General features: G+C 48.0%; 4 protein-coding genes across 14 annotated transcripts in view; 1 reads left to right on the forward strand and 3 right to left on the reverse strand.

Moving 5' to 3' along the window:
• Positions 1-33251: 33251 nt before the first annotated feature.
• FXYD5 (FXYD domain containing ion transport regulator 5) lies at positions 33252-45093 on the reverse strand. 4 transcript variants are annotated; one of them, XM_077132143.1, is made up of 9 exons: positions 45021-45093; positions 44214-44274; positions 42302-42394; positions 41636-41692; positions 39037-39135; positions 37107-37178; positions 36180-36215; positions 36025-36099; positions 33252-33568 (listed from the first exon to the last, which is right to left on the reverse strand). In XM_077132143.1, exons 2-9 carry the CDS (start codon positions 44272-44274, stop codon positions 33519-33521), a joined length of 543 nt encoding a protein of 180 aa, XP_076988258.1. In that variant the 5' UTR covers positions 45021-45093; the 3' UTR covers positions 33252-33518. The 4 variants fall into 4 exon arrangements, with proteins under 4 accessions (XP_076988258.1, XP_076988257.1, XP_076988256.1 ...); XM_077132142.1 differs by lacking the exon at positions 33252-33568 and adding an exon at positions 33616-34881 and having other exon boundaries at positions 42320-42394; XM_077132141.1 differs by lacking the exons at positions 33252-33568; positions 45021-45093 and adding exons at positions 33620-34881; positions 44961-44993.
• Positions 45094-45488: 395 nt separating this feature from the next.
• Positions 45489-54351, reverse strand: FXYD7 (FXYD domain containing ion transport regulator 7). Of its 4 annotated transcripts, none has more exons than XM_077132147.1 (6): positions 54252-54351; positions 49845-49874; positions 48103-48177; positions 47929-47962; positions 47686-47726; positions 45489-45979 (listed from the first exon to the last, which is right to left on the reverse strand). In XM_077132147.1, the coding sequence occupies exons 1-6, from the start codon at positions 54280-54282 to the stop codon at positions 45957-45959; spliced, it is 234 nt and encodes a 77-aa protein (XP_076988262.1). In that variant the 5' UTR covers positions 54283-54351; the 3' UTR covers positions 45489-45956. The 4 variants fall into 4 exon arrangements, with proteins under 4 accessions (XP_076988262.1, XP_076988261.1, XP_076988260.1 ...); XM_077132146.1 differs by having other exon boundaries at positions 47920-47962; XM_077132145.1 differs by lacking the exon at positions 45489-45979 and having other exon boundaries at positions 47287-47726.
• Positions 54352-54566: 215 nt separating this feature from the next.
• FXYD1 (FXYD domain containing ion transport regulator 1) lies at positions 54567-58723 on the reverse strand. Of its 4 annotated transcripts, none has more exons than XM_077132153.1 (9): positions 58592-58723; positions 57852-57934; positions 57384-57448; positions 56942-56974; positions 56259-56333; positions 55923-55959; positions 55051-55100; positions 54794-54873; positions 54567-54701 (listed from the first exon to the last, which is right to left on the reverse strand). In XM_077132153.1, the coding sequence occupies exons 3-8, from the start codon at positions 57442-57444 to the stop codon at positions 54851-54853; spliced, it is 279 nt and encodes a 92-aa protein (XP_076988268.1). In that variant the 5' UTR covers positions 57445-57448; positions 57852-57934; positions 58592-58723; the 3' UTR covers positions 54567-54701; positions 54794-54850. The 4 variants fall into 4 exon arrangements, with proteins under 4 accessions (XP_076988268.1, XP_076988269.1, XP_076988265.1 ...); XM_077132154.1 differs by having other exon boundaries at positions 57771-57934; XM_077132150.1 differs by lacking the exon at positions 57852-57934.
• A 3137-nt stretch (positions 58724-61860) lies between these two features.
• Positions 61861-69134, forward strand: part of LGI4 (leucine rich repeat LGI family member 4) — a 9224-nt gene continuing 1950 nt past the window's right edge. The window contains exons 1-8 of one of the 2 annotated variants that reach the window (XM_077132149.1): positions 61863-62965; positions 63361-63432; positions 63786-63857; positions 65218-65289; positions 65418-65489; positions 65710-65879; positions 68374-68538; positions 68626-69131. In XM_077132149.1, coding sequence (XP_076988264.1) covers positions 62796-62965; positions 63361-63432; positions 63786-63857; positions 65218-65289; positions 65418-65489; positions 65710-65879; positions 68374-68538; positions 68626-69131 — 1299 coding nt within the window. In that variant the 5' untranslated portion in view covers positions 61863-62795. Of the gene's footprint in view, positions 62966-63360; positions 63433-63785; positions 63858-65217; positions 65290-65417; positions 65490-65709; positions 65880-68373; positions 69132-69134 lie in introns of both variants that reach the window. The other variant, XM_077132148.1, reaches the window with a different exon arrangement.

A 69134-nucleotide genomic window follows, 5' to 3' on the forward strand; every position in this document is an offset into this window, starting at 1 on the left:
CTAATCATCAGTCAAGGCTTTTTGTTTTTTCTTTTACATGAGGAAAAGGGATGGTGTCCCAGTTATCTAGTACGGTGTGACTACCCCACAATTTAGTGGCATTAAGCACCAGTCATATCAGGAATCTGTGTCAGAAATTCAGTCAGGTCATTGTAGGGATGGCTTGTCATTGTCCTCTCAGTTAAGGAGGCTTGATTGGCTGGGGACAGCTGGGACAGCTCCACTGGGGATGTACATCTGGTGTCCCGATTCTGGCTGTTGGATAGACTCCTCAGTTCTTCTCCATGTTGCATCTGCTGGAGCTCAAATGTCCAGGATGGCGTCTTCACTTTCATGTCTCCTGCCTTGGCTGAGAGGGCTGGCCCAACTGGAGCTGGTTGGGTATGTCTCTCACTCTGCCCCCTATTCTTGTAGCAAGCAGGCTTCCTTGTAACATGGTGGTCTCAGGCTAGTAAACTTCTTACATGGCAGCTGGCTTCCCAAGAGTGAGTGCTCCAAGATGGAAGCTGCAAGGCTTCTCATGAACTTGCCTTGGAGGTCTCAAAATGTTACTTCCATCATAATCTTGGTTGAGGTGAGTGACTATAGCCAACCGAGATCCAAGAGGAGGGGAATTAGACTCCACGTACGGATCTGAGGAGCAGCTTTTGTACAGGGCGGAAAGGAATTGGTGGTGGCCACAGATGGGATAGGTTTGAGGTCTAGGATCTGCAGAAGCTGGATTTTATTTGGGCGCTCAGCCTAGGGGTGGAAATAGGGACACCTGCTTCTTTAGAGACGGTTTCACCCTTCTCCTGGGAGCTTCTAACCTAACTGTGATTCTTTTCTCCTCCCTTCCAATTAGGCAGACTCACTGTCAACCCTTCCTTCAGCTGAGCATCAATGTCACCCCAACTACCCAAGTCCAGCCTCATTTCTTCTGAATTGACTTCATGAGGACACATGAGCCTGTTTTCTCTTCCCCAAACCCACCGAGCTCTGTGACTCATCTTTGCCTTTGCATGTGCTATTCCCCTCATTTAGAACACTCTTCCCATGACTCCTCATCATCCCATCCAGAGCTAAGCTCAAGGGTCATAGCAGTCCCTCATTCATTCATTCCACAAATATTTATTGACCCACTACATGCCAGGCCATTTTAGACACTGGGGACAGTGCTGTGAGCAAGACCCTGCCCTCACAGATCTGACGCTCTAAACTGGGAGACAGAGAACCTGTAAACAAATGCATAAAACATATAATAAAGAAGGAAGCTCAGAAGTGGCTGTGATGGGTGAGAGTTGCAATTTAAATTAGGGAATCAGGAGGTGACATTTGACCAGAGATCTGAGGAAGGAAGGGAGCCATGTGGATATCTGAGCAAACAGCATTTCAGGCAGAGAGGAGAGCAAGTGCAAAAACCTCTGGCAGGAGCATGTCTGGTGTGTTTGAGAAACTGCAATGAGGCCAGTGTGGCTGGAGCAGAGAGAGAAGCATAGATAAGATGGAGTCAGAGGATGTGGGGCAGGATCGTTAGCTGAAGTGTCACCTCCTCCAGGAGGCCTCCCTGGCCCTCAGGCTGACATTCTCTCTGCTTTTTTGCTCTCCCCTTCTATGGGACTGTGTTTCTCAGTCATTCCAGCTGGCGTCCTGCCTCTCCAATCTACCCCAAACTTGTGTCTCATTCATTCATTTGTTCACTCAATCAACAAGTAGGTTTTGAGCCTATTGTCTATGTAGGCTACTGGAATTACTGCTGGGAACAGGGCATATACTGTATCTCTCCCAGAATCACATTTTAATGAGGGGAAACAGATTGCAATCAAGTAAAGAAATAATGGAGCATGCTAATTCTAGAAAGTGATATGCAGAAAACAGAAGAGGGCACAGGGGCTGCACTTACTGGGGTGATCAGGGAGGGCTTCTCGGAGGAGGCCACTTTGGAACAGACCCCTGAGGAATGAGAAGACAAGATTGAGTGAGCTGGGGGGAACAGCATTCCAGGCAGAGAGACCTGCAAGGGCAAAAGCCCTGAGGTAAATCGGCATTCCATGCATGAGTGCCTAAATACATGAGAAAGTAAATGAATGAATAAATGAGTACAAGGTATCAGCCACATGCCCCAGCCCAGAGAAGGCCACACGAAGTGAGTGAGGTCCCCCTCCCCATCACAATCACACCACCTTGCTTTACTTCCTCTCTCTAAGCCTTTCAGGTCTGTGAGCTTGCTGCAGTCACGGCAGTTGGCTTTCACACAGTCGGGTGCTTGGAGGGCTTGCAACCTCAACGGCTTAGAGCCCTCTGTGCCTGGGATCCAATCTGGCTTTGGACTCTCTGTCCTCCCAGTGTAATAGTGCATGCTCTGTGCCTCAGTTTTCTTCTTTCTAAAATAGCATTACAATAGACACAGCCTCTGAAGACAACACATCTAACGCACAGTGAGAGCAGTAATTGGCTCATCGCAGGTGCCCTACAAGGGTTAGCTGCGATATTCTTCTTATCACTGACTTGTCATTACTGTCCCTGGGCTGTTGAGAGGCATTGGAGAGGGAGCTGGGCACAGAGTTGGCAGCTTGAACTCTCCAGTGTCTGGATTCCAGTCATGAGTTGTGTCATCCCGATCAAGAGATCTCCCTGCTCTGGAGCTCAGTTTCGATCTGTGAAATGAGGCTCACTGCAGCACTGGCAACCCCAGGGCTGTGGTGCAGGTTTAGTGAGGCCATGCAGGTAAAATGTCTAGTGCAGGACTCCAGGCAGCACATACAAAGTGATTTATGATGGAATTAATTCAGTCACTTGCAACCTGGAGAGGGGATTCCTGGCAGGACATGCGACTTTCCTGATGGCCTGGGTCTGGCTTTTCTGCCAACCCCTCTGACCCTCACCTCAGCTGTCAAAGAGTCTATTAGGGGCTGTCCCCTGAATATAAGAGGAAGTGGGCAGCAAGTCTCCATACCTTGGCGCTCCTTGCCTCGCCCAAACTGTCAATTAGTGGGAGCAGCTGCACTGAAGGGTCCCACAGATCTGGGCTGGGCACCCACAGACGAGGGAGTTGGAGGTGGGAGTAGGGCAAACAGATGGCAAACAGTGGTACAGGATGTTTCATGGCCTCCAAATCAGGCCTCTCTAGGAATCTCCTTTCCACACCATCTGGGAGCTCCTGTCTTAACATTTTAGGTCCTTGGGGGTGGGCAGGGATGGGAGACAGGGACTTGGAGAAGTTTTTTTGCCTTTGTTTTAACTTTTTTATTGTATAGTATAACATATATACAAAGCAAAGAAATAAAAAAGCAATAGTTTTCAAAGCACTCTTCAACAGGTAGTTACAGGACAGATCCCAGAGTTTGTCATGGGCTACCATACAATCCTCTCATATTTTTCCTTCTAGCTGCTCCAGAATATAGGAGGCTAGAGGGCTTAAATACTTTTTTATCACCACAATTGACTTTTTTTCCTTCTCTTATTTTTGTGAAAAATAACATATATACAAAAAAGCTATACATTTCAAAGCACAGCACCACAATTGGTTGTAGAATATATTTCAGAGTTTGACATGGCCTACAATTCCACAATTTTAGGTTATTACTTCTAGCTGGAGACTAAAAGAGATATCAATTTAATGATTCAGCATTCATGTTCATTTGTTAGATCCTATCTTCTCAGTATAACTCCACCATCACCTTTGATCTTTCCATCCCTCTCCTTAGAGGTGTTTGGGCTATGGCCATTCTAAATTTTTCATATTGGAAGGGTCTGTCACTAATATAGGGTAGAAAGATGGAACTATCTGATGTTCTGGTGAGGCTGAGCTAGGTTTCAGGACCTATCTGGACCAGGGACCCATTTGGAGGTTGTAGGTTTTTGGAAAATTACTCTAGTGCATAGAACACTTGTGGAATTTTATATATTGCCCTAAGTGTTCTTTAGGATTGGCTGGAATGGTCCTGGTTGAGGGTTGGCAGGTTATGATAGGTAGCAAGGTCTACCTGAAGCTTTCGTAACAGCAACCTCCAGAGTAGCCTCTCAATTCTGAACTGTCTCTGCCACTGATACTTTATTATTTATTTATTTATTTATTTATTTATTTATTTATTTATTATACTTCTTTTCCCCCTTTTGGTCAGGATGGAATTGTTGATCCCAGGGTGCCAGGGCTGGACTCATCCCCGGGAGTCATCTCCCATGCTGCCAGGGAGACTTTCACCCCTGAATGTCATGTCCCACATGAGGGGGAAGGCAATGATTTTCCTTGCAGAGTTGGGCTTAGAGAGACTGAGGCCACATCTGAGCAACAAAAGAGGTCCTCTAGAAGTAACTCTTAGGCATGCCTATAGGTAGTCTAAGCTTTTGCCTTTGTTTTTAAGACTTTGGAATTACCCCCTTACACACACACACACACACACACTGGTAAAGTGTGCAGACAACAACAACCAAAATGAGGTCTGATATATCCAAATAAGGACATGAAAAAACAAAACAAAGCTACTAAACTAAAAGCACTGCTGTCAACCACAATGGCTTTCAATTTTTTTTGACTGTGAGAAAGTCATTTTGCATCACAACCCTGGATGCACACACACTCACAAAAAGTTTGCTGGAATAATATTACCGACTGCCTGAGATAATCTCTGAGACTCTGACCTTTTCCTTCTCTTGTCCTTGATTTCATTTTTTAAAATATGCTGGTCAGTTTTTTAAACATGCTGGTATAAATTGACCTCAAGTACCAATAAGTCACTATTCACAGTTCTTAAAGCACTAATCTACATGCAAGAAAGGCTGTTTTAACAGTGGGGAAAAGTAATAAAACCATACTCATTGATTATTCCTTTAAAATGGATGCACTATACTTGATGGAAAACTTATGCTTAAAAAAAGAATTCTGCTGCAGAAAGATAGGCCCAAGCAGGGAGAGCTCTGCTTTATAGAAGTGATTTATTTCCTTCATTCACTCTTTCAGAAAATCAGTGCCAGGTGCTTGGGGGTCAACAGCAGAGGTGGACTGCAGCCAGTTTATACCAGTTCACAAAAGTAATTGTTAAATTTTTCAGGAAATTTTTGAACTGGTTGAAATCATATTGGTAGCTTGAAATAAGCCATGTTGGGTGATTTATACCACAGAAATCAGCAAACACTTTAAATTAATTGTCCCCAAACCCATCTCCATTGCCAGGTTTTAAGCCCTTACCAGTACACTACTGGTCAGCAGTGACCAAGACCTGGTCCTTGGCCTCACAGACTTTATGTTTTGAAGTGGGTGAGGGGTGGCACACATTACTGAAATTATCATAAAAATGAATGTAAATATGATCAATTCTGTGAAGGAAAAGTATAGAGATCCATGAGAGGCTATAATAGAGAGGGCTCCAAGAAGATCCCTGGGTACTTAAAAGTTGAGCAGAAACTTGAAGGATGAGGTTATTTAATTAGACAAAGAATTCAGGGAAAAGTACTTCAGGGAGCAGGAATAGCATGTGCAAATGCCCTTGCCAGGAAAGAGAATGGTGAGTCTGAGCGATGTAGGCAGAATAGAGAGCAAGTGGGAGCAGGGTGAGAGACAGGGAAATGAGGCTGCAATTGTGAGCATCCAAACCAAGCAAGCAGTTATTGTTTTTCATCCTAAGAGCAATTCATACAAGGCTATTCTCATGTTGCATGGGAGATGTTTTTGTAATGTCCTCTTTTATGCCTTATCCTACCAAATTCTATGAACAAGATTTATGATGCAAGATAAATGCACTAGTTCCACAGCTACAGGGGAAAGGGGACATCTTTGCAGGGGAAGTCACAGGCACATGTTCAGCTGCTGTCAACCGGCCGGTGCCTACCCCACCTCTTCTATTGTATGCTGTCTCCATTAACAAGCTGGGGTAAAAGTTAAGTCTAATGAGAGGACTCGACAAGACTAAAGCCCAGAAACCATGAATAAGCAAACCTGAGTGCTAATCAAGGCAGAAATTCTCAGTGGCGGGGTTCCTTCCCCACAGGTGGTGTGCTGGCTTGAAAGGATGTATGAACCCTAGAAAAGCCATGTTTTAATAAAAATCCCATTCATAAAGGTAGAATAATCCCTATTCAATACTGTATGTTGGAAACTGTAATCAGATCATCTCCCTGGAGATGTGATTTACTCAAGAGTGGTTGTTAAGCTTGATTAGGTGATGACATATCTCCACCTATTTGGGTAGATCTTAATGAGTTTCTGGAGTCCTATAAAAGAGGAAACATTTTGGAGAATGAAAGAGACTCAGAGAGAGCAGAGAAGAACAACATAGCCACGAAAAGCAGAGAGCTCACAAGCCAGCGACCTTTGGAGATGAAGAAGGAAAATGCCTCCCAGGGAGCTTCATGAAACAGGAAGCCAGGAGAGAAAGCTAGCAGATGATTCCGTGCTCGCCATATGCCCTTCCAGATGAGAGAGGAACCCTGACCATGTTTACCATGTGCCTTTCCAGATGAGAGAGAAACTCTGACTGTGTTTGCTACGTGCCCTTCCACTTGAGAGAGAAATCTTGAACTTCACTGGCCTTCTTGAACCAAGGTATCTTTCCCTGGATGCCTTTAATTGGACGTTTCTATAGACTTGTTTTAACTGGGACAATTTCTTGGGTTTAGAACTGTAAACGAACAATTTATTAAATTCCCCTTTTTAAAAGCCATTCTGTTTCTGGTATATAGCATTCTGGCAGCTAGCAAACTAGAACAGATGGGTAAATGCCATATTCAAACAGTATAGATTTGTCTCTGTTCTCACGTTAGAGTGGGGAATGTGGAGCTGCCTTCTACTAACCCCAAGTCAAGCAGTTTGGGCCACCTCAGGAGACTGTACATGGTGAGATCTCCTCCTCTGCTCTTATGGACCCTATGTGCTGGATAAATAATAAAGTGGTCATTTGCTGAAAGTTTCCATTGTGCCTGGAGCTTGCATTCCCACAATGTACTATGTAGCAACTTTTTCCACACTAGCCTGTCCTCTTTTGTAGAAGGGCTCAAGTGGTGGAAGTCTCTGTTAGGTAACTCAGGTCAGACTTCTATCCACTAGACCTAGAGATTTTTTTCTTATACAGATCAAGCAAGAATATAGGGACCCCATGATTAACTCGGTGTCAAGGTCAGGTTCATGTGTCAACTTGGCTAAGTGTGGTATCTGTTTGTCTGGTTGGGCAAGTGCTGGCCTGTCTGTTGCGATGAGGACATTTCATAGAATTAAATCATGATCACATCAGCTGCATCCACAGCTGATTCCATTTGTAATCAGCCAGGGGGAGGGTCTTCTGCAATGAGTGATGCTTAATCTAATCACTGGAAGCCTTTAAGGCAGATTCAGAAGAGACAGGCTCTCTTCCTGCTTCGGCTGGTGAGCCTCTCCTGTGGCATTCATCCAGACCCTCCATTGGAATCATCAGCTTCACAGCTAGCCCTGTGGATTTTGGACTTTGCATTCCCACGGTTATGTGTGACACTTTTATAAATTTTATATTTGCAAGTGTTTCCTATTGACTCTGTTTTTCTAGAAAACCCTAACTAATACAACTTGGTACCAGGAGTGGTTTTTAAGAAACAGAATTTTAAAAATGGGCTTTTATGAGTGGTTTTCTATTCTGAGCTCAAAGGCACTAAGGACTCTGATTCCCATAATCAGAATGACACTTTCAATCCATGGAGTGAGTTGGCAAAAGAGATAGTCAAAATACTACCGTTCGATTCTCCTAATGCTTCGTTTGTGGGAAGCCAGGCTCTGGGGGAAAATGTTTCTGACACCTTTATGGAGTTTTGTGGAAATAAGAGGTACAAAGATGTTGGCTGGTTATTGTTAGATACACTGGATACATTAAAGAGTGAAAGGGATGGGCTTAAGGCTTCAAACGAGAAGCTTAAGTGCTGTCTGACAGATGTAGAAGTTTCTATGAGTATCCTGAAGGAAAATCTTATTTCCTGTAGCTGTAGACTTGAGATCTCTGAAAATCAGATTCAGAATCTTATTGTTAGAGTAGCAACTTTACCACGTAACCTGAAATCTCAATGTTGCATGGTGTCTGCCGTTAAAGTGAGGGCATTGATTGGAAAGGAGTGGGACCCTGAAAAATGGGATGGTGACATATGGATTAATAATGATGTCAGGGGTGAGGTTGAAACCCTAAATCATGCTGAGTCTTCTCTAGATAAACCTGTAATAGTCTACCCTGAGGACATAGCTGTCCCACCTCCAGCCTGCCTTGAGGAGTTGGTCACCTAACCTCCACCTGAAGGGATTATCCCTAGAGTGATTAATCCTGTTTCATCAGATGAAACTGCAAATGAATGCCCTGAAGCAAATGGCTTGGAAGATATTTCTAATTCTTTTCATGACCCACCCCCACCACCCCTCATTTCTTCCAGACCTATAACTGGACTAAAGTCCCAACAGCCCCCTAAAAAATGAGGTACAAAGTATCACACATGAGGAGGTATGTTATACTCCACAAGAACTGTGTGAGTTTTCCTATTTATATAGACAGAAATCAGGGGAATATGTGTGGCAATGGATTTTAAGGCTGTGGGATAATGGTGGGAGCTGGATAAGGCTGAATTTATTGATATGGGCCCACTAAGCAGAGATTCTGCTTTCAATGTTATAGCTCGAAGGGTTAGAAAAGGCATTAACAGTTTGTTTGTATGGTTTGTTGAAACATGGATCAAAAGGTGGCCAATATTACCTAAGGTTGAAATGCCAGAACTGCCCTGGTATAATGTAGATGAGGGGATCCAGAGGCTTAGAGAGATTGGGATGTTGGAATGGGTTTATCAAGCAAAGCCTGCTCTTACACCCCAGGAATATCCGGAGGATGCACCTTTTACCACAACAGTGAGAAATAAATTTGTGAGACTGGTGCCATCATCCCTGAACAGCTCTGTAGTTGCACTTCTCTGTAGGTCAGATATTACTGTAGGAACTGCTGCCACTGAGTTGGAATCCTTAAACACAATGGGGATGACCAGATCCCACGTTCACAGAAGCCACGTGGCAGCACTTAATCATCAAAGACAGGGTGGACATGGCTGTTATAATAGCAAACTCAAAGCAGGAGTCAAAATAATGACTTGCAGAGATTTGTGGCATTGGCTAGTAAATCATGGGGTACCTAGAAATACAATAGATGGGCAGTCTACCAAATTCTTATTCGAGCTGTATAAACAGAAGAATTCTTGGTCAAGTGAACAGAAGTCTAATCTAGATTACAAAAACACAGAGTCACGGCCCCATAATCAATTTCCAGATTTGAGACAGTTTACAGACCCAGAGCCCCTTGAATGAAGGGGAGACCAGGTCCCTCTGGTGGATGTTCTAGTTTGCTATCTGCTGGAATTCAACACACCAAAGATGGGTTGGCTTTTAATAAAAGGGAATTTATTCCATTAGTTCTTCAGAGGAAAGGCAGCTAACTTTCATCCGAGGTTCTTTCTTACATGAGAAGGCACAGGACGATCTCTGCTGGTCTTCTCTCCAAGCCTCTGGGTTCCAACAACTTTCCCCAGGGTGATTCCTTTCTGTGTCTCCAAAGGTCTGGGCTGAGCTGACAGTGCTGAGATGAGGTATGCTGAACTGCTTGGGCTGTGCTACATTGAGCTGTCTCATTTAAGCACCAGCCAATTAAATCAGACACCATTCATTACAGCAGGCATGCCTCTTAGCTGACTGCAGATGTAATCAGCAACAGATGAGGTTCATGTACCATTGGCTCATGTCTACAGCAACAGAACTAGGTACCTTCACATGGCCAAGTTGACAACTGAATCTAACTACCACAGGGGAGAACCCTGTTACACTGCCACAAATTTATACTCTTAATCTTCCTCTAAGTCTTCACAAAGGAGGCCGATGGCCTTTTACCACAGTAACTGTGCATTGGGGAAAACGAAATGATCAGGTATTTTGGGGATTATTAGACACTCGTCAGAAGTGATATTAATTCAGGGGACTCAAAACGTCACTCTGGTCCACCAGTCAGAGTGGGACTTACGGAGGCCAGGTGATCAATGGAGTTTTAGCTCAGGTCTGTCTCACAGTGGGTCCAGTGGGCCTTTGGACCCATTCTGTAGTTATTTCCCCAGTTCCAGCATGTATAATTGGAATAGACATACTGAGCAACTGGCAGAACCCCCACATTGGCTCTCTAGCTCATGCAGTGAGGGCTATTATGGTGGGAAAGGCCAAGTGGAAGCCCCTAGAACTGCCCCAACCTAGGAAAATAGTAAATCAGAAGCAATACCAGATTCCTGGAGGGATTGCAGAGATTACTGCCACTCTTAAGGACTTGAAAGATGCAGATGTGGTGATTCCCACCACATCCCCATTCAACTCTCCTATTTGGCCTCTGCAGAAAACAGATGTGTCTTGGAGGATGATGGTGGATTATCGTAAGCTCAACCAGGTGGCAACTCCAATTGCAGTTGCTGTTCCGGATGTGGTATCATTGCTTGAGCAAATCAATACATCCCCTGGTACCTGGTATGCAGATATTGATCTGGCAAATGCTTTTTTTCCCAATAGCTATTAGTAAAGACCACCGGAAACTGTTTGCTTTCAGCTGGCAAGGTCAGCAATATGCTTTCACTGTCCTACCTCAGGGGTGTAACAACTCTCAAGTCCTATGTCATAATCTTCTCCACAGGGAACTTGATCGTTTCTCCTTTCTACAAGACATCACACTGGCCCATTATATTGATGATGTCATGATGATTGGATCTAGTGAGCAAGAAGTAGCAACTACTCTAGACTTACTGGTAAGGCATTTGCATGTCAGAGGATGGGAAATAAATCCAACAAAAATATGGGGTCCTTCTACCTCAGTGAAATTTCTAGGTGTCCAGTAGTGTGGGGCATGTCGAGATAGCCCTTCTAAGGTGAAGGATAAGTTGCTGGATCTGGCCTCTCCTATGACCAAAAAAGATGCACAACACCTAGTTGGTCTCTTTGGATTTTGGTGACAACATATTCCTCATTTGGGTGTGCTATTCCAGCCCATTTATCGAGTAACCAGAAAAGCTGCTAATTTTGAGTGGGGACCTGAACAAGAGGTGGCTCTGTAACAGGTCCAGGCTGCTGTGCAAGCTGCTCTGCCCCTTGGGCCGTATGATCCAGCAGATCCAATGGTGCTGGAAGTGTCAGTGGCAAATAGAGATGCTGTTTGGAGGCTTTGGCAGGCCTCTATAAGAGAATCACAATGCAGACCCTTAGGATTTTGGAGCAAACCTTACTATTTGCTGCAGATAGGTACTCTCCTTTTGAGAAACAGCTTTTGGCCTGCTACTGGGCCTTAGTAGAGACTGAATGCTTAACCATGGGCCACCAAGTTACCATGAGACCTGAGTTGCCTATCATGAGCTGGGTGTTGTCTGACCCACCAAGCTATAAAGTTGTGTGTGCGCAGCAGCCCCCTATTGTAAAATGGAAATGGTATATATGTGATAGGGCCAGAGCAGGCCCTGAAGGCACAAGTAAGTTACATGAGGAAGTGGCCCAAATGCCCGTGGTCTCCATTCCTGCCACATTACCTTCTCTTTCCATAGTTCTGGTTCCCATAGAACCAGAGCTATGGCCTCTTGGGGAGTTCCTTAAGGTGAATTGACTGCGGAAGAGAAAACTTGGGCCTGGTTTACAGATGGTTCAGCATGATATGCAGGTACCACCCGAAAGTGGACAGCTGCAGCACTACAACCCCTTTCTGGGGTGTTCTTGAAGGACAGTGGTGAGGCGAAATCCTCCCAGTGGGCAGAACTTCGAGCAGTGCACCTGGTTATTCATTTTGCTTGGAAGGAGAACTGGCCAGAAATGCATTTGTATACTGATTCATGGGATGTTGCTAATAGTCTGGCTGGATGATCAGGGACTTGGAAAGTCCATAATTGGAAAGTTGGTGACAAAGAGGTCTGGGGAAGAAATATATGGACAGACCTTTCTGAGTGGGCTAAAACCATGAGGATATTTGTGTTTCATGTGAATGTACACCAGAGGGTGACTTCAGCAGAGGAAGGTTTTAATAATCAAGTGGATAAGATGACCCGTTCTGTGGACACCAATCAGCCCCTTTCTCCAGCAACTCCTGTCATTGCCCAATAGGCTCATGAACAAAGTGGTCATGGTGGTAGGAATGAAGGTTATGCATGGGCTCAGCAACATCACTTCCACTCACCAAGGCTGACTTGGCTATAGCCACTGCTGAGTGCCCAATCTGCCAGCAGCAGAGACCCACACTCAGCCCCCGATATGGCAGCATTCCCCAAGGTGACCAGCTGGCTACATGGTGGCAGGTTGATTACATTGGACCACTCCCTTCATGGAAGGGGCAGCAATTTGTTCTAACTGGAATAGACACATACTCTGGATATGGGTTTGCTTTTCCTGCATGCAATGCTTCTGCCAAAACTACTAGCCATGGGCTTACAGAATGCCTTATCCATCGTCATGGTATTCCACACAGCATTGCTTCTAATCAAAGAACACATTTCACAGCAAATGAAGTGTGGAAATGGGCACATGCTCCTGGAGTACTCTGGTCTTACCATGTTCCCCATCATCCAGAAGCAGCTGGATTGGTAGAACGGTAGAGTGGCCTTTTGAAAACTCAATTACAGTGCCAACTAGGTGGCAATACCTTGAAGGGCTGGGGTAATGTTCTCCAGGAAACTGTATATGCTCTGAATCAGTGTCCACTGTATGGTGCTGTTTCTCCCATAGCCAGGATCCATGGGTCCAGGAACCAAGGGGTAGAAATGGGAATGGTACCATTCACTATTACCCCTAGTGATCCACTAGGAAAATTTTTGCTTCTTATCCCTGTGACCCTGAGCTCTGCTGATCTACAGCTTTTAGTTCCAAAAGGTGGAGTGTTTCCACCAGAAGAAACAACAATGATTCCATTGCTCTAGAATCTAAGATTGCCATCTGATCACTTTGGGCTGCTCATGCCCCTAGATCAACTAGCCAAGAAAGGGATTACATTATTGGCTGGGGTGATTGACCCAGGGGAGATAGGACTGCAACTACACAATGGAGATAAAGAAGAATTTTCTTGGAATATAGGCGATCCCCTAGGGCATCTTTTAGTACTACCATGCCCTGTGATTAAAATCAATGGAAAACTGCAACAACCCAACCCAGGCAGGACTACCAATGGCTCTGAAACTTCAGGAATGAAGGTTTGGTTCACACTACCAGGCAAAAAGCCACAACCAGCTGAAGTGCTTGCTGAGGGTAAAGGGAACATGGAATGGGTAGTGGAAGAAAGTAGTGATAAATATGAACTATGACCACATGATCAGTTACAGAAATGAGGACTGTAATGCTGTTTTGTTCATTTTATACCATTTAAGGTGTAAGATAACAAGTTTAAGAATGAATGTTACCCAAGGACTTGCACCCTATTCTGGAGAGATTTAATGTGTTTCCCATTATATGCAGGACAGTTGAGTATTGTTAGGTGAAAGAAAAAAAATGTGTGCTTTATTGTTTTTTTACTAGAAATTAGGTATGGTTTAAGGTGATATGTTTGACTGCCAAGTTGACAAGGGGTGGACTGTCATGGTCAGGTTCATGTGTTAACTTGGCTAAGTGGTGGTACCTGCATGTGTCTGGGCAAGTGCTGGCCTCTCTGTTACAATGAGGACATTTCAGAGAATTAAATCATGATCATGTCAGCTGCATCCATAGCTGATTCCATTTGTAATCAGCCAAGGGGAGTGTCTTCTGCAATGAGTGATGCTTAATCTAAACACTGGAAGCCTTTCAAGGAGGATTCAGAAGAGACAGGCTCTCTTTCTACTTCGGCTGGTGAGCCTCTCTTGTGGAGTTTGTCCAGACCCTCCATCGGAATCGTCAGCTTCACAGCCGGCCCTGCAGATTTTGGACTCTGCATTCCCATGGTTACATGAGACACTTTTATAAATTTTATATTTGTGAGTGTTTCCTGTTGATTCTGTTTCTCTAGAGAACCCTAACTAATACACAAGGGAATGTCAAAGATGTCTGTAAGTCAGACTCCTGATGACTGCTTTGGCTCCGCTGTCCATTGTGGTAACTGCTTGTACTGTATTTTTGGCATAAAAATGCCATCACTTGGCCCTGTCACCCCAGGATCCTATTGTCCCTGTTGCATATAGAGATCCCAGTTCAATGGTAGAAGTTTTCAATACAATTTTTTGATCTACAAAGAAGAACCACCACAGAGCTCTTCAAGGGTCCTGAGGCTCCCCCTCGTGAGTTTATTTCCCATTGGTCTGATCAAAGCACATCCTGAGGACCCTCCCAATGTGGGTAAGCATCTGTTTCATCATTACCTGATGAAGCTGCTCTAGCATTCTAATGTACCTAAGCCTTTGAATACCTTTCTTCTACAACATGGGTTAGCAAACTACACCCCATGGGTCAAATCCGCCTCACCACCTATTTTTGTTTGGCCTACAAACTAAAAATTTCTTTTGCATACTTAATTGGTTGAAAAAGATAAAAATATTAAATGGAAAATTATACAAAATTCAAATGTTCATAAACTTTTTTATTAGAGAAGTTGTGGGTTTACAGAACAATCATGCATAAAATCATGCTAATAACGACACTCACAATAATGTGGTACCATCACCACCACCCATTTCCAAACCTTTACCATCAGCCTATATAGATAATCTGTACACATTAAGCATCAACTTTTCAATCCTTAACCCCAGTCTGTCTCCTGGTAATTTATATTCTAGACTCTAACTGCGTGAGTTTGCCTTTTGTACTTCATTCATAACAGTGAGATCATACAATATTTGACCTTTTGTGTCTGGTTTATTTCACTCAACACAATGTCTTCAAGGTTCATCCATGTTTTTGAATGCATTGGGGCTTCATTCCTTCTTACAGCTGAATGCCCTGTCATTTATCTATACCATATTTTGTTTATCCATTCACTGGTTAATGGACTCTTGGGTTGCTTCCATCTTCTGGCAATAAATAACACTGCTGTGGACATCAGAGTGCAAATGTCTGTTCAAGTCCCTGCTTTCAGTTCTTCTGAATCTTAGTAGTAGGATTGCTGGATCATACAGTAATGCTATACTTAGCTTCTTGAGGAACTACTAAATCATCTTCCACAGTGGTTGCACCATTTCACACTCCCACCAGCAATGAAAAAGTCTTCTTATTTCTCTACATCCTCTCCCAGTACTTATATTTTCTGTTTTTGTTTTTTTTTTAAACAGTGGTCTACTTTTAACAGAAATCAGTCATGCTAATGCATTTACATAGCATCTTTGGTGACTTTCATGATAAAACTGCAGAGGTGAATAGTTGCAATGAGATTGAATGAGCTGCAAAACTTAACGTATTTACCATCTGGTCCTTTATAGAGAAAGTTTGCCAACCCATGCTCTAAGATATACCTAGGAAATACTGATATTTCAATCTCGTAGAGGCTGCCTTTGGGTCCATATAGCCATCAACCAGCCAGGAAAACTGTTAGAACCCTTCCTAGCTTCTCAAGCTCAAACACTGAATACAGAATCTCTGCTTAGTGGGCCCATGTCAATAAATTTGGCCTGACCCAACTTTATATTCTTCCACCTTGATCACACAAAGATCCATTCCCATACAGATTTCTCAGTTTTCTGTTGATAAAACTTGGCAAACATAAATTGGCAATTGTTTTGTTGTGCCTTGCCCATACTTTGTACCTCACCCTTTGGGGCCTGCTGCAACTTGAGGTTAGTTATAGGTATAGAAGCAGGGAGAGGAGGGGAGGGGAGGTCCTGAGGAAGATCTGCAATGTCCCAGCTTTAACAAAAGTGACTTTGAAAGGTTGGAAGTTCAATTTGTTTTGTAATTCAATTACCCACAGGATTAGACAGTGGGCTTGGTTTTCAGAAATCTTAGAGGAGATAACAGTTTCTTTCAGGAGAGTTCTACAAGCTTTCAGGTCCCTTATGCGTACCTTACCTTATGCTGGGAATTTAAAGCTCTGAGCTCATCATTTTCTTTCTCCGGCATTTTTAGAAGCAGCCAACTAATCCCATCTATTTCCTTATGTTCACTTAAAATGTTTTATGGAAGCAAATACTCTGTCACCCAGAGCCTTGCCTAGCACTTGCCAGGTGCTAGAGGCATTAATTTAAGTAGCTATTTTGTCACTGTGTGCCACGGACTCTAGGTGTCCCCTTTACCACTGGAAGGAGAATCACTAATGCCTTTAAATCTAATCAGAGCAGAGAACCAGTTCCAGAAAGCCCAGAATCAATTCCCGGAACTCATCCTTAAAATCCTGTTTCTCAGGAACCACTCTTAGTACCAAATTCTGTATCAGCAAAACAGAACTACTGGTAAACACACACACATACACACACAATTTATTATAAGGATTCGACTTCACAAGTAGTGTAAGCTGGTAAGCTCTCTGGCAAACTGTCATTTCTGCACTTAATTGATGCTGGAACTTTAAATCCACAGGAGAGGTAGTGTGGAAAGGAAGATGGTTGTAAAGTGGGGGAGTGTAAGAGCAAGCTGGAGCCCACAAGCTGCAGCCCACAGGGATGAACCTCATGTCAGTTTGTGTTGCCTCTGACCTTGGTGTTGTGAGTGACTGGCCAAAGCCAAGGTGCTTCATCACAGGATTAGGCACACACCCCTGGCCAGAGAGTGGGAGAGGTGGAAGGAGAAGTTAGGGGAAGGTGGAACAGTAGTAGGTCCAGCTGTTGCCCTATGCAAATACATGAGCCAGCAAGTAAGTGACAACCAGTGTAAGCTACGAAATGGCTTCTGCTGCTGCTCTCCACCCCCTAAATCTTACACAAGAACATTTAGACCAGCTCTTGGGGCCCACCCTAACCAAAAACAGACAGGGAAAGGGATCTGGTAAATGCAGTTTAGCCTAGCCAAGCTGACACGTTACCAAACAATCACAGCAGGTGTTTCAATTCCTGTCTAACCTCGCACCAGCAGGAGCTGCAGCTCATTGCTTTGTCAACCTCCTTAGCAGCCAGCATTAGGGTGCCCTGCCCAATGAAGAAAAGCACAATTTAATCCCATATGAGGAGAGCAGATTTCTGCCAGTTAATGAGATTTGGCCCCATTTCTTCCAAAACAAGAACCTTGAAGTATTACACTTAGGATCCTGCCTGTATTATAAGAGCCACTCCATTAGCTTTTGGCAAGAAAACGCTCCCCTGATGTGAGAGTGGAGGAGGAGGCTTCAGTTCAGATGAAAACACAACAGAAAAAGGTATCCCAGGACAGATAGGGTTTAGGCGGCAGATGAACCATCTTCTGGGAGCATTAGGGGTGAGGGCTTGTGGAGAAACTTTTGAAAGTCTCTTTCAACTCTGTAATTAATTTTAGTTGGGCCTTGGAGGTAACAACAGTCCCTGGCCTTAAGAGTTACCCTTTGTTTTCATATTTGAATAAATATAACTTTGAGCCTTCATCCTCTGGCTTAGAGGAAGCACAGCACCCTTTCTACCATATCAACAAATTCTGGGGAGCTATTTTCTCTGATGGTATTACAGGTTATTATGAGTTGAGCAAAATGTCTTCATTTTCCAGCTGCCTTTGCAGATAAAGGTGGCCTATCAGAAGTAAGCAGAAGTCTTTAGGAAGAGATCCTGGGATGGCTTTTAAAAATAAGGCAGATCACCTAGTGGTGCCTTTTTTTCCCTGCACTTTCTTTTTCTCCTGTTCCCCTGACCCCTGGAATGTGGGCATGATGACTAAGGCTCCTGCAACCAGTTTGTGATCTTCAGGAGTAAAGTCACAGGCTACGGGTGGCAGAGCAGTGAGTCAACAGGGGCCTGGTCCCTTCTGACAAGACTCCCTAGCCATGGACCACATTCATCAGACTTCTTTCACATGAGAGAAAAATAAATTGCCTTGTTTAAACCATTGTTGTTTCCGGCCTCTGTCTCAAGCAACTGAGTGCAATTTCTGCATCTAGAACTCTTGCTGTGTGAAGTGATAAATGTGTTTTGTGGTAAGCCATACTATTGCTCACCAATGTCCAGTTTCCTCCATACTGGCGGATTGCACTTTCCTGCACTATTGGATTACATTTATGGCCAGGTAATTTGCTTTGGCCAATTAAATGTGAGCAGAAATGATGTGTTTCCCTTCCTGGCAGAGTCAGTCAATGTGTATATCAGTTTGTGGTCTTTTCCTTCTGTCGTGATAACCAGAAATGTTTCTGATAGTGGCATATCCATCAGCTCGTCCCCAGCTGACCCATGTGGACATGGATATGCATGAGAAACAAATCTTGGTTGGTATAAGCCTCTGAGACATGGGGGTTGTTTGTGACTGTCAAGTTTAACTTCAGTTGGGCTGGTTAGATTTAGGGAATGAGGGCTGAGAAGGTCAGGCTGAGACTGCAAATTATCCCCAGATACAACTGAGTGGTCTCACCCCAATCAGGAGGCCTCACTGGACATGTGAACTTCAGAATCACGTTGCTCTGTCCAAGATCTACGGATCGGGAAACCATTACCATCCAGAACTTACCTGCCTTTTCATTGTCAGTTTTGTTTTGTGTTAAAGAATAACTTACATGTAGTGTAAGGTACACAACGCCTAAGTGTACCAACCTTGCAAATATATACATCTGTGCAATCTGCACCACTATTACCATGCAGGACATTTCAATCTTCAAGAAAGTTCCCTCATTCCCCTTCATGGTTGACTTCCACACCTGATCCCCATAGAGGCAACTACTATCCTGACTTTTATTACCATCATTTAGTTTTGCTTATTCTAAAACTTCATATAAACCAAATTACTTTGTCTTTTGTATCTGGCTTCTTTCACTCAGGATAGTACTTCGAGAATGAGCCCTGTTATGGTGTGTTATTAGTCATTCTTCCTTTTTATTGCTGAGTAGTGTTCCATTGCATGCATATTCTACTCACCTACTAGTGGGTATTTGGGTTATTTGCAGTTTGGGGCTTGTTTTGATTTGCTAAAGCTGATAAGATGCAATATACCAGATAACGGTGGTGGTTTGTTGTTTTTTTTTTTTTTTTTACAATAGAGCTTTATTAACTTATAATTTACAGTTCTAAGGCCTTAAGAATGTCCAAATTAAAGCATCAATGGGGTGAAACCTACTCTGAAGACAGGCTGCTGGCATATGGGCCACCTCTGTGACATAGGAAGGCACATGGCTTGTGTCTGTCAGTCCTTCACTCCTGGATTCCATTACTTTCCATTCCTGGCTTCAGTGGCTTCCTCTCTCATCTTCTCTGGATGTTCGTTTTCTATGTGTTCTTTATGCTCTTTAAAGGACTTCAGTAAGAGAATTAAGAACCACCTTGAATGAGGTAGGTCATATCTCAATTGAAATAATCTCATCAAAAGGTCCCACCTACAATAGGTCTGCACCCACAGGAATGGATTGAAAGAACGTGATCTTTTCTGGGGTACAAACAGCTTCAAACTACCACAGGGCTTTTACAAATATTGCTGCCATAAACATTTATTTACAAGTCATTTACAATTCTTTGTGTGAACATGTGATTCATTTCTCTTAAAATCGAGTTGAATTGCTGGGTCATATGTTAAGTATACATTTATCTTTTTTTTTTTTTGAGTTATTATTTTATATTTATTCACATATGAGCTGTTCCAAATGTCTTCATTTCTTTTTTTTTTTTTTTGCGATTTTTTTTTATTAATTAAAAAAAGAATTAACAAAACAATTAGAAATCATTCCAATCTACATGTACAATCAGTAATTCTTAATAACATCACATAGTTGCATATTCATCATTTCTTAGTACATTTGCATCGATTTAGAAAAAGAAATAAAAAGACAACAGAATAAGAATTAAAACAATAATAGAAAGAAAAAAAACCAAAAAAAAACAAAAACAAAAAACCTATACCTCACATGCAGCTTCATTCAGTGTTTTAACATAATTGCATTACAGTTGGGTAGTATTGTGCTGTCCATTTCTGAGTTTTTATATCCAGTCCCGTTGTACAGTCTGTATCCCTTCATCTCCAATTATCCCTTCTCTTTTTTTTTTTTTTTTAATTAACGGAAAAAAAGAAATTAACCCAACATTTAGAGATCATACCATTCTACACATGCAATCATTAATTCTTAACATCATCACATAGCTGCATGATCATCATTTCTTAGTACATTTGCATTGGTTTAGAAGAACTAGCAACATAACCGAAAAAGATATAGAATGTTAATATAGAGAAAAAAATAAAAGTAATAATAGTAAAATCAAAACAAAACAACACAAAACAAAGCAAAAACCTATAGCTCAGATGCAGCTTCATTCAGTGTTTTAACATGATTACTTTACAATTAGGTATTATTGTGCTGTCCATTTTTGAGTTTTTGTATCTAGTCCTGTTGCACAGTCTGTATCCCTTCAGCTTCAATTACCCATTGTCTTACCCTGTTTCTAACTCCTGCTGAACTCTGTTACCAATGACATATTTCAAGTTTATTCTCGAATGTCCGTTCACATCAGTGGGACCATACAGTATTTGTCCTTTAGTTTTTGGCTGGATTCACTCAGCATAATATTCTCTAGGTCCATCCATGTTATTACATGGTTCATAAGTTTATCTTGTCTTAAAGCTGCATAATATTCCATCGTATGTATATACCACAGTTTGTTTAGCCACTCTTCTGTTGATGGAGATTTTGGCTGTTTCCATCTCTTTGCAATTGTAAATAATGCTGCTATAAACATTGGTGTGCAAATGTCCGTTTGTGTCTTTGCCCTTAAGTCCTTTGAGTAGATACCTAGCAATGGTATTGCTGGGTCGTATGGCAATTCTATATTCAGCTTTTTGAGGAACCGCCAAACTGCCTTCCACAGTGGTTGCACCCTTTGACATTCCCACCAACAGTGGATAAGTGTGCCTCTTTCTCCGCATCCTCTCCAGCACTTGTCATTTTCTGTTTTGTTGATAATGGCCATTCTGGTGGGTGTGAGATGATATCTCATTGTGGTTTTGATTTGCATTACTCTAATGGCCAGGGACATTGAGCATCTCTTCATGTGCCTCTTGGCCATCCGTATTTCCTCTTCTGAGAGGTGTCTGTTCAAGTCTTTTTCCCATTTTGTAATTGGGTTGGCTGTCTTTTTGTTGTTGAGATGAACAATCTCTTTATAAATTCTGGATACTAGACCTTTATCTGATATATCATTTCCAAATATTGTCTCCCATTGTGAAGGCTGTCTTTCTACTTTCTTGATGAAGTTCTTTGATGCACAAAAGTGTTTAATTTTGAGGAGTTCCCATTTATTTATTTCCTTCTTCAGTGCTCTTGCTTTAGGTTTAAGGTCCATAAAACCGCCTCCAATTGTAAGATCCATAAGATATCTCCCTACATTTTCCTCTAACTGTTTTATGGTCTTAGACCTAATGTTTAGATCTTTGATCCATTTTGAGTTAACTTTTGTATAGGGTGTGAGAGATGGGTCTTCTTTCATTCTTTTGCATATGGATATCCAGTTCTCTAGGCACCATTTATTGAAGAGACTGCTCTGTCCCAGGTGAGTTGGCTTGACTGCCTTATCAAAGATCAAATGTCCATAGATGAGAGGGTCTATATCTGAGCACTCTATTCGATTCCATTGGTCGATATATCTATCTTTATGCCAATACCATGCTGTTTTGACCACTGTGGCTTCATAATATGCCTTAAAGTCAGGCAGCGCGAGACCTCCAGCTTCGTTTTTTTTCCTCAAGATGTTTTTAGCAATTCAGGGCACCCTGCCCTTCCAGATAAATTTGCTTATTGGTTTTTCTATTTCTGAAAAATAAGTTGTTGGGATTTTGATTGGTATTGCATTGAATCTGTAAATCAGTTTAGGTAGGATTGACATCTTAACTATATTTAGTCTTCCAATCCATGAACACGGTATGCCCTTCCATCTATTTAGGTCTTCTGTGATTTCTTTTAGCAGTTTTTTGTAGTTTTCTTTATATAGGTTTTTTGTCTCTTTAGTTAAATTTATTCCTAGGTATTTTATTCTTTTAGTTGCAATTGTAAATGGGATTCGTTTCTTGATTTCCCCCTCAGCTTGTTTACATTTATCTTTTTAAAATAACTTTTTATTTGGAAATAATTTCAAACTGAAAGGACAGCTGTGAAAGCAATACAAACCCCACACAGAAAACTCCTACATATCCCCATTTCCTCAGATATGCAGATCCTCCAATTCCTATGTTTTTCCACCTTTGCCATATCATTCCACCTATCTATCCGTCTACCTACCTGCCTAACCACCTGTCCTTCTATCTGTTTTCTGACATTTGAGAGTAGGTTACACACATCATACTCCTCAAACGCAATACTTCTATCTACACTTCCTCCAAACAAGGATATTCATTTATATTATCACCTTGAGTGCAGTTGTCAAGTCCAGAAAATTCAGTGTTGATATAAAGCTTAAATTCTATGCTCCAATTTCTTCTTCTGTCCCAATAATGTCCTTTTGAGCCTTTTCTCCTCCATTCTTAGATCCCATCCAGCATCATGTGTTGCATTTAATTGTCATTATCTCTTTAGTTTCTTTTTTTTTTCCCCTTCTAAATTGGGGAAACATATATGCAACACAAATCTTCCCACCCCAACCCCTCCCAAGCATAACATTCACTGGGTTTAATCACTTTTACAATGTTGCCCCCACCCCTGGAAATCTGTATCTACGTTCTGTCACTTTGAGTTTGCATTTGTAAGAAAAATAAGTTTAGCTTTATACAAGATGGTGCAGGAAAGGGCTGCAGAGTAACTCAAATCGATTTTGCAGACAGGGAAGGCGAGCACCTCTGACTTAAGTGGAGAATTGGCACCAAACAGGTAGAAACAAGTTTAAAGAAGTAACGGGGTCGGGCGGTGGTGGCTCAGTGGCAGAGTTCTCACCTGCCATGCCCAAGACCCGGGTTCGATTCCCGGTATCTGTGTAGCTGGCAGGATCATTGAAAAATAAAGCTTAATCAAAAGTGGGAACCTTCTGCCGGGAATTTGAATTATCCTATTTGGATAGGTTATAACCTCTGGAGTATCCAATCAGCGGAGAAATGGGAGATCTGTGAGCTAGGCACAGGTATTTGGCTTTCTATTGTTTGGCGTGCCAATCACCATTTTGTGTTTGGTTGGGTGCCTGTTTTTGTAAGATCGTGAATAAATTCTTTCCTTCTCCACAATCGGGTGAGTGTTTACTCACTTTCAAGTATGGTGTTTTTTTGTTTTGCTTTGTTTTTGTTTTTTTTTTCATGGGCAGGCACCTGGAATCAAACCTGGGTCTTTGGCATGGCAGGCGAGAACTCTGCCTGCTGAGCCACCATGGCCTGCCCAGATATATAGTATGGCATTTTTTCTAACAATTTTTGGGGCTCGTCCAGGATCTGAGGCTTCAGAGAGGACCCTCCAGGAAAGGGAAGGGAAGGCGCACCATGCTAACTCCGCCATTGGGGGCCCATCTCTGGCTGCCAGAAGGTTCCCAGACCGGATGCTTGGATCCGCCAATTGTGAAGGAGAAAAGGGAAAGGCTGCTTCACGGTGACCAGGCAACTCTGTGCAAGTACCAAGGTAAGAAACAACTATTGTATTGCCTTGGTGGTCAGGATGAATTCTGATGAGCCTGGTGATGAGTAAGCAAGGGCAGAGTCCCAATCCATGGTTCCCTTCTCTCGCAAGGGAAGGCGCTGGAGTCCAACAAAGCGAAAGGAACCCAGGTGAGACTCAGAATGGGTCAAGGCAGTTGGCAGGCTGGGGAGAAAGGGAGGGGGTACCTAAAAGCCCCCTCCCCAGGGACTATTCCCCTGTATAGTCCATAGGGAGAATGTTGGAGCATTGGCAGACCAAGAGAAAGAAAATGTACATTTGGACAAAGGAAAGCTAAAGTACAGTGCAGATAGGATTGGCTTTGTGCGAGATCTTTAAGGCCTCACTGTACAGGGGATAAAATTGGCTGTATCCAAATCTCAGAACTTGAATAAAGTCTCTGAGGGGTCTCAAGGAAAAGACAACTTAAACTATCCAGTAATCTTTAGTTCTTAAAAGGGACTTGAAAAAGCTATCCAGAGTTGCTGATATTCTGATAATTTTCTAGTTTCATCTCTGGTTCAATAGAACTATTTCAAAGTAGTATGTGTCCACTTGATGCAGAATGTGGGTTTCTCTATAATAAATCCCTATGCTAAATGCAGGAGTTGCTAGACTTGCTACTAATAAGAGTAAAGCAAATGGGTGAATAAAACTATCTTAACGTGAGAGCATTTTCCTGTAGGAGTTCAGTCTTGATGAAAGTGTCAATGCAGAAATTGGACTCCTAGGAGTGTTATGGTGTCTCCTAACAGGACCTACCAACTACTTCTGAGTAATAATGCTGGCACTATTTGAGGTGGCAGAATAGGCTTGCTTTCTGATTTATTTAGGCAAGTAGCTGAGCCAAGGAGAGGTTGGATGATTAAAGAGACAGAAGGGATTCTTAGTTAAACTAAAGATGCACCTTTTCCAGCAAAATCTTGTTGGGTGTTACTTTTTTTTTTTTAAGGAATGAACTTAAACAAAACTCCCTCTGCTTACCTGCAAAAGTTGAGGGACCAAGTAAGGAAATATTCAGAGATAGACCTTTATAGTCCTGTAGCCCAAGAATGTAAAGCAGTCTTGGGCTTACATTTAGAAAAAGATCCAGAAAATAGATGGATGGAGGGATAAACCATTAGGAGAGTTATTGAGAAAGACTCAAAGTATATTTTAGTTGTGGTGTTTTGCTGTATTCAACTTTACTTGTAATGGCACCCCTGAAGACCCATTTGGGCTCCTTTCTTTGCTTCCACACTTTATTTTAGATGCAGGATCACCTGTTCCTTCTTTGGCACAGGTGTGGGCTTTTGTTTTTCGTTTGTCTGCTCCAAGGTGTTGTATGAGAGGGAGGTGGGGAGCAGGTGAGAAGGAGTGTTCAGAACTGCTCTGTGTCAGGGCTGTGAAAGGACACTCTGGAGCTCTTAGCTTTGAATCTGCTCTAGAGTGGAGGCTGAATAATGAGAAGTTGCTGCAAGAAGGCAGCTGCTGGAGGGTGAAGGAGATACTGGGCTGAGATAGTTTGGGGTAAGAGAGGCTTTCTGAAATATCTGCCAGGGTTAGGTTACATCCTGAGGGGAAGGGGTCCTGTTTCCAGGACTATCATTTGATGCCTGGAACTCTTCAATAGCCCCAATACAGAATAATCCCAAAGTTGTTAGGGTGGACAGAACAGAAAATTTGGAGCCAACTATAAGGGTAGGGTTATACAAATGTCTGAGTGGAGTGGATCAAATATACAGTCCAGACTCTAAACAAAAGCAACTGTTATGCTTGCGCAACAGGCTGACCCACGTTCTTGTTGTGCCCTTTCCAGTGGTTAGAAGGAACACAGTAAGGAGTTCAAGTGCAGAGTACTCCTTTTCCAGAATACTACTCCTGGTGAAAATTGTAGTACGTTGTTCTCTCTTTTCCCTCCAGTCGGGGGTGGAAAAGTCAAGGCCATGTGGTTCAGGAAATCACTCTGCCTGTCTCTCTAGATGGGAAGAAGGGCTCCAGGACCTTGGGATCATGGTCTCGTGTACCCAAGCATGGATGTGCCTGAGGATAGTACTGGCAATTTCTCCAGTTTCACCACACCACAAGCAGGCCTTTGGTGGTATTGTAGAAAGAGCATCCTCCAACCACTTTTGCCCAAGAAGTGGAAGGAGACCTGTGCTCCGGTCCAATTGGCCATCCCATTCACCCTGGCAGTTGAAAAGGAGGATTGAGTTGATTTAGACTGGACAGGGGTGCCAAGGGAAATCCTAGATGAGTTTAAGGCTAGAAATTAAGTAGCTGTAGAACTTAAGTCATCCTTATTCTGGTGGATCACCATCCACAAAAATGTGGATTTGATTAGTCAGATCAATTACATCAAGGATGCGGTTGAGGGAAGAGCAGAAGAATTGGATGCTACTAGCCGAATGACATGGGAGAATAGGATGGCCCTAGACACGATGTGAGCCGAAAAAGGAACCATTAGCATTATGGTTGGAGTTAGTTGTTATACATTTACCCCCAGTAATACAGCCCCAAATGGAACTATCACCAAAGCTTTACAATGTTTGAAGGCCTTATCTGAAGAATTGGTGAAAAATTCAGGCATTGATGACCCCCTCATGAGATGGTTAGTAAACTGGTTTGGGGGATAGAAAGGGGTGGCACTGTCCATGCTAACTTCTTTAACCATTGTAGATGGGGTACTCATAGCACTTAGTTGCTACATTATCCCATGTGCCTCAAGGTTAGTTCAGAGACTCATCAAGAACCCCCTTAAAGAGACAGTATTTGGAAGCAACATATCATATAAGGGTCTAGTATCCAGAATATATAAAGAGATTGTTCAACTCAACAACAAAAAGACAAATAGCTCAATTTAAAAATGGGCAAAATCCATGCTGGGTTCAATTCCTGGTGCCTGCCCACGCAAAAACAAAACCAGCAAAAGACATGAACAAACACTTCTCAAAAAAGGAAAATGCAAATGGCTAAAAGGCATATGGAAAGATGCTCAACTTCCCTGGCTATTAGGGAAATGCAAATCAAAACCACAGTGAGATATCATCTCACACCCACCAGAATGGCCATTATCAAAAAAATAGAAAATGACAAGTTCTGGAGAGGATATGGAGAAAGAGGCACACTTAACCACTGTTGGTGAGAATGTAAAATGGTACAGCCACTGTGGAAGGCAGTTTGGCTGTTCCTCAGGAAGCTAAGTGGAAAATTGCCATGTGATCCAGCAATACCATTGCTAGGTATCTGTTCAGAGGACATGAGGGACATTTGCACACCAATGTTTATAGCAGCGTTATTTACAATTGCCAAGAGATGGAAACAGCCCAAATGTCCATCGATGGATGAGTGGCTAAACGAGCTGTGGTGTATGTATATACATGTATATACATATAGAATGTATATATGTATGTATATATGATGGAATATTATGCAGCTGTAAGACAGAATAAAGTCATAAAGCATGTAACAACATGGATGGACTTTGAGGACATTATGCTGAGTGAGATTTGCCAGAAACGAAAGGATAAATACTGTATGGTCTCACTGATCTGAACTAACATTAGCGAGTGAACTTGGAGAATTTCAGTTAAGAACAGAGGTTATCAGGACATAGAAATAAGGTAGAGATTGTAATTGGAGCTGAAGGGATACAGATTGTGCAACAGGACTGATTGTAAAAAGTCAGAAATAGGTAACATAATACTATCTGATTGTAGCACAATAATGTAAGTACACTGAATGAAGCTGAATGTGAGAATGATAGAGGGAGAAGGCCTGGGGGCACATATGAAACCAAAAGGAAAGATAGACCAATAAAGACTGAGATAGTATAATCTAGGAATGCCTAGAGTGTACAGTGATAGTGACTAAATGTACAAATTAAAAAAATGTTTTTGCATGAGGAAGAACAAAGGAATGCCAGTATTGCAGAGTATTGAAAATAGATGGTCATTCATATTTAAAAACTTCAACTTCCATGTAAGACTAAAGCAAGAAATGTTTATTTGGTACAAAAAAAAAAAAAGATCACCTTAAAGAGGAAGATCCCTATGCTTTTATCAAGTTTGAAGAGAGACTAAAATGTGAAAACTAAAAAAAGGTCAAAAAGAAAGAGGGGGGATTTGTAAGAAAATTAAGTTTAGCTTTCACACAAGATGGTGCAGGAAAGGGCAGAATAACTCAAACTGATTTTGCAGGAAGGGAAGGAGAGCACCTCTGACATAAGCCTAGAATTGGTGCCAAACAGGTGGAGACAAGTTTAAGTAACTAACAGCCAGGGTCATTGAAAAATAAAGCGTAATCAAAAACAGGAACCTTCTGCCAGAAATTTGAATTAGTTAAACTATCTGGTTAGGCTGTAACCTCTGGAGAATCCGGTCAGTGGAGAAACAGGGGAGGGTCTGGAGCTAGGCACAGGTAACCATTTTGGCATGCTATTGTTTGGTGCACCAGCCACCATTTTGTGTTTGGCTGGGCGCCTGTTCTTGCAAGATTGTGAATAAGTTCTTTTCTTCTCCACAATCAGGTGAGTGTTTATTCACTTTCAAGTAAAGTGTTTGTTCTAGTTTGCTAGCTGCTGGAATGCAATATACCAGAAACGGAATGGCTTTTAAAAAGGGGAATTTAATGAGTTGCTAGTTTACAGATCTAAGGCCGAGAAAATGTCCCAATTAAAACAAGTCTATAGAAATGTCCAATCAAAGGCATCGGGGGAAAGATACCTTGGCTCAAGAAGGCCGATGAAGTTCACGGTTTCTCTCTCATCTGGAAAGGCACATGGCGAACGCAGTCAGGGCTTCTCTCTCAGCTGGAAGGGCACATGGCAGACACGGCGTCATCTGCTAGCTTACTCTCCTGGCTTCTGGTTTCATGAAGCTCCCTGGGAGGCATTTCCCTTCTTCATCTCCAAAGGTTGCTGGCTCATGGACTCTCTGCTTTGTGGTGCTGCAGCATTCTCTGCTTTGTGGTGCTGCAGCATTCTCTGCTCTCTCTGAATCTCTCTGAATCTCTCATTCTCCAAAATGTTTCCTCTTTTATAGGACTTCAGAAACTAATCAAGACCCACTCAAATTGGTGGTGACATGTCATCCCTAATCCAGTTTAACAACCATTCTTAACTAAATCACATCAACCAAGGAGATGATCTCATTACAGTTTCAAATATACAGTATTGAATAGGGATTATTCTACCCTATGAAATGGGACTTCTATCAAAACATGGCTTTTCTTAGGGGGCACACTTCCTTTCAAACCAGCACAGTGTTTTTTCAAACACATATTTTGTTGTGGTTACCATGGGGCTTAAATTTAACATCCTAAAGCTATAACACTCTCATTTGCTTTAATACAGATTTAAGAACTTCAGTAGCATATATAAACTATGTTTCTATGACCTTTACCCTCCACCATCAAGTAGTTCTTGTCACAAATTACATACTTACATTACATGTCTGAAACCATTCATTTATCATTACATTTTATTATGCATTTGCCTTTTAGATCCCATAGGAAGTAAAAAGTGGAGTTACAAATTGAAAATACAATAGTACTGGTATTTATATTTATGCATGTCATTGCTTCACTGGACATCTATTTCTGCATGTGGCTTCAATCAGCCATCTAGTGTCCTTTCCTTTCAACCTGCAGAATTCCCTTTAGCTCTAGTGGTAATGAAACCCCAAATTTTGTTCATCTGGAATGTCTTGATACCTCCCTCATTTCTGAAAGATAGTTTTGCCATATATAGAATTCTTGGTTGGTAACTATTTGCTTTCAATACTTTAAGTATGTCATCTTACAGCTTTCTGGCCTCCACGGTTTCTAATTTGGCCCTTAATCTTTTTGAGGTTCCCTTGTACACGACATATTCTCCCTGTGGCTTTCAGAATTCCTTATTTGGGTTTATCCTGTTTGGAGTTCACTGAGCATCTTGGATGTGTATATTCATGTCTTTTGTTAAATTTCGGAAGTTTCCAGTCATCATTTCTTTGAATATTCTCTTTGCCCCTTTCTCTCTTTTCCTTCGGAGACTCCTACAATATTGATATATGTGATGGTGTGCCACAGATTCTTCAAGCTCTGTTCACTTTTCATGATTCTTTTCTCTTTCTGCTCCGCAGACTGGATGATTTCATTTGTCTTATCTTCAAGTTCACTGATTCTTTCTTCTGCCAGCTCCAATTTGCTATTGAATCCTTCTAGGGAGGTTTTAATTGCTGTTACAGTATTCTTCAGCTCTGGTTCTTTTTCAAAATTTTCATCTCTATATTGAAATTCTCTTTTTTCTCATTTATAATTTCCCCATTTTCTTTTAGTTTTTGTGCATATTTTACTTTAGCTCTTTGAGCACATTCAGAACCAAAATTTAAAAGTCTGTTTCTTATATAACAGAAGTCTGTTCTTCCTCATTGATTGTTTCTAATGTTTTAATTTTTTCCTTTACCATTGCTTTCTGGGTTTTTTTTTTTTGTATGTTTGCAATATTTTGCAGAAACCTGGACATCTTAATATTTTAGTTTGTTATTGCTGGAATTTAGACTCTGAGACATCTGTTTCTTAAGCTTGTATCTAGCTAGTATTATGATAAAGCTTTCCTTGAATGCCAGCAGCTAACAAAAAAATAAATAAGGAAGAAAAAAACAAAATACCTTTCCCTGTCTTTGCAGATTGACTTGTACCAGTGCTTTCCTTCAGGGCTTATCCACACAATTAGTCTGGAGAATAGCTCCAGGCCAAAGCATAGGAGCTTCCCTGATCCTTTCTGTCTTATCTTGGGCATGCATATGTGGCCCTACAAATTCCCCCATTTACACAGATAAAAATATCCCTTTTCCCTAGGAAACAGCTTCCTCATGGTCTCAGGTACTGCACTGCATGTCCTACCACCAGCAATCCCTTATACCAGGCAGCATGATCTGATTACTGTCCCACAGTGTTCTGTAGGAAAGCTTGGTAAGCTGCCTTCTACTATACACCAGGCAAATTCTGGGAGAGTGTGTCCCACTAGGCCATCACTAGACATATTCAGCCATACATACACACTCCCAACATGTGCACGGGGGTAACTCTGCTCCAGGACCAGGGATCTGCCCTGGGAGCACTGGTCAGCTGTGCACCTAGTTGGGGAGAGGTGGGAGAGGACAGAGTCAGGGTGTCCTGAGATCCTACTGCTTTTAAGTGGTCTTTTCTTTGATTTGGTACTCACCCCATTGCTATAATCATTTAACTGTTTTCTGGAGCTTTGAGAAAGATATTCCTGCCAGTTCTTTCTGGTTGTTCAAATCTTCTGTGGAAGGATAGAACCCTGAAGTATCTCACTCCACCATCTTGATTGGAGTGGGAGCATTTATCTTTTTGAGACGTTGTCAGTTTTCTGAAGTGATTTTTACCAATTTACATTCCTGCCAGCAATGTATGAAAATCCCAGTGGCTCCACCTCCTCACCAGCATTTGGTATTGTCAGTTTTTAAAATTTTAGCCATTCTAGTGGGTGAGTGATAGTCTCTCATTGTGGTTTTAGTTGACCTTTTACTGACAACTAATGATGCTGAGCATCTCTTCATGTGTTCATTGGTATTTGGATATTCTTTTTTATGTGTAACTGTCCCTTAATGCCCACAAAACTAGTGGTTGGACACTGAAAATGTTGAGACTGAAAGTCCCAACACCTTCCCAGCCACACTGGCCAGCAGAAAACAGCCAATTGAGCAGAAAGATGACATTCCCCCTGCCCCGTTCCAAATCTCATAAGAGGCCTCTAACGGGCAGAAATGAATCAACATCCAGAACATTATCTCAGGGTGGGTCTGGGAAACATGGTATTAGCTTTTTCACCCTTGCTCCATGAGAAGGTTCATGGAAGGAGGGGGGGATGGATATCGAGGGCCAGTTACCCATTGTCCATGAGGAGGGTCACCGTTGCCCGTGTTCTGACCTCATGGCCGCACCCAAGGAGGCTGTTGGGAATTCTCCTAACCCTGATTCCCAGAGTCCACGCATGACATGGTTCCAGGCCCCAAACAACACTAAATCACACCAAAGAACATCACTAGAAAGCAAATCACCTTTGGAGGTTTCTCCCAAATGTGAGGGAGAAAGTGTCTCTGGGCAGCTACAGGGTAACTGACTCACCCGGTAGGATCTCCTTCCACTGGGCAGACTCCCACTCAGAGCCCTCAGCCAGCAACCCAGTACCCAGGCAGAATGTAATGGAACCACTTCTGAGTTTTCACTGGATTTATCTTTACGGATATCTTCTATTTATACACAGCAGTACTGGTTTTCCATTTATGATTGTGCTATGATTGTGCCTTTTAAAATAAATTTACCTAAGTTTGAAAACAAAAAAGTACAAGTGGGATGAAAATGTGGCAAGAATTGTGAAAAGGATATGTGATGATTCAAGTTGGAGAACCACCGTCCCTAGAAACGTCTCCCATGTCTTGCTGTAGCTACTCAGCTGGCAGGTAAAAAGGGCAACCAGATGCAAGTTCGCATTCGCAATACAACCTATAAACCCATCTGCACCCCCACCCCCACCACAGTGGTTTTCAATATTTTTAAAAAGTGACCAGCAGTACGAAATATATTTTGTATCATCTATTATATATAGTCATATGAAATTGCTATTTTTGTAGGTCAAACAATCTCATATGGTTCAGTTTAACAGATGTAATACATTATAGATATGTGTGTGCATTGTGTGTGTATATATACATGAGGACAGATGATGACAGATAGATAGACTCATATGTATGTAAAAGATATTCCTTGATTGGGCATCTATTCTGATTAATAGTGAGCAGGTGTGACTCATAAAATGTTTTTAGTATCCCCCGTATGTATATATTATATAAAATATGTATATCACATATAATATATATGCGCATAGATATGGTCTTATACATTATTTGTGATTCACTTGACATTTTCTTTTATTTTATTTCTTCTTTTCCTGTTTTTTTGTGCTATTCACAGCTCACTTAATTTATGTTCTAGTTCAAGGTTGGGTTGTGGCCTGAAGTTTGTGAAATATGGTTATGTAACCATCTGTGAACAGAATTTTGTCTGTTTTCTTTAGCAGAATCCTTAAACCTGGGCAGAGGTTCCCCTGCTTGAGCCCCACTTTGGCCTCCTCTGGACATGCCTCTCCCCATGTGCTGCGGAGTTCAGGGCCTTTGGACGTGCCCACTTGGAGTTTGTGTCCCTCATACACCAGGTCCCCCCGACCCAAGGATTCCCCCCAGCCCATTGCTCTGAACCCACTTCTAGGACCTGCACAGCCCCAAGCCAAGGGGTGACCCAAAGATGGTCATTTGTGGGATGGGGGAGTGTGGATGGTGTTTGGATGTGCAGGTGAAGTGTCCACATTCATAGTGAAGGAGAGAGCTGAGGTGGGAAGAGAAGGGGGTCTCCATTTGTGCTTGCCCAGCCCCCCATAATATTAGGAGTGAGAAGCATTGGGTACCGGGCTCTGTGCAAAGACCAGGCCGGGAGTCTGCAAATTGCCCCCAGGCAGAGCCCAGCTCTGACCCTCTCTCTGGCCACAGTTCCCCCCACCCACCTCCATTCTGCAATCCTACTTACTCACACCGCATCAGCTTCTTTCTGGTTATTTCCTCCTTGGCTTTTGAGTCTTTTACACCCTTGTTTTACCCTCAGGAGGCCTGTTCCCAGTGCCGGCCCCTGTCATAAATGATCAGAGACCAGATGGCAAGGATCACAGTGCTTTACTTGTCATCTGAACAGAATAGATAACTCGCCGGGGCAGCCCTCAGGGGTGGGCAGGGCTGGGTGGGTCGGGGGTTGGGGCTGGTCAGTCCCAGCCACGGGCCATAGTGTCTTCCATCTCAGGCTGGACTTCATAAATGATTTCTTTCTATGCTTTATGAGGGGCGATAAAAGGCTGGGCGCAGTGAACCAGTGGGAGACTTGGTCTTGGGGTGCCCACTGGGCCGTTGACCTCCACTTCCAACGGACTCACCTGCAATAATTCCGGCATAACTGGGACCAATGCCTACACTTGCCACCTGTGGGTGAAGGAAACCGTTCAGACACAAGTTAATACAATATTGATTTTGTGTGTGCTTTGAGTGCTGGGGACAAAACGGATCAATTCTGCCCCTCAGGAGGCTCAAAGGCAACTCTGTAAACAAGTAAATGAGAAACTAACTCTGAACTGCTGGGGCAAGGGCCACAAGGGGAGTTTCCCACATTCACACACAGATAAGCACTTTGAAAATGCAGTACTATTTTTTTGCATTATTCATTCATTTGGCAAATATTTATCATGTACCTACTATGTGCTGGGCACTGGAAACACAGCTGGAACCAGGAAAAGAAAAAAAAGTCTTTATCCTTTTAGAATTGACTTTGTATGGGGAAGACAGTGAGAAAAATAGCTATGGTAAATGCCTGGGCTGTGAAGAAAAATAAAACCAGAAAACAAACAAACAAAAAATTAAAATGAAAAAAAGGAAGAAAAAAAAAAAGCCAGAAAGGGGGTAGAGAGGCCCAGGGACCAGAGGCATGATCAGGAGGTGCCTCACTGAGGAGGTGACATTTGAGCAAAGACTTGAAAAAGCTGAGGGGGGAGCCACATGGTGCTTCAGGCAGAAGGTGGCCAGTGCAGAGGTCCTGAGGAAGAGGGCATAGGTGGGCTCAGGGGACAGAAGGAAGGCCAGGGGGCTGGACAGAGTGAGTGAGGAGAGATCTCAGAAGCCAAAGGACTTCAGAAAACAGCAATCTTCCCACTTCCTAGATGCCCCTCTTGCTTCCCTCACTCCCTCACACCCCTGGCCTCTCATCTCCTCCTACCACCTGTTGCTCACTTTGCCTCTGCCACCTTGGCCCCCTTCCTGTTATTTCAACAGCTCAGCTCCATCCTGTCTGTGGGCCTTTGCACTTGTCCTTCCCTCTACCTGGTTTCTTATCTTTCTGATCATCAGGAATTGATTCACATTTCACCTCTTCAGTGGGAGCTCCCTTCCCTGCATTCTCAGGCTGGCCACTCTGCCTCATTTCCCCCATGGCAAGTGTCTTTTTCTGAAAGCACCCTGCTCATTCATATATTTATCTGTGTGTGGTCACCTTCTTACTGGATGTGAGTTCCCTGAGGCAGGGACCAAGGCTTGTCACCGTGTCCCCAGCCTCACCCGGGCACAGAGCAGGTGCCCACAAAGGTGTGTTGTTGGAACAACACATGACCCAAGAGCTAACGTTCAGCCTCCATCCCCATCCAGACCTGGGTCCAGTCCATCCTTGATTCTGATGTGCTGTGTGACCTTGGGCAAACTCCTTATCCCTCTGAACTTCAATTTCTCCACAAGACAGAGGATAGGGCCTGCTCAAGAAACACTGCTTATTTGTATTTATTGAGGCAACAGTGCTTGACTTCCCAGATTCAGCTGAGGCCCAGGCTAGCCTAAGAAATCCTGTGTCTAGTGTTCCTACCCAAGTTCCCTCCCCGCTGGGTGTAGCAGTGGCTGTAACCCACCCCTTCCTCTAGTGCTGTCTCTCACCAGTACCCATCAGGTGGGGTGACAACAGCTCCCTTTTGTTGCCAGTCCTAGAGTGTTGCACCTTCCCTAGGACACGCCACCAAAAGCCCTCCATTAAACTCTCCCAATGAACTCTTTGAGTGTCCATCTGTCACCTGCCACCACCCAGACTGATTTAGCTGCCAACTTCTTAGCACAAGGAGAGTTGACATCAACACTAAGCTCTTGAAAGAGTGGCTACTTTGGCAGCTTCAGGCCCTCATTCTTGTTTGGCTGAGGGGCTGGGGGCTCCCTCTAGATGAGACATCTAATACCCATTCATCTCCTCCTTCACTCCTTTAGGTTTTTGGCCACATCTGCAGGCCATGAGCCTGTAACCCCTTATGTGGTATGATGACTGCTGAAACACCCCCCATTTGTTATCTCTTGCTGTTACTGCCCACGTCCCTTGCAATGTGACTTTGCACCTCCTATCAAGAGGTGGAATTTATTTCCTGATTCCTTGAATCTGGGACTAACCATGTGACTTCTTTGGCCCAACAGAACATGACAGAGGTGACAGTGGCAGGTTCTGAGCCTCAGCCTCCAGAAGCCTTGCACATCTTCACACTCTCATATGGACCCCTGCCACACCAGATAAGCAAGCCCTGGCTAGGCTTTACTGGAGGATAAGGGCACATGTGGGAGAGTCAAGGTACCCCTCAAAACAGAGCTCCCTTCCAACCCACCACTGACTCAGATGTGTGGGACCAGAAGAACCGTACAGCAGAGCCCAAACTGAGTTTCCAAATTGCAGAATCAAGAGCTAAATGCATGGTGGCTTTTTAAACCATGGAGCTTTGGGCTGGTTTGTATGCAGCAATGGCTCACAGATACCCCACCTCCCTTAAAAGCATCTTGCCTGGAGGCCTTTAAAACTTGACCCTCAGCCAAGACCCACCCCCACCCCCAGTCTTGGTGCCCATCCCACCCAACCCCATTCTTACTGGTGAGGATGACGATGCCCATAATGAAGAGCACAGCTGCCACCAACAGCCCCCGTTTCCGGAGCGTGTCCTCGTCTGCAGGGAGAAAAAGGGAGGGGAAGGTGAGAGGCACCACCACCCTTCCTTCCCCCCACATCCTTGCCTGGGTACCATACCATAGAAGAAGGGGTTGTCCATATCTTCACCCGACCCTGGAGGGGACAGACAGAGAGGAAGTCAGAATTCAGCAAAGGTTAGTGGAGTAGACGAATGGCATAGACAGCTGGAGGGGACACCTGGGTCTCAGACCCAGGAACCAAAGTCCTTGCCATGGTGCAGTCAGGGCCCCTCCCGGCCCTCCTCTCCTCCACCCTGCTCACTCTCTGGCTCCAGCCCCACTGGTCTCCCTGCTGATGAACACACCAGGGCCTTCTCACCCCTTCCCCAGACAACCACCAGGCTCCTCCCTCACCTCCTTCTCAGAGTCACTCTCTAGCTCTAGCAAGTTTGCTTTTCTTGATAGTAACTCCAAATTACCTGATATACAATGTAATGTCATGTTTTTTCCTTACTGACTCTGTCCCCCAACTTAAATGCAGGGCCCGTGAGGGCAGAGATTTATATCTGTCTTGTCCACTGCTATATTCCCAGCATGTAGGACAGGGCTTGGCACACAGTAGATCTTCAATGAATATTTGTTGAATGAATGAGTGAATGGGCTCTTTATGGGCCCCATGGGCAGATCGTTTTCATTTGTTCATTTGGGGTTGACTAGGTAAGCTGTGGAGTCCATGACTATAAGAGAAAGAATCAAGGTGGCCCAGAAACAGGGCTTCCTGCTGACCTGCCGGTGACCTCAGTTGCCCGAGTAAGGCCAGCTGAGACTGGAAGAACCACCCAACCAAGCCCAGGCTAAATTTCAAAATTGCAGAATTGAGAGCTAAAATAACTGATTGTCCTTTTATGCCTTTCCCTGGTGGTGTGGTGTGTGTGCAGCATGTACTTCTTCACGCGTTCATCCATTCAGACATTCGTTCCTTCCCTACCCTATGCCTAGTCCTCTGCCAGGCTTAAATTTATTCACCCTACACATATTTACTGACCATCTGACTTGTGGGGTCGGGGGTCCATCCTGGTGTCTTTGCCTGGGGATAGTCTCTTGGACAGGGTGGTGCCTTCGGTGGGATTGGCCAGAAGATGGTGGGTGGCAGGAGGAATCCATAAAGAAACAAAGGGCTTCATTGAAAGTGTGTTTGGAAGAAGTCCCTTTCCTACTCCTATATGTCCATTGTTCAGGGCGCAGGGCTTCCCCCCCACCCCCACCACTGGAGGCAGCAGTAATGGCAAGCATTGAAATGTGGAAATAAGCCTGCACCTGCTGGTTAAGACCAGCTGCCCCAATCTCAGAGGTCCCCCTAGTCCCTCCTTTAGGACCTCATGGAATACTCCTTAATCCAGGAACACCTGACACCACCTGGCAGGGGTGTCTTCGGTGTCCCAGCCCAGCTATGCAACCTGGAGATACCTGTAAACATTTCAAATATCACCCCTGCCCCCAGATCAAAAATACCAAAGGGTTCCTTTCTTAAACAAACAAACAAACAAAAAACAATGCCCCAAAGAAAAGATCTGCCTCTATCACTGAGAAGTGCCTCCAGAAAAAGGAGTCACCCCTATCTGGCGTGCCAATATGAAACCAGCAGAAGAAGTATCCCCGTGAACCCCAACCTCCCTGGACCTCTCTCAGCACCTCATCCCCTCAATATAAACTGACAGTCAAGGATAATGAGATGTTGGGGAAAAGCGTTGCCCAGAGGAAGGTATAAGCAAGATCAACAACAGGGACAAAGTTGCCAATTCCACAGAGAATGGGAAGGACAGCGATGGTGGTGTATGGTGTGTGTGCACCTAGGAACCAGGTAGCCTGGGCTCAAATCCTGGTTCTGCTGCTTTGGGCTTATGTGGCCTTGGGCAAGCTGGGAGACCTCTCTGGGCCTCAGTGCCTTCCCCTGTAATGGGGTAATGACAATTCCCACCACATAGAGTGGTGTGAGCATTAAATTCTCAGCATGGAGTAGGAGCTCAGCCAATGCCCAGCCAGAGATTATTCTGTCACATATAACCAGGAATGTGAACTGAAACATGGAATAGCTCTGGTCAGCGAGGACTCAGTGTAAACAAATTGGGAGATGTGAAAATGTTTAATCAATTGGGAAGTACAGACACAGCTGCTCCCTGCTCCCCATAGGCCACTTTCGGCAAAACAAAAAAAGTAGCTTTTTTAATAGCATTTGATTTCCACCCATTAGAAGATTGTTTTAATAGATTCTGGAAGAAGATGTTTTACTGTCATCATGGGAAAATTGCAATAAATATGAAGAATCTACAGGGGGAATCTATGAGTCCATAAGAGCAACCTGGAGGTGGCTCAGATGTCTTGCTGCTGAGTTTATGACTAAACTTAGAACTTTGGGGCCATATTTGCTGCCAAGGTGGGAAAGCCAAGAGAAGGTGCAAGTCAGCCATGATGACAGTGTTTGAGCCCCTTGATCCATCGATGCCTGAAACTGGTTCCCTCTGACAGAACTATATCACCAATAAATATTTTTCTTATCAGTTGGTTTTCTGTTCTCTGCAACTGAAAAACTTCCACTCTCACATTAAGAAGACATACGCAAAGGAAAACACCCACAACCACGTCTCCCAGCCCTAGCCCTCTGAGAAGACCCAAATAAAACAGAGGTCCCCGAGTCTATCAAGTGTGGGAAACATGCACAACAGATGCCCCCCTTTTGGGGATGCTTACTGCAAATTAGCTTTTTCAAGCCTCAGAGAAGTCATGTCTGTAGAGAAACATGTTTAACTTTTACTCAGAGTTTACTGAACACCTTTGACCATAAAGCACTTTTTTTTTTTGAGACTGTATTAACAATTCCCAAAACAGGTGCTCTGAGAAATGTACTTGGGGAAATGTTGACCTAGATAAAGTATTAAACAAAATTGTATATTGCAATTCTCAGCGCCAGGCTCTACCTTCTACTCCCCTTGTGTTCGTCCTCGGATCTGTTGTTAGAAGCACATCTGTTCCCACTGATTGCTGGGTCTGGGTCTTGGTCTGGTTCTGTGTTGTTTCTACTCAGGTCAGAAGAATGAGAATAAAGGATAAGCATCGAATGAATCAGGGAAATGGAGAGCTACATGGCAGCAAGGGATTGTCTCCCTCTAACAGGTTAGCAGAAATCAAAGTTGTTGCCATACCAGGGTTCACTGTGGGGATTTGAAAGAAGAACTCTCTTTCCCACACTGCTGGGAGAAGGGGAAAATGGTGCAAACACCTGAGAGGGCAAATTGTTTTTTTACAAGTTCGATTTTTAAAAATTAGATTCAACACCTGGGATGTGCTGGGACCCGGCATCAAGGGATTGAGAAAGCCTTCTTGACCAAAAGGAGGAAGAGAAAAATGAGACAAAATAAAGTTCCAGTGGCTGAGAGATTTCAGAGTCAAATAGTTGACCTGGAGATTATTTTTATGCACTCTATAGATATCCCTTCTTAGTTTATAGTGTTTTGGAGTGGTTGGAAGGAAATACCTGAAACTTGAGCTGTGTTCCAGTAGCCTTGATTCTTGAACATGATTGTATAAAGATATAACTTTTACAGTGTGACTGCGGGATTGTGAAAACCTTGTGTCGGTTGCTGCTTTTATCCAGGGTATCAATGGATGAGTAAAAAAAAATATGGGTACAGATTTTAAAATAATGGTGGGCCACAGTGGCTCAGCAGGCAGAGTTCCCACCTGCCATGCTGGACACCCGGGTTTGATTCCCGGTGCCTGCCCATGCAAAAAATAAATAAAAATAATAGGGGGACAAAGTGTAAAATAAAGTGTGTAGATGGGAATACTAGTAGTCAATGAGAGGGAGGGGTGAGGGGTGTGATATAGATGAGTTTTTTTTCTTTCTCTGGAATGTGCAAATGTTCTAAAAACTGATCATGGTGATGAATACACAACTATGTGATGATATTGTGAGCCACTGATTGTAAACCATGTAAGGAATATTTGTGTGTTAGATTTATCCATTAAAATATTTTTTAAAATTTAGATTCAACCGTCATGTAATTATTCTGTCCAGTTGCTCTAAAAGTTTTAAACTCTTGCTCTCTGTTCCTATACTTATCTCACTGCAGATCAGAGAAACAGTTGGTGGACAAGCTCTGGTCCCCAGCCAGCATTTGCTTAAAATACACCATGGGGGGTGTGTTTGATGGCAGGAGGTGGCTGGGGCAGAAGCTTATTTTTCCCATCACTGCCCTCTGACGTGAGGTTCTAGAGGTCATGACAAAGATTTAACTCAAAGTAGGGTCCTTGAGTCAGCAACATAGCTCTGAGGAGGACACTTAAAGGAGTGAAGAAGACTCTGACTGCAATTCTGCTTTGGAGGCATCTCGAGGCACTTGGGCTCTGTGTGAGAGGGCAACATTTGAGACAAATGTAAATGTTTCTGTCCTGCGCCCAGTAGTGCTGTGGGTAAAAACCTAGCTTTGGAGCCAGAGGGCTGGGCTCAAGTCCCAGCAGCAGCCCTGACTTGCCCTGAGGCCTCGGCCACAGTTGCCCTGGGCCTCACTTTCCTTATCCATAAAGAGGGGACATGCTTCCTGTGAGGACTGCATTAACGCAGGTGAAATGTTGCAAGCCATGGTTGGACTCTAAGTCAGTGCTGTAGAAGTGTCTGCTCGCTGTGCCATGGGCAACAGGCGGAACAGGAAGCAACCAGGAAACTCCTCCAGAGGTGTGCAACTATGTGACCCGTGGCAGAGCCCCCCAGGCAGCAATGAGAAAGAACAAGGTGAGACTTTATGCAGTCATGTGGGAAGAGCTCCCAAGCATATTACTGTGTGGAAAAAACCAAAGAGCAAGTTGCAAAACCACAATCACGTGTCATCCTACGCCCAGGCAGACACATCACAAACAGCATGTTGTCTGTAGGCAATATATAATGAGATATATTTATATGTATATATACTGCAATGATTTATGTAGTATCATTGGGAAACTGTCCCTATGATGACAGTGGAAACTTCTGAGAGAAGGGGGAGAGAACAGGGATGAGGACAGAGGATAAAGTGATTTTAGTCTCATCTACAATATTTCTATTATTTCAAGAGAAAGTGTTTATGTACAAATATTAATTGAGAATATTGGGAAGTACTTTTTGAATTATGTCATACTTTAGGAAAAAGTTCAAAAAGAATTAAAAAATTCAAAAAAGGAAAAAAAAACCCATAAAGAGAGAAAAAGAAGAAATGAATGTGGTTTGCAAACAGGGAGGTTCTGGGGTGTTTGCAAAGTTCTGCCCCTTGAACTGGATGGTGGTCACTCGGGGGTTCAATTTAGATAATATGCAAAGTTGTGCATTTATGGTTTTTATGCTTTTCTATATGCATGTTAGAGTTTATGACTTGAAAGGATTTTTTGAAAAAGAATTTAATGGATTTGGCTGGCTTCCTCACCAGCAAGTGAACCAAGGGGTTCAGAGCTGGGGGGCTGGAATGGGACCCAGAGTGTCAGAAGAAGAGGGAAACTACCCCGGAGCTGGGTCCCCCTCCCCACCCCAGCCCCTGTCCCACTCACCACCAGGCCCCTGGGTTGAAATCTGAGGGGTGAACTGGACTTCTGGGTGGGTGATGTCTGGAGTCCAGCGACGGGGGTCAGGGAGAGAAGAGAGAGTGAAGATGAAGGGGAGGTTAGAGATAGGTTACAGGAGAATTCCAAAGCATCCCCCCACCTCTGATAAGAGCCCCTTGACCTTGCTTTGGGAAACCATCCTCACCCGGCTTTCAGTCCGTTTTTTCCAGCGGAGCTGGCGCCAGCCCTTTCGAAAATAGAACATGAGGCCCAGGCCAGGCCGCTCAGGACTTTCTTACCTGTGGCCACAATGACCAGCACAAGGGTGAGCATGTGACCTGAGCCAGGCCTGTGACACTCAATTCTGGCATCTCTGCTGGAAAAGGAAAGGAGAAATTCCCTTTCCTCTGGATTCTTAGCAGTTAGGACAGAAGCACTGGGCCTCTGGGAGTTATCTGTCACCCCAGAAGGGAAGAATCTGCCTGAGAACGAAGCCAACACAGAGGAAACAGAAGATACAGAACCAGGGTCCTGAGAGCATCTTCTGAGCACCTAGATTCAGCTATTCCTGAATGGGCTTTTCAGTTACGCAAGTACATAAATTCCTCTGCTTGGCCAAGGCAGTTTGAGATTTTTGTTTTTGTTACTTGCAGGGATGGGATCTCGACAGACCTGCTCCTCTTTCTTCACCTGGGACTCGAGTTGAGGTGTGACTGTCCACAGTGTTTGGCTCCATTGGAGAAATGGTCTCCTTCAATGTCTGTCCTGGGGAATCAAGGGTGAGAAGTCACAGGAGGCCTCTGCTCTCCCCTCTCTTACCAACTCCTGCACCTTGCTCTCCCTTCTGATCCCCTGGCAGTAATTCAGGATGCCTGCCCTATATGCTAGAGAACCATTCAGTGTTGGCAGGTTCCAGCTGTAGTATGGGGAGTGTTTTAAGCAATGCCGATGCCTCAGCACCCCTCCCCATCCCACCCTCACCCCTACCCCTGCCATCAAAATCTCATGGCACAGGAGAGACAATATAGTCTAGTGACCCAGACACTAGAGTCAACCAGGACTCTAGTTTCAAATTCGGCTTCCAACAACTTCCTTGCTGTGTGACCTGGAGCAAGCGAACTCTCCTCTCTGAGCCTCAGTTGCCTCATCAGCAACATGGGGATAATGATCACATGAACTTCATAAGGCTCTAGAGAGGAGAGCCCACTGCTTAGCACATATGCAGCCCTGGACTGTGCTCACCCAGGCCCAGCCTCTATCCTCTCCCACCTGGCCACAGCCTCCTCCCTGATCTCCTTGCTCTTGCTCCCACAGTCTGCTCCCCACACATAGCCCCAGAGAGCCTGGGAACCTCTGGGTCAGATCAGGGCCCTCTTGGCTGAGTTCTCCCCTGGCTCTACCTGACTCCAGGTAAAAGCAAAGTCCTCTCATGACCTCAAAGTCCCCTGTCCACCTGGTCCCCAGCACCTTAGCCTTCTCTTCACACTCTGTCTGTGTTCCCCCTCACGCAGCCATCTGGCTTGCCTGCTTGCTGTTCTTCAGACTCAGCAGACACATGCCCACCTCAGGGCCCTTGCACAGGCTGTTTCCTCTGCCTGGAACACTCTTTCCCCAGAAACCTGCAGGGCTCATTCCCTCAACTCTTTCAAATGTTTGCACAAATGTAGCCTCCACATTCAGGCCTTTCCTGATCCCACTAGTTAAACAATCCTCATTACCTGCCTCTGTTTTTCTCCACAGCACTTAATTGCCTTCAAGCACACTGTAAAATTTACTAATTTCTTGTTTATTGTCTGACTTTCCCCCGCTAGAATATAAGCTCCACAAGGGCAGGGATTTCTGCAATTTTGTTCACTGCTATCTCCCCAAGTATGCAGAAAAGGGTTTGGCATATAGTAGGGGCACAACAAATATCTCTGAATGACAAAGAATACATCAGAAGCATTGTATCAAACAGAATGAAGGCAGCTTCAGGGGAGCAAATGCTTTGGGTCTGAGGGCAGGCAGGACAGTTGTCTTCCCAGCCCCTCCCCTCTGAGCCTGTTTCCTCCTCAGTAAACTAGGCATGAGGCTAGCTATAGTAGAGTTGAGCTGGAGCCGAAATGAAATAACCCGTCCAGCACCTGCTGTGTAGAGAGCCACTGGCTGCCAGTTACTGCCCTTGGGAAACACTTCCCTGGCAGGGCTGAGAGGTCTTGTACTCTTTGAACCAGCCCCAGATCACCTCCTTCTGATCAACTGTGCATTGCCCAGGGAACCAGGGAGCTGCTTTGCTGGAAGTCTGGGTTTCCTGGCTGCCGAGTAGAAAACTGAAACCGATCTTCCCGCCAAATTAAACTCAGGGAGTTCTTCTTGGAAGCAAAAGAGAGGATGCTCAGTGGGACATACTCTGGCCAGACTGGTTGGGAGCAGCCACCCAAGGCTGTTGTGTCCAAGGAGGGTGGAACCCATACTCCTGTAGAGGGACCCTGAGTTCCTGGTGCCAGATCAGCAGGGAATGAAGAGACAAGATAGAGCCCCCAAACTCATTCAGGACAGGCCTGGGAGCTCTGGGGACAGGGTGGAGACAAGGGCTGGGCCTTACCTCTGGTGGGGAGAAGCAGGCCAACAACGGTGAGGAGACAGAGGCAACCAGATGGCGACATCTATGGGGGAACCGGAACAGGAATCAGCCATGAGGCCAGTGGCACAGGCCCCGGGCAGCCCCCCCAGGGAAGCCTGTAGCCCCATTCCCTCCCAGAGCAACTACCCCTGGCTTCAAGGACCCCCTGCCAGGGCTGACAGCCAGCCAGCTCAGGGGGCAGGCTCTGCATTAAGGGGTCTGTGGCTGCCACCCCATTCTTCCCTCTTGAGGTCCCCAAAGAAAACAAGAAGGATCAGATCAAACTGGCCTCCCAGCAGCAGCTGCCATGCAGAGCCCCTCTGAAGTAGAAGCGCATCCCAGCTCCCGGCCCCCACCCCTGGCCCAGGCTGACTGTTAAGACAGCAGGAAGGCCTGGGGCAAAAGAGTGTCCATCAGGGGGCCTTTTCCCTCCCTCGAGGCTGTCACCAGAGCCAAGGAGCCAACAAGGAGGAAGAAAGAAGAGTGAGTAATGTGCTTCTGATCTCAGAGGAAAAAGTAAGTTGGTGTCAGGCGCCGGGGCTGCAAGGAGGGCAGAACAGGATGCGGGGTAGACCTGGGAGGGACTGGTCTGAGCAGAATGGAGGACAGCTGGGGAGACAGAGGCTGGAGGAGAGGAGCAGTGCAGCCCTCGGAAGCACAGATGGGGAGGCAGAGAGGTGAGCGTGAATGGGGGGCAGAGAGACCCAGCAGAGGTCAGCCTCCCACCACCTGAGCCTGGCCCCTGGGCAGAAGGGAGGCGGATGGAGGTAGATGGGAGGAGGCACTTACGTCAGAGCTGGGGGTCCCGGGCCAGGCGCCTCCGGGGAAGAGGGCTGTCGTGGTGGCGGCGTCCAGGCGGAGGGTGTGGCCAGGGGAGCGCGGGCGGGCGGGGACCGAGACGGGCTCAGTCATTTCCTTTTGGGTTTCCTGGCTTCAGAGCACGGGGTGGGAGCAGGAAGGGGAGACACTGAGGGCGACGGGGGTAGGGATGAGAGGCAGGGCAGTGGCCTCCACCCACCCCGCAAGGGGAAGGGGTGCGGATGGGGAATAAAGGATGGCAAGTCCTGGGTGGCGGAGGGGAGAGTGGGAAGGGGGAGGGGACAACTCTGGGAAAGCCGAGAGAAGGGGGAAGGGGAAGGGAGCAGCTTTGGGGTACTGAGAGAGGGGTTCTGAGGGAGGGCAGAAGGCCGCCGGGGCGTTGGGGGAGGGGAAGGGGGAGGATCAGAAGGAAGGCGGCAACTCTGGGGGTGCAGGGAGGGCTGCCCTAGTTTCCATTCAGCTCCCCTCCCGCTCTCCACCCCCCCCCCCTCAGTTTTGTCTCCACAGATGAGAACTACTCAGAACAGGGGGGTAAACCAAATGCACGTTTATTAAGCTTAAGAGGGAGGCATCGAGGGGGCAAGAGGTTGGGTCCGTGGGGAGCAGACAGGGCTGTGCAAGGGATCAGCACACGGGGATTCCGTGCGGCTTGGGGTGGACTGCAGGACTCCAGGGGCTGGAGGCCCGAGTCCCTGGGTCTGGGTTGCAGACGGACTCTTCGGAGGATCGTCGTGGCCAAGGCCTGGGGAGGGGCAGTGGGTGCAGCGGCTCCAGCCTCGGGGTGGGCGGGGTGGCTCATTCGGGGGAGCGCTCCCCGGCGCATGGCTGGGGTCCCCACCGCCTCCGCCCGATCCTCAGGCTCCCGCACTCAGGCTGGGACGGCAGTGGAGGTGCCTGGGGTTGGTCTTATACGCCGCCGCCGCCAGGCGCTGGGAGGAGAGAGAGAGCCGGCGTCCGCCACCAGAGGGATGGACCAGTCCCCGCCCTCACGGCCCGTGCGCCCTCCAGCTCCAGGCACCATGGAGGCCGGACCTTGGGCTGCCCCCCGCCCCCCCGCCCCCCCCCCCCCGCAAGCTGTCCTGTCTCCCCACTAGAGAACGTCTGGTCCATATGGGGACACCTGTGTGGCTTCCGTCCTGCCACTCGGGGGCACTGTGGTGGAAGGACACACCTATGATGAGGCTAGCGACTCCAGACTAAACCTGGGGTCTTCTGGGACACCCTTTGTCAGAAAAGGAGCCCCCTCCTCCACTCTTGTCTTCCATCCCCTCTTACCCCCCATCCCCTTCCCACACCCCATCCCTTCCTCCACCTCCCCTTCTCCCCTATACCTTATCTCCTGAGCATCTGGATGCCACAGGAATTCCATCTCCCACCCACTCGGGTCCATAATTCAACTGGGGTATGCCAAAATTCTGTACAGATTCTTAAACTGTACCCCAGTTCACCTCCCCCTTCACCGTCTTCCAAGTACCCCTTCTTTCTTCAGTTGATCTGTATCATTAACACATATTAATGTTTTTAAATCCCATTAAAAGAACCTGAAATTAAACACATCAAATTCTATGCCCAACTCCCCAAAGTTATGGAGAACCCCAAGGTCTGCTTTTTAGTTATTAGAACTTTATAAGAGGCAGAGAGATTCCCAACTCTGATTTTTTTTCAAAATCCCTGGAAAGGACGCAAATCCACTAAAAATAGGTCAAGTTATTCTTACATAATTAAAATTAACACCTGCAAGGAGTCACAGTCTTTCATTTACACTCTTATCCCCCTCCTGCATCCTCCATCCCTCTACATGGTCCTTTACACCTTCCATCCACCAGCACCCACGATCCCCCTCCTACACCCTTCACCATCTCCTCCAGTTCAGCCCTCCTCCTGCACTGACCCCCTTCTACACCCCGCCCCTCCCTACAGCCCACCCCCTGCTACTGCTACACCCCATCCCCTCCTACACTCTTCACCCTGACTTACCTTCCCCATCCTCTTAACTCTATCTCTGTCCTGTACCTTCCATCCTTTCCTACGGTCTCCACCCTCATACTCCCAAACTTTGTCCCTGTATTCTCTCAACATCAACATTTATTTTTAAAATTCTATGTTCTGTACAACTCTCTTTTTTGTTATTTGGACACAACTATTCTGGAACCCTTCCTCCCTCCCTTTGTTCATTCCTTCCTTCCCTTTCTCCTTCCTCCCTTCCTTTCTCCCTTCTTTCCTATTTCTTGGTCATTTCATCCTAGATATACCCAGTTGAACAATAAAGTCTGGAAAACGTTTTCTCTTGCTGTCTTCTCTAGTGCTCAACTCTCCTTCCTCTGACTAACAGAAGTCCTTTTCCCATATGGGGCCGTCCCTTTGTGGGCCTGGGGAATTAGCCCTCCCTGGCTCGTACAGGTTCACGTGACTGTTTCTGGGAAGCTTGGGAGGCTCTTCAGGACATTTCACCTCCCGCTGCCTCTCCATGGGGGAGGTCTTTGTTCTGCAGGATCCCAGCCTCCTACGGAGTCTTCCCTTGTCTATCCTGTGGTCACCCCATTCCCAGGTACATCCGAGGTGCCTCCCTTGAAATAAGTCCTACTTTCTGCCCCTCTGCAGCCTTCCCCAGCACCACACACTGTCTCGCTCTCACCTGAGGAAGGAAGCTCTGATTTACAGGATTTGCATGTTGGGCTGTGGAAACAAAGATGAGAAAGAAACGTAGTAAAGAGGAGCAAGAGCCACAGGTGTGGGAAACACAAGGGAAATATGTACCAGGCCCAGGGGACCTTCTGTTATGGAAGTAGCCCTAAGTCCTGGGCCACTCGGGCTCCTTCTCCCCCCTCTCCCCCACCTTTGTCTCCCCACCCCCCTACTGCTGCCGGACCTCTCAGACCTGGAGTCCGCCTTCCTGCACTTCACCTTCTTGCCTGTTAGGAGAGAGATGACAGAACAAGGAGACAGGACACAAGATGTGGACAAAAGCTGGCAAGGGGACAGTAGGTGCCCAGGGACCCTGAGGCAGTCCCCTTTGAGGGGACTTGGGAGCCCAGGAAGGGACCACACTTACTGATAATGATGATGATACCCAGCAGGAAAAGTATGGTAGCCAGGGTCATGCCCACAGTCTGCACAGTGTCGTAGTCTGGGGGAAATAATGGGAGACATGAAGCAGGGGTAGCCCTTCTGCTCCACCTGGAGCCTCTGTCCTGAGGCCAGGCTGGAAGGCGAGGACTGAGAGCACAGGCTTGGATGTTCCTACTCTCCTCTCCTGGCCTCTCCCTGGGATCCTTTTGCCCTGTGAAGTTACATATTTCTTCATTTACTTATTTTATTTAATTTCTTTAATCTCCCCCTCCACTGCTCTGATCCTGGACCTGTCTGCCACTGCGGCCCAGCTGGACTGTAGCAGCAGCCTCCTCTGTGGTTGCAATGCACAACCCCGCATCCCCCTAGCACAGCCACGGGGGCCCTGCAGACACCTGAGTTGGATCAGGGTCCTCCTTGGGCTCAGAGTCCTCCTCTGGCTCTCCTTACACTCATGGTGAAAGCTGATGTCCTCTCCACAGCTCACAAGGCCCTGTGTCTGGTCCCTATTCCTTCTTGGCCTTCATCCAGATTCACGTTCTCCCTCTTTCACCCTCTCCAGCCACGCTGGTCTTCCTGCTGTTCCAGGAGCATATCAGGCCTGGTCCTACCTCAGGGCCTTTGCACTTGCTGTTCACACTGCCTGAAAGTTTTTCCTCAAATATCCACATGGCTCCCTCCCTCACCAACTTTTGAGCTTTATTCAAATGCCAGCGAAGCCTTCCCTGACTGTCCTCTTTAGAATTTCCCACTCTTTCCTCCACACCTCATTCCATTCCTTCCTTTATTTTCCCTTCATAGTCATTCTTTCTGTCTAATATACTATAACTCTTGTGTTTCCTTTTTGCATGCCTGCCTCCTCCCATTGAGTGTGAGCTTGTCTGTCTTGCTCGCTGCAGTGTCCCCAGGCACCCACTCAGTCCCAGCAGTGGTCCAGGCTTTTGCCCTCAAGGAGCTGACTTTCACAGTTATAAAGCACTGAAACAAAAACAGAAACTAAAAACAGAACGCAGAGTCATGCGACCATGGCTGGCTGTGGGGTAGCTGCTCCTGCTATGGGAGGAAGGGACAGACTCTCCAACAGGAGCCCTCACCGTCAAGGTGGAGGACAAGTCACTCCACCTGCCAGGGTGGGGGTGAGGGTGGGCCGGGGTAACAACAGCAAGTGCAAAGATCCTCAGGTGGGAAAGAACTTGGCATATGAAAAGAACCTCATGAACCAGTAAAGTGAAAGGGTGAGAGGGGGTCTTGAGCTCAGCCAGGCATGGGGGGCTCTTTGAGCTTCAGTGCTGTGAGGACAATTTAATGGCCTGATGGTAAATATCTCCCACAGTCCTTGTAAGTGGGAGCTACTATTCTCCCTTGTCTACAAAAGGGCCCAGAGAGGTAATGCCGAGTGGGTAAGTCAAGATTCAAACCTAGGCAGTCTGGCCTCAGAGTCATTGCTTTTAAGACCTTCCTTTGCTTGCAATCCCAAAGCACTGGCCCTGGCTCCTGGTGATGACTGGAGGGGTCTCTGAAGGGCTATGGAGTCCCCCATCCCCAATCTGGTTCTTCCCTCCCCAAGCCCAGCCGCTGGGACCTGCATCTTTGTGGTCACGTGGCCAGAGGCCCACCACGTGTCCTGTGACCCTAGCCAGAGCCACTCTAGCAGTGACCTGTGAGCATCTGTGGCCACCCCTCCATCTAACCCCAGAGTGCCCCATCACAAAGTCTGACACTTACCATAATAAAATGGGTCATGTTCTTGAGGAGCTGCAGGGAGGAAGGCAGAGAAACAAAGAGAGGGAAAAAAATGTTTCAACACCGGCTTTCTGAATGTTTTTGAGGACCTAGATGGGGCTACTGGCCCAGTGATTTCTTTGTGGGAATCAAAGAGGCCCCTTGCTCTGAATGGTACAGCCCCACGGCAGTACACGCCAACCAGGAGTGGAACGTAGGCTGGATTCCAGCCCCTGCTTACTCTATCAATCGGTGCCTTCTGTGCAGTGTGTAACCTACCCAACTGTACGTGGCAGTCCTGGACCCAGACCCCTGTGGAGGTGTGAGGCAAGCTATGGACTTGTTTCCCGAAAAACAGATAAACACTCCTGTTTACATATGATGCCAAGGGTTCACAGACCCCAATCCCCATTGGTAGAACACTGACCGTATTGCTAAGTTACCCCTAAACATTTTCTGAAAAAGCTTCTCAGCCATCTGAGAGCTCCCAAGGGCAGGCACTGCAGCCACTGCTCTCATCACATGCCCTGCCACTAAATCCAGCACAGGGGAGCTCTGCTGATTAATATCCTATGTTAATTAGTTTTAAGACATTGATTTTTTTTTTTTCGAATGGGCAGGCTCCGGGAATTGAACCTGGGTCTCTGGCATGGCAGGTGAGAACTCTGCCACTGAGCTACCATTGCACCACCCAAGACACCACTGACTTTAAAATTCAACATTGATTTCAAAATAGCTTTCCTATTGTGTGTGAATAAGTACATAACTCCACCACATGAAACATACCATCCATTAGAAAATTTACCCCAATTTCAGAAATGTTATGTGTAGACGAAATGTGTGTGCTTGTAGATCTATTTTTCCCCATCTCCCACTTCCCTGCCCCAAATGATTTTCTCCTAGAGAGCTCAGAATTTCCTTTCCATACAAGATACCCATCCCAATGGCTCCCTAATACCTCTGACAGCTCTTAGCACGTTCTGCCTTGTCTAGAGGTAAATTCTACAAAGTGTGGTGTTTGTACCACTAGAGGAGAGGTGACAGGGTGATGCCAGGTCATTATATCCTCCCCTTTTCCAGGCTCAGTGAAGAATGGTCTCCTTGAGGTTGGATGCGACCATGTGACTAATTCTGGCCAATGAATTGGGAGTATCATTGTCATTTTTCCTGGCTGGAGCATTTAAGTGCTTATGTAAGCCCCCCCAGAGCTCTCCTTTCCCTCTAGCCTGGTGATTGTAATATTCAAGATGGCAACCAGAATGTTTGAAGTTGCTCCACCTTTCTTTGGTGAAGAGAGACCCTGGGTCGATCTATGATAGACACATACATGTAAGTGAGAAATGAACCCTCAGAAGCTACTGAGATTTCCGGTAGTATTTGTTACTATAGCATAGCTTGCCCTAAACTGACTGATACAGGTGGCACCCAGGCAAGACCCTGAACAGAACAGACTGAAACAATGTGTGAGTTTGGCCCTTCTTAGTTCTCTGGTTAGCCTTCAACGAGGAAGTCATAGTTGATACCGGTGTGTCTTTAGCACCTTCCAACTCTTGTTAATCTCCCCCTCTATCCAAGAGAAAATAAGCCCTCAGCAGGCAATGATATCCAGATAGAATTCCGTAACATTATTTTTTTTTCTTTTATTTAATTTATCTAACCAGTATCTGACAGCACTTGACTCCACTGCCAGGCTCTCTCCTAAGTACTTTACAGAGAATAACACATTTAATCTTCACACCAACTCTGATGTAGGTGCTATCTCCATCCCCATTTCATAAAAGGGGTATTGAGGCCCAGAAAGATGGAGTCACTTATCCGAGATTGTTTAGATGATTGCTTTCAATTTAAGGCAAAAAAAAAAAAATACAGATTTTTTTGTCCATTTGTGATGATGATCTACAATAGAGCTAATTCGTTTTTTAAAGTCCATCCTTTGAAGGAAAAATACATGAAGAGTGCTAGGAATATTTGGAGAGGGCAAAAGCCGTGAAGGTGGTACTTCAAAGCATCCATCCAAAAATGGGGAGACATTATTCTAGAGTAACCTGTGCTGTCTCAGCTCTCCCACCAGGTGGTGAGTAACTTTGACTCATCGTTGCTGTTAATCCTGGTGTTTATGAAAGGCTCTCAAAGAAATTTTCCAGCATGAATGAAAGAGACCCTCCTAGAGTGCAGGAGGTGGCATCAGAGGTAGAGTAGCTGGATTAGCCAACTTCTGTCTCCTGTGTTTCCACACACCTCTCCCCCTCCAAAGTCATCAAGAACCCAATGAGTGAGCACCTGTTCCAGAGTGCCTGCCTGGCACTCCATGGAGAAGGTCCTCCTCTGGTCCCTGCTGCCCCCAGCAATCTGGGTCCTTGGGGTGTGGCTGGGCTAAGGGTGGGGCCAGGAGGCAGGAAAAGGAATGTGCACTACTTCTGGCCAGTTGCCAGGAGACACTAGGAAGGAGGCAGTTGCTGTGGCAACTGGGGCATCTTGAGAGGTGAAGAGAAGTGATGAGTCCGAGCACCCCAGGCTGTGGGAGTTAGGTTTCTAACCCTGAGGCCAATCTCATCCCCCACCTTCCCTCCATACCTCTCACTGTTGTCCCTGCAGGGCTGGCTTCTGGCCAAGTTGAGGGACCCTCTCAGTCACAGGTGCCCAGACCCAGCTGTGCTCATACATCCCCTTTATGTTTCCCACCTCTCTGACCCTCTGCATACACACACACACACACACACACACACACACACACACACAGAGTTCTTCCTCTGGCTCTCTAGCAGAACCCAGAAAGCCTTCACCTCACTCCATATCTCTCCCAGCAATTCAGCATTATTTAGTTTCCTTGAACGGCTTGCAATGCACAACATGCTTTCCCTTCCTTGGGATTTCCCAAGACCTGCGGTCCCCTCTCAAGCTGTGGCTGGGGGAAAGTGGGGGTGGGGGTGGGTTTAGGGCGTCTGTCCTCCCACCTCTGCCTGTCTGCTGCCATCGATCCTACTAACCACCACCTCTGCAAAAAGAAGCCCTGGGCTCCCGCCAGGCCTACTGGCTCTGCCCTGCCCCCTTTCCCTAGGGTGGCTTCCAGCCTCTGCAGCCCCACCTCCCCCCGCCCTGCTTTGGATTCTGCAGATATGGCTCAGTGCAGCAGCCCCCGCCTGCCAGGAAAGGGGGCAGGGAAGAAGAGATGGGAGTGGAATTGGGGTTCCTTTCACCACCAGAGGCTCCTCACCACCCCTGGCCCTGCCCTCAATGCTGGGAGCCTTCCCCCCCTGCACAGTCCCCGCTATCAAAGCATCCTTTCCCTGACTCCTCTGCAGAAGTGGGCTCAGGAAAGGGGCTGTTAGGGGCTAACAGTGGGATGAGTTCTTTAGTAGGAGCATAACTGGGTTAATGGGTGTGAAATGTAAATTGGTGTGCGGCTGGATGAGGGCGGGGAGGGGATCTGTGCTTGCACACCCAAGTGCACCATGGCAAGCTGCACCACCCTGGATGCCGGAAAGGAACTGGGAAGAAGAGCCCCCATCCTGCTCCTGCCCACAGGGTCTCACTGCAGTGTCTCCAGCCCCACCCAGCGTTGCCCCTCCTTCTTTCTATTCCTCTTTCTCCCTGAAGATCCATCTCTCTTTCCCTGTCTCTCTCTCTGTGTCCCCCTCTCTGGTTCTCTGGCTTATTCTCTCTCTTTCTCTGTCTCTCTGTATATCTATCTCTGTCTGCCTCTCCCCCTCACAGATATGAATTTCTCCAAATCTCATCTCTGTCTCTCTGTGTCTGACTCTCACCATCTCCTGTCTCTCTTGGTCATTCTCTATCTTTCTTTTAGCCCTCTCAGCCTGTTTCTTTCTATTATCCAGCCTCTCTCTATCTCTCTATCTCTCTGCCCCTCTTCCTCACTGTCTCTCACTTCCTCTGTCCATCTCTCCCTCTCTTGCTTTTCCCTCTTTCCCTCCTTCCCTCTGAACCTGTCTGTCAGGGATGTAAGGAAACACCCTCCATAGGAGCCAGCCCTGAGGAAAAGAGAAACATGGCCCCTCCCCCTCCTCACCCAGAGACCCCTAAAATCTGTGAGAACCCCTTCGCGGCAGACCCACCCGCTCCCACCTTCTGAACCCATCTCTTCCTCTCCGCTCCCGCCACTGTGCTGGACCAGTCACCCCGTTGCCATAGCGACCGATCTGAGCATCCTTTCCCCCGGTGCCGCCACTCTCCAACCTCTGGTCCAACACAGGGACGCCACCGCCCGGGGTGAGGTGTCCAAGAGACCCGCAGGGGCGCCAAGGGGTACGCTACAGGGGCCTCCGCCCAAGGAAGGCGCGGACACCCCCTCCGCACTCCCCTTCCTTTCCAGGGCTGCAATCTCCCCGCACCCTCTCTCCTAAACCCTCAGATCCCCGACCCCCCTGCCTTCCCTCCCTAAGCGACGCTCACCCTCTGTGGGGGCCTGGGTCGGGGTCGCCATGCCGGGCCGGAGCAGGGGGCTGCTGAATGTCGAGGCGGTGAAGGCGCGGCTGCAGCAGCTGGAAGCGGGACGGACTGAGGTGGGGGGGGCAATGGGGGGAGCCCTGGTGTTGGGGGGGCCGCAGCCAATGGGGGCCCTGGGAGCCCGCCCCCGTCCGGGCCGCCCCCGCCCCCGCCCACTGCCAACGTCCCCGCCCCTTCCCTGAGGGTGGGGGCGCCCCCTGCCGGGGCCAAAGGGACACCCAGCCTTACGCGCGGAGGGACTGACCGACCAACAAAGCGCCGTCTAGAGAGAAAAGCACGTTTATTGGAAGCCTGGGGGTTGGGGGGGAGGCAACGGGCAGGACTGGGGACAGTCGAGGCGGTGGGGGGGTGGCGCGCGCGGGTGGTGGGTGGGAGGCGTCAGGTGTCAGGGGGATCCTGTGGGGTGAAAAGAAAGGCAAGGAAAGGCACCGCAGTACTCCTGCTCCCCGTCCTGCCCTGCCCTTCGCCCCCTCCCCTTCCCACTCTACCTCCCCCACCGGGTCAGAGCTGCAGGAACTGCCTGTGTTCCATCGCGCCAGGTGTTTCTACCGCCTGCGGCTGGACAGACCTGAAGGGGGGCACAGAGTTCGGCTGTCAGGAGGGGTATCCCCAGCTCCCTTGCAGGGGGGACTCCCCTCCCTCCGGTGTCATATCAAACCCCTCTTTGCACGTGTTCAGACAGGCCCAGGGAAGGAGCTGGTGGAACCAGATCTCACCCTCAAATACTGAGTCTCCCCAAACTCACGGCGGATGGAGCTGCGGAAAGTTCCTTCCTCTTCATCAGGCTCCCCAGTCCTAGCATGAGGAAGAGGGATTTCGGATGGAAAAAGAGAGAGGCAGTAGGTTCCAGCCCTCACCTCACAGGACGGGTGTACTGAGGCTCAGAGATGGGCAAGGGGACAGGCACAGGGTCTCCAGAAAATCGGGGGCACCGGGAGCAGTTTAAGGGTATGAACACAAAGGACGCCTGGCAGAAGGTGCTCCAAGCAGGGAGCATCAGGGGACTTGACGCTGGTAGGGGAGAGATGAGTGAAGGGACCTGAAGGCAGATCCTAATGCAAAGGACCTCCACCTTCCCGCTGAGTGATTTTAGGCAAATAACTTCCCTGTGCCTCATCTGTAAAATGGGGGGCAATAATAACTCTTATCTCATAGGGATGGTGTTTGTGTGTGGGGGGGGGAGAGACAAATAATACACAAGGAAACAGTATCTGGTGTATGGTACTCTCCCAATACATATTAGTTATTATTCATAATGATATTTGTAATTGTTTCAACATGGAGAAGGTTCTGGGCTTTAAAACTTTATCTGAACAGGACTCTGAGCTAAACTGGGACGCCCCGTGAGGTGATCTCATTTCGCGGCGTCCCTTTCCTTCCCATCACTGATCACGCTTCGTGATTTTATATTTGTGGGGCGGCTGGAATCTACCGCCCCCGCCCCCACCGGCTTGGGATTTCGGCCAGTCAGGGCAGGTGGTTTATTCACAGCCGCTTCCCCAGGGCTTGGCTTGGGGCTTGGCCCGCAGTAGGTGCTAAATACCTACTTGCTGCAGGGCTGCTGGTTGCAGCACCCCCTCTAGGAGTAGGCGGGTGGGGGGCCTGAGAGGCTCTTACCTCTGCTGCTGGTTGAATTTGCACCGGCATCTTCTGCCTGAGAGTAGGGAGGGGGAGGGCGGGGTGAAGTGAGCGCTCCCTCTATAAGACCGCGGCGCGGTGCTCTTGCTCCAGGTCCGGCACGCGCCAGGCGGAGCAGCCGGGAACCCAGCCAGGGCCAGGGCTAGGGCCAGGGGCGGGGCGGGGTGGGGCGGGGCCAGAAATCGGGACGGAGGCGGAGATGGGGCGGGATTGGAGGCGGGCCGGTGACAGGGGTGGGGTCTGAACAGGGCGGAGGCGGGGCTGGGAGAGAGGGTGGGGCGGGGCTGGGGCGCGGGCGGGGCTGGGGGTACTCACTGAGGATGATGAGGATGCCCAAGATGAAAAGGATGCCGGCGATGACAAGGCCTCCTATCCGCAGGGACTGGTAGTCTGGGGGTGGTGGCGGGCGCAGTGGGGGGGAAGGAGGGACAGAGGAAGGAGCGCAGAGGGGTGAGTGGGGAGGGGCGCCCGGAAGAGGGATCAGGGAGGTAGAGGGGAGAAAGATCAGGGAGGGGACGAGGGAGCAGAGAAGGGAGGAAGGAGGAGAAGAAAGGGGTCAGGGAGAAGAGAAAGGTGTGTAGGGTGGGTAGGGGAGGAAGGGGCAGTGGAAGGAAGCGGGAAAGAAGACGTAGGAAGGGAAGGAGGAGGTTACTGGAGGAGGACAACAGGGAGGGGAGGAAGAGCAGGTGGCAGCAGAGGAGGGGCCATGAGACACAGAGAGATAGAGACACGTGGAGAAAAAGAGACAGAGAAACAGACGGAACTCAAGACGGGAGCGAAAGAGTAGGAGAATGAGCAAGGGGGAGAGAGAGAGAGGTGAATATCAGAGATATGCACATAGAGAGGGAGGTGGAGAAAAAAAGGAAACAGAAAGGACAAAGAGACAGAGACAATGAGAGAAGTCAGGACAGACAGAAGAGGAGGACAGAGGGACAGAACAGGTAGACCCAGGCCCCCCCCAATCCCCACCACCGGGCCCCTGCGTAGATCTCCCTCACCATAGGTGAATGGATCATGTTCCTGCGGAGCTTCTGGAAAAAGAGAGAGAAGTCAGGAGGCTTCCTGGGACGCTTTTGGGGCCCCATCTTCCTGAGCTGGGAGTTTAGGGGCTGTTGGGCCTTGGGCAGGCCGGCCCTCCTCTCTGGACCCTGGCTGCTCCCCCTGCACTGCCCTGCCCCTGCTCTCTGCCTCGGGTCAGGCTGTCTGTGATTCCCTCATCCGACAGACCGGGAAGCCAGCCTCCCGCCTCCCCTGCTTTGCCTGCCCTGGGTACCCTCTCCCCTCCCCCACCTGCCAGCCTGTGGAGACTTCCAACTTATTAGTGCCCCAACAGACTTGGTTTAGATTGGAACCTCTCAACTTGGTTCTTTTATGGGGTCTCCCCTGCCCCTGCCACCTTGGCCCTGAGGCATGTGGTGGGGTGTCTCCCCCCAGACTCACCTGCTCTGGCCATGGTGAGGAGCCCCACACAGAGAACCAAGATGTGGCCAAGAGATGCCATTGTCCTGCCGGGGGGTGGGGGGGAGAACACCAAGGGTCAGCCAGTGTGTACCCTCCAGCCTCGTCTCCCACTCACCCCAGCCCACCGTTGGGGTCTGAACCCAAGGGGTTAAGTCAGAGACAGACTGGGACTTAATCCAGCTTGGTCGCCTGAAGGAACAGAGGCACCCCCTGCTTCTTGGGGACACCATGTCACCAAAACAACCCCCGCAATGGGGGGTTACATGACAGCATAACCCAGCAAGGGCAGAGGTGAGACACCCACAGGCCCAGGGCTTCCCACAGGCCTGCTCCTCCCGCAGTAGGCCCTGGCTGCCTCAAGCCTACCCGAGCAGGGGAGAGCAGGATGTCCGTCCCCTGCACGGTGGACAGACTCTGTGCCAGAGCTGGGACACGCCAAGGGCCCACCTGCCCGCACGTCACAGCCTCTTGTGCTCCGTGAAGTACCCGCCTTCTCTGCCTTCGGCTGCTCGGCCGCTTTCTGCCTGACCCTGGGTATAAATATCCCCCACTTCACCCTGGAGGAATCCGCCTCGCACAGGCCACCATGGCAACAGCCTGCTCCCCCCACTGGGGGTCACGCACAGCCTGTTGGGGTGAGGCTTGGCTGTCACACTGCCACAGTCTGTCCCCTTGGGAAGGGCTGTCCCTTCTCTTCTGTACAGAAAGGAGGAACGGGGAAAACGGCCCCTCGCCTGCCTCTGGGTGACATCTTCCACAATTTGACAATGCCGAGTGGGTGACAAGAGGCCCAGGGAGAGGGACACACACACATGCAAAAGCACACACATGCACAGAGCAGGGCTCTAATGGAGACAACAGCCTCTCCCAAAACTTCTGCTTGGAGCAGGATGTGGGGTGAAGACACGCCAGGCACTGGGCCTCCAGTGCCCCCAAACAGTGACGCAGCTGGAGCTTGACCCAGGAGTGTGCAAACCCCACACTCGGCCAGGGGGTACAGTAGCAGGGGTGGGAGGAGCCGCACCCAGGCTCCCAGCCTTGTGGGAACCCCAGTGTTCCCACCATACTCTCCCTCCCTCTTGGGTCTGGCTTGCCCGAGAAGCCAAGGCTGGCCACTCCTGCTCCCAAAATAGGCAGTCCAGCCAGGGGAGGAGTGAGATCTGGAGGGGAGGGGCGGGGGCGCTCACCCCAATCAGGCTGTCCCCCGCCGAAAGAAGGCCCCCAAGCGTCCGCCTGTGCCCGGGGGCTGAGCCCTTTGGACCCCCTGGCCCAGAGCTGGACGCGCCGCCCCCAGCAATCTTCCCTCCCAGCCCCACCCCACCCTTCCCCTCCGCAACCAGCAGCTGTAACTGGAGCTGGGGCTGGAGGGGGGCCAGGGGGCGGCCCCCAGCCCAGCCCGCCCCAGCCGGGGAGGTTAACTCTCTCTGCGCAGATGGAGGAACAGCAGGCAGCAGGAGAGAAAGGTTGGAGAGAGGAGGGTGCTGGCTCAGAGCAGGGCAGAGACCTGAACTGCATGCACATGCTCGCACACACGCGCACACACACACACACACACACATACACACACAGACCTTACGTCCATCTCGGCTCCTGAGCTGGGGTGGAGGGCGGAGGTGCATGAACGAATTGCTCCCTGGAAATTGGGCCCGGCTAGGGCTATGGTCGCCCCACCTGAGCACTGAGGAGCCCCAGCGTTCTGCTGAGTCCCTGAGCCCACCACAGGGCTGTTTGGGGGGTATTTCAGCATGCATGTGCATGTTGTCTGCTCCCAGGTGCGCACACACGCTCACACTCACACAGAGAACCCCAAAGATCCAGGTACACAGGCACGAAATCAGGCAAATACAAAGTACGTAAACACATACCAACCGAGACAGACACACACACGGAGAAATCCAAAGACAGACTACCAGCCAGCACCTCTTACACCCGTCACAAGACACTGAGACAAACATATCTGTGTCCACTCCTCCACCTTGTGACCACAGAGAAATGCCATCAAGACAGGGACACACAACCATCCACTCTTACAAATGGTCGCAAAGATACACACCTTGATAACATGCATACACAAGTGGCCGTACAGCAAAACACTGGCATACCCCCCCTACACAAATACACTCAAAGACACAGGCCTGGTCAGCACTCCTACACGATCTCAGAGGTGTGAACTGAGGTTCATAACTGACATCCATATGCACCACCTCACTTACATGGGCACACCCAGAAACCTTGTCAAGGGCGCAGCCATAGGACCAGCCACCCTTACACAGGTACAGGAACAGACACACACATTTATGTTAACACAACGTGCAATCAGACACACAGCTGGGCACAAAACCGCACAGACAGACAGGCTTACACACTTGTGCTCATACATTCAGGCTCCAGCACACAGAACGCAGATAATAACCAATCTGCATAACGTGCTTAATTCCAAACCTTCCCTTCCCTGAGCTCACATGACCTCTTGGGTCCCCCCTGGAGGACAGCACACCTGGCATCTGCCTGGGGAGGCTGGAGTCACAGATACTGGTGGAAACCTGGGAGCCTGTCCCAGCCCTGCCACACACCCAGATTGTGTGACTGGGGCACTCCATGTGACTTCCCTGTGCCTTGGTTTCCCCTCTTACAAAATGGAGAAATCACTGAGGTCAAATGTGTAGCCCCTGGGAGGGTTCAGAGGGCCCCGAACCTAACCTTTATGCATTATGAACGGCAACTAAGATGGGAGAAAGCCACGGTTCAGCAAACTGCAGCTCATTCCCCCAAGGGCCCCCTGGTGGTCTAGGGCAGAACTGCCTCCCCTGCCCCACAAAGAGTCAGATCTTGCCTGTGCTCAGCAGTACAGTCAGGGACAGGTGGATGTGCCTACACTCGCACAAGTGTAGCCAGATGCACACTTATGGGTGTGCACGTGGCTTCAGAGGATGCGGAGGGCTCCAAAGGCTCCCTCCTCCCTGTCTGACCCCTCTCACCCGCCAGGTCATCCACAGTCCCTGGTTAATGATAACCCTGATGTTTATGCAGCACTGGGAAGAGGTGACAGGGGCGGCGGGGAGCAGGGGTCAAGTGGGGAGCACCTGGCCAGCTCTTAGTCGATCCTCAGTTTCCTTTCCTCAAAGGGCCGACTCAGGCGCCCTAACTGCCAGGGTTTGAATCCTGCCTCAGCCACTTTCTAGCTGTGTGATGATGGACAAATAACTTAACCTCTCCGTGGCTCTGTTTCTCCTGCAAAATGGAGATAATAGCATTCACTTCAGAGGAAAGTTGGGGTGGTTTGGCAAGTAAAACCTTTAGAACAAAGCCGGGCACACAATAAGTAATTTAAAAAAAGGTGGAGGGAGAACTGTCAACATCTGTCTTTACCACATCCTCATCGATCTTATTCTAAACTGGAGTGAGAACCCTGCTGGGTGCCTCGCCCTAAACTCTATTTGTCCTTTCAAAGATCCCAGAAATGAGTTTCTCATTCCATGTCACACATGAGGAAAAGGAGAAAGGCCAAGCTCAAATCATAGAGCCACTCGGGGGCAGGTGGAGGCCCTCCACGCAGACTCCACCCCCATGCCCTCCGAGCCTTCTGAGCCATGGGGTGCCCACTCCGTGCTGAACCTCAAGATCTCAGCATGACTGCCCCCGTTCGGCAGGTGGGAAAACTGAGAGAGGTTAAATGACTTGCCCAAGGCCACACAGAACTGGACCTGGAACCCAGGTCTGCGGGATCCCCAAGCGGGTGCTATCAAGCCCCCGCGTCCTCTAATGAGGCTTCTGGGTATTTATGTCAGGGCGGGAGAGGCCAGGCCTCCTCTTCAGTGGCAAAGGGGGTCCTCTGATCCCAGGTAACAAAGAGGTACAGCCTAATGGTTAGGGTTAATTATTTAACCTTTCTGTGTCCTGGTTTCCTCATTGGTAAAGTGGTGAAAATACTACTACTCATCTTATTGGGTTGTTATGAGAACTGAGTAGGTAAATTCATGTAAAGATTGGCAGATGGTAAGTGCTCAATAAATGCTATCATTTTTACTATTTCAGGTTGAGTGTCATTTATTTCTTTTTCTAAATTAATGGACAAACTCTAGCCAATTTACTGAAAGCTGAGTCCAAATGAATATATTTAATTATACACATAACCATGAATTCTGCTGTCCAAAAAAGATGCAAAATCACTTGCAGAGGCCCTGGAGCCGGGTTCCTGGGTTTGGATACTGGCTCTCCCCAGAGCTGGGTAACCTACAGCTTGAGTCCCATGATCTCCCCAGACCTCAGTTTCTCCGTCTGACAGTGACAACAGTTCCAGTCTCAGAGGGCTGTGATGAGGAAGGATTGTGTTAATAGATGTGGGACTTTTAGGACAGACACTGGTGCAAATGCTGAGGAGGGAAGGCGGCATCACTGTCATTTCCTCGGACTTGTCCCTACTCCCACTGGACAGTGGGCACCCAAGGGGTTAATATCGGGGCAGGGGGAAGGGAAGGGTGGGTCCCAGCTTGGGGCAGGGCAGCTGCTCTGCCTAGTGTGGCCGCCAGAGGGAGCAGCTGGACCTGAACCAGCCCTGCCAAGCCCAGATGACAAGGTCCTCTGGAATCTGGGGAGGGTCTGGCTGGGGACTGTTCAGGGCAACCCCAGACCACAATGGCCTGTCCTCTCACCCGCCACTCCCGCCTGCCAAGCCATCTGGTCCCTACCCTGGTGACAATCTGCTTCAGCTCTCCAATGGGTTGGTGTAGGGTCATCTGGGTAGGGGGCTGGCTAGGAGTGGCTAGGGGGTGGCCCCAGTCCTTACTGGCCCCTCCCCTTCTCCAGGGCAGCTCTTCCTTTGGCCTCTGACCCTCCACCCCCCTTTTCTACTCTCCCTTGACGGTGTGAATCCCTTTCCCAAACCTCCAAGGAGAAGGGGCGTGGGAGGCCGCTAAAAATTTACAGGGAACTGGAGGGGGGAGGTGGGTGCAGGGAGGAAAGGGAGGCAGGGAGATGAGAAAAGAGATACCAGACTGAGGGACACACACACCCACACAGAAAGAGAGACGCCTACAGTCAGACGGAGACCTAAAGAGACAGAAAGACAGACAGAGACACAGAGAGAAAGACAACTGGAGAGATGAAGAAAGACAGAAATAGAGACCAAGATAGAGAGAGGGAAACAGACTAACTCACAGAACCAGAAATACAAAGAGAAAGAAAGACAGAAGGGGAAAGAGAAATAAACAGAAAATTCAATATCAAAGAGATATAGGGAGAAAGAGCAAGGGCAGAGAGCAGCCAGGGCGGAGAGAGCCGGCGGGCGGAACGGAGGGGCGCCCCGCGTGGGAGATGTAGTGGCTGTGACTAGGGCCAAGCTGGGTGAGCAGAGAGAAGTCGGCGCCTCGGCGGGGGCGGGGGCGAGGGGGCATGGGAGGGCCAGGCCTTCTGTTGCTGCTGCTGGCGGGGGTAGGGCTGGGGGTGACCTGGAGACCCCCTAAGGGAAAGTGCCCTCCACGCTGCTCCTGCTCCAAAGACAGTGCCCTGTGTGAGGGCTCCCTGGACCTGCCCGAGAGCTTCTCCCCGAGCCTGCTGTCACTGTGAGTGTCAGGCCCTCTGTGGGCCCCAACTTGCAGGAGTCCTAGGGACCCCAAAAGAACAGAGGCCTGCTAGGATCTTTGGGGAGGGGTGCAGGGAGCAAAGGATGTTGGGATGTCTGAATGGGGGGCTGCTGAGATTTAAAAGGGAGTGAAAGAGAAAAGACTCCTAAAAGACAGGGGCAACATTTGGGGCTCAAGGAGGAAGGATGGCCCACGGTTGGGGGGAGGGAGGGCTAGGGGCTACCAGGACCCCTGCCAAGTAAGGAGGGCAAATGCCTGTCTCCACTGGGGAGATACCTGACACCCGGGGTCAGGGTCTCTCAGGAGAGAGCTCTGGGACAGGGCCAGAGTGTTTGAGGGGTGATCTCCTCACCCACTGCTCCCCACATTCCCAGCTCTCTTGTTAGGACTGGAATCAGCCAGTTGAAGGCCGGCAGCTTCCTGAGGATGCCGTCACTGCACCTGCTGTGAGTGGGGCCTGGCTGAGCCATCAGTGAGCTCCAGGGAGGTGGTATTCACGCATGTGCATGTGTGTGTGTGGGGGGTGCATGCACACCAGTGTGGGAGGTGTTCATGCATGTGCATGGGGGGTTGCACGCACACATGCATGGGAGGTATTGACGGACATGTGCAGGGGCAGTATCTGTGAACGCACGTGTATTTGAGTGTCAGTGAAAGCCTCAGTAACCACACACATACTCAAACCCAGGTGCATGTGTGGGTGTGTCTATGCCCCTGTGGACCGGGGTGGGGGCCAAGGCTAAAATACCAGGTATGGAGCAGCAACTGTGGAAAAATTCCTTTCTTCCTCCCTTGCCAGTCTCTTCACATCCAACTCGTTCTCCGTGATTGAGGATGATGCGTTTGCAGGCCTTTCCCACCTCCAGTACCTGTGAGTGTGCCAGGGGGGTGGGGACATGTGGGCCGGGAAGATGGGGGAGGGAGGAGGCCCTGGAGAAGAGCCATGTGGCTAAGGACCTTTCCTGCAGGGGCAAGAGGCCTGGCCGCTCTGGTGGGATCAGGGCTACGTGACCCCTGCCTGCTCATGTCACCTCTCTGTGTTTCAAGATATCCAAAGGGCCTACAGAACGGGAGACTGTTTCTGGCCCTACTTGACTATGGGAGCCCAGGGAGAGTAGGAAGAGGCCAGAGGCAGAAAATATTTCAAATGAACAGGGAACAACTCTCAGTTAGGTGGTGGAGATGACAGTGTTGGTGGTAGTACTGATGATGGATGGTGTGGAAAGAGATGGTGGCTGAGGAGGTGATGGCAATTATAATATTGTTATGAATGGTGCTAAAATTGATGGTGGTGCTAATGATAGTGGATAGGGTAGTGGATATTATGCTGCCGCTGATGGGGAATCAGTGGTGTTATCGATGAGGATAGAGTGGGAATGGTGCTGGTAAAAATGGTGGATCCAATGGTAATGATGCTGTTGGTGATGTTGATGATATGGGTTGTTGTAGAGTCGGTGTTGGTGATAATTATCGGTGTTGTGGGGAATTGGTGATTATGATGTTGGTGTTGATGTTGGTGATGGTTGTAGGTAGGATGTTGGTGCTGGCGACAATGACAATAGTGTTGGTATCAGGTTTGGCAATTGTGGTGGAAGTGTTGGCAGGAGTGGTGCTGGCGGTGGGTAAAGATGTGAGTGTTGGGGATAATGGTGATATTTTTGATTTTGACAATGCTGGTGCTAGTTACGGTGTTTGTGGTGATAGTACTGGACATGTTGATGTTGATGATAGTTGTTGGCAATGGTTGAGTGTTGTTGGTATGGGATTTGGTACTGACGATGTTGGTGTTGGTATAGACCATGGTTGTAGGTGACTATGTTGGTGATGGTTTTGATACTGGCTTGGTTGACAATGGTGGTGGTGTGGCACGATGTTGGTGATAATGGCCGTTGTTCGTTCTGGGCTTGATGGCAGTGGTAGAGGCATGGATGCTGGTGATGCCAGCATTGGTGCTGATAATCAATGGTGGAATTATTGGTGTTGGTGATGTTGGTTCTGGCACTAGTGTCTGTGATGGTGCTGGTAGTTTTCATAGCAAAGTTGGCATCTTGGTTCCTAGGACTATAGGCTGGGGCCATGGGGAGGGGAGAAATCTTCCCGAAGATTGTGTCAGGTGTTGGGGGAGATTCAGCACTTCCCAGTTGCCTACAGCTTCCATGGGATAAGCTCCTCCAAACACTGTGAGGCCACAGAAGAAACCAAGAGGCCCTCACCCCACCTTCTCTCTGCAGCTTCATCGAGGACAATGAGATCGGCTCCGTATCTAAGAACGCCCTCAGAGGACTGCGCTCACTCACACACCTGTGCGTGCTGCCGAGGGCTCACCCTCCGTGCCCCAGCCCTCCCTGATAGGCACCCTCACCTGCCACCCAAGAACATAGGGTGTCCTGGCAGCCACTGATGGTTCCTCCTCCTTCTCTCCCTCCGCCAGGAGCCTGGCCAATAACCATCTAGAGACCCTCCCTCGATTCCTCTTCCGAGGCCTGGAGACCCTGACTCACGTGTGAGGGTCGAGGGGGCTGGGAGGGTGAGGGGTGCGCTGGGGGGTTCACTGGGGGTGGGGGCACCTGTACTACTTTTGGTTAGCAACCATGGGTATGGCTTCAATGGCTCTTACATATTTTTCATACCATTTTTCACACTGGGACCCTGGGGAGGGGCAGGAGTGTGGCCTCCAGCAGGTAGAAGCCAGGTCACAGCCCCTCTCCGGCCTCTTGCCCCAGGGACCTCCGTGGGAACCCGTTCCAGTGTGACTGCCGCATCCTCTGGCTACTGCAGTGGATGCCCACCGTGAACGCCAGCGTGGGGACTGGGGCCTGCACGGGCCCCGCCGCCCTGGCCCACATGCAGCTCCGCCACCTGGACCCCAAGACTTTCAAGTGCAGAGCCATAGGTGAGGGCTTTCCTGGCAGGGTGGGGAGATACGGGGTCCCCAAAAGAAGTGCGGAGACCAAGGGAAGTGGCAGCCAGGGCTGAGGCCTGACTTCACTCCCTGCTCTGGCATTTCCTGAGCAAACAGCATCACCACCACCCCTGAGCCTCAGTTTCCTCATCTGTAAAATAGGGGTGATAAGAGTGACATAGGTTCGCTGTGAGAATTCAACAACGCACCTATGTCTGCACAACATTTTTGCACAAGGCCTAGCCTGGGAGGCCCCTATAAATTTCACTCTTCTTGCTGATAATATGAAATCGAACATTTCTGGAATACTTTCTAGGTGCCAACCATCATGCTAAGAACTGCACTGCACCATTACCTCATTTATGCTTACTTCCATTTTGCTTTTGGTACTTTTATGGGCACCAGGCAGTGCTGGGAGCAGAGCGGTGACAAGCAGCCCTTGGTCTGGCCCTCCCAGAGCCCACAGGCCAAAGGAAGGTGGACCCAACTCCAGACAGTGATAGCTGGAGTGTCTGGGGTGGGGGTGGGGGGCACAGACAGAGGGGTTGAGCCAGGATGGAGAAGCCCAGGAGGAGGGGTTGGGGCTGGGTTAGAGAAACACAGGCAGAAGGATCAGGACTGAGACAGGGGAAGCCCTGGGGACTGTGGGGTTCCAGTGCAAGGACCAGGTCTAGCTGGAGGGTCAGGAAGGACTTCCTGAAGGAGGAGACATTTGAAGTCAACCCCGAAGGGTCTACCCTATAGGTGCTATTGATATTACTATAACCCTTACTCTAACTGTAAGCCAGGTTTTGGGTGTGGAGGACTCACAGAACAAGAGGATTTAATTTAGAGGCTACTCTATATTTATTTGTGCAACAAACATTCACTGAGGCCCATGTGAATGGGTGATGGGGACCAAAATAGCCTTGGGCCCTGGACTGCTGGGGCTCAAAGTCCCAGGGGTGAGAGGAAAAAAGACATTAAATAAAATATTGTACAAACAGTAGAAAGGAATGATCAAAAGTTAGGAATGTTTGCGTTTGTTTGGTGTTTTTTTTGGTATTTAAAAAAAAATTTAAATAAATAAAACATCGCACAAATAAATGCATGCCACAAAATGTGAGAAACAAAGGGAGTGAGGGAGAACAATGGGAGGGAGAGTTCCTATCTCACATGGAGTAAGGGAAGTCAGAGAAGGCTTCACTGAAGACATCATTCTAGATCTGGATTAAGCTAAATGAAGAACAGAGGGACAGACACTCCAGAGAAAGGGAATTACATGTGCAAAAGCCCTGAGGCAGCATAGAGCTTCTCTTACTTGAAAGCCAGTGGAAGGCAGGCGTGGCTTGGGGGAAGTAAGTGAAGGGAAAGACACAGGTGAGGCTCAGTGTGCTGGGCCCCAAAAGCCACAGGGAAAAGGGTGAGCTTTGTTCCTGAAGGCTGTGGGAAGCCATGGAAGATTTGGAGTCAAGAGAGACATGCTTTGGGCGGGCCACGGTGGCTCAGCAGGTAAGAATGCTTGCCTGCCAAGCCCGAGGACCCGGGTTCGATTTCCGGTGCCTGCCCATGTAAAAAAAAAAGAGAGAGAGACATGCTTTGATGGATGTTTGTAAAAGATCCCTTTTGGATGGTCATCTTTGGTGGTTAGGTACACTGCTTCAATCCTGGCACCTGGAACAGGGGCTGGCATGCAAAGTGAAGTGTCATGACCCCAGAGGCAACCACCTGGCTTTACATTAACAAGTCCGGTGGCCTTGGTGTATCAGTTACCATAAAAGCTGAGCTGTTGTAAAAAGAGGTTCAAAATACGTGAATGAAAGAAGACAAAGGGTCTGAGATGAGCAGTCTGCACCAGGTGGATGGTGCAGTCCCTGGGCACTGTCCTTGTCTTAGTGGTTGGCACTGGGCTGTGCCATGCCCATTTGTTGGCTCTGGGGAAAAAGGGGAAAAAGACCAAGTCCCAGGCAAGCTGACTTCCGAAAAGCATGCGAGTCAAGCATTGCACCCGTCACTTCTGCACCAAATCCCCTGAGAACCTGGTCTCAATATGGCAACTCCATATTCCGGCAGAGGTGCAGGGGCAATGGGGAGAATGGCCTCTGGCTGGGCAACCTCAGGCCCAGCCCAAATCCTATTTCGTGGGAGAAGGGAAGGATGGATTTTATGGGACAACAGGCTGCCTCCAGCCATTTAACCTTAGTTTCTTTATGTGCAAGGAAACTATCTGCGGATTCAATAACTCAATGTACCTCGGAGAGGTGTCTTGAAGTCCAGTGAATTGGCATGCTCTTTCTAAGCTAGTATTAGATGATGCCAGATAGCTTAGAAAAGAACCCAATACCATGGCAATGTGTGTGAACACACCCAGAGAGAGGTTCTGTTAGATGTCTCTGAGAGGTGAACACGGGGATGGTTCCCATTTCAGAGATGTGCAAACTGAGGCCCAGTGATGGGGACTCTTGGGAATCTCTGGGTCTGCCTGACTCTCTTCTGCCACCCCCAGAGCTCTCCTGGTTCCAGACGGTTGGGGAGTCAGCTCTGGGCGTGGAGTCCTTCTCCTACCAGGGTGAGCCCCACATCATCCTAGCACAGCCCTTTGCTGGTCGCTGCCTCGTCCTTGCCTGGGACTACGGCCTGCAGCGCTTCCGGCAGGAGGAAGAGCTGTCCGGTGAGCCCCCACCCACCCTCCTGCCCACCCTGTGCCTGGCACGCCGTCCCCCTGACCCACAGTCCTGCCTCCACCTTGTCCCCCCAGCGCCCTCGGTGGTGTCCTGCCAGCCTCTGGTGCTGGGCCCGCGGCTCTTCGTGCTGGCAGCCCGCCTGTGGGGAGGCTCGCAGCTGTGGGCCCGGCCCAGCCCCGATCTGCGGCTGGCCCCGATGCAGGTGCTGGCCCCGCGGCGGCTGCTGCGGCCCAATGATGCCGAGCTGCTGTGGCTGGACGGACAGCCCTGCTTCGTGGTGGCCGACGCCTCTAAGGCAGGCAGCACCACGCTGCTGTGCCGCGATGGGCCTGGCTTTTACCCGCGCCAGAGCCTGCACGCCTGGCACCGGGACACGGACGCTGAGGCCCTCGAGCTGGACGGCCGGCCCCACCTGCTGCTGGCCTCCGCCTCGCAGCGGCCCGTGCTCTTCCACTGGTCTGGTGGGCGCTTCGAGAGGCGCACGGACATCCCTGAGGCCGAGGACGTCTACGCCACGCACCACTTCCAGGCTGGTGGGGACGTGTTCCTGTGTCTGACGCGCTACATTGGGGACTCCATGGTA

This window comes from Tamandua tetradactyla, chromosome 16 (genome assembly GCF_023851605.1).
Source record: "Tamandua tetradactyla isolate mTamTet1 chromosome 16, mTamTet1.pri, whole genome shotgun sequence".
NCBI lineage: Eukaryota > Metazoa > Chordata > Mammalia > Pilosa > Myrmecophagidae > Tamandua > Tamandua tetradactyla.

Bases quoted from the DNA above. Each gene is read 5' to 3' on its own strand.
- FXYD5 (XM_077132141.1), bottom strand. From the start codon at position 44,274: ATGTCGCCATCTGGTTGCCTCTGTCTCCTCACCGTTGTTGGCCTGCTT. The intron at 41,693-42,301 runs GTCTGTCGAGAT...GCTGGACTCCAG, and splicing joins AGGTGAAGAAAGAGGAGCAG to ACATCACCCACCCAGAAGTC. The intron at 39,136-41,635 runs GTGAGTGGGACA...TGACCTGAGTAG, and splicing joins TTCAACCCAGGGGCCTGGTG to AAACAACACAGAACCAGACC.
- FXYD7 (XM_077132144.1), bottom strand. From the start codon at position 54,282: ATGGCGACCCCGACCCAGGCCCCCACAGAGG. The intron at 49,875-54,251 runs GTGAGCGTCGCT...TCCTCCCTGCAG, and splicing joins GACCCAGGCCCCCACAGAGG to CTCCTCAAGAACATGACCCA. The intron at 47,727-47,919 runs GTCCGGCAGCAG...TTGTTTCCACAG, and splicing joins GCGGACTCCAGGTCTGAGAG to CCCAACATGCAAATCCTGTA.
- FXYD1 (XM_077132150.1), bottom strand. From the start codon at position 57,444: ATGGCATCTCTTGGCCACATCTTGGTTCTCTGTGTGGGGCTCCTCACC. The intron at 55,960-56,258 runs GTGAGTACCCCC...CCCTACTCTCAG, and splicing joins GGGCATCCTCATCATCCTCA to GCAGAAGATGCCGGTGCAAA. The intron at 55,101-55,922 runs GTAAGAGCCTCT...TCCTCATGCTAG, and splicing joins AAATTCAACCAGCAGCAGAG to GACTGGGGAGCCTGATGAAG.